The sequence below is a fragment of the Podarcis melisellensis genome, assembly GCF_964234715.1.
Source record: "Podarcis melisellensis genome assembly, chromosome: 10".
NCBI classification, from domain to species: Eukaryota; Metazoa; Chordata; class Lepidosauria; order Squamata; family Lacertidae; genus Podarcis; species Podarcis melisellensis.
This window is the reverse complement of record NC_138542.1, coordinates 38,133,693-38,205,781: the sequence shown is the minus strand read 5'-3', so window position 1 is coordinate 38,205,781 and position 72,089 is coordinate 38,133,693. Positions and strand designations below refer to the sequence as shown.

Sequence of the window (72,089 nt, the reverse complement as noted above, 5' to 3'; positions counted from 1 at the left end):
TAGTTAAGACTACTTTGGGTATTTATGTCAGGAACGAGATTGAGATCACAGATTTCCTCATTTGTAGTGCAGCTTCTTAGACACCATGCTACACCGCTTTCTGTTCTGCAGTAGTAATTGGCTAATTGTACAAATGTCAGATAAGCCGTAGCTGTCATAATGTTACCTTTTATCTTTGTAATAAGAGAAACCTAGGACCATAATGTAAAACTGCCTGTTGAAACAATCTGCCTATAATATTGTAAGTCAGACAAAGAAAGAGGGGAAAGGGAGGGGGAAGTAAGTTAATGTGTATTGGAGAAATTCCCAGCTGCGGAATGAGGTTTCTGTGCCAAGAAAAGACTGGCAGGCATTTCAGGTGGTTGAGAAATATTTGTCACCATTGAATGGTGCGGAAATTCCCTCCGGTTGAATTAAACCCCAGTTTTGAGGTATCAGTAGAAAGCTTTCTATGGAGATATGAAACAAGGACAGCTGTGCAATTGCCAAGTTTAGGGGATTTATTTGCTTCTTTTCTTTTCTTTTCTTTTCCTCTCCTCTCCTCTCCTCTCCTCTCCTCTCCTCTCCTCTCCTCTCCTCTCCTCTCCTCTCCTCTCCTCTCCTCTCTTCTGTCTCTTCTTTTTGTAGTCACAGTTTAGTGCCATGGGATTAACTGAAAGTATGTAGGGTATTCCCAAACCTGCTGGTAATAGGTAATCCATGGAATGAGTTCCAACATTGTTCAGTGAAGGTTGGTGTAGCTACAATACTAGGCATCATTCTTTTATTTCATTCTTTGCCACAATTACACAATGAACCTCTTCATGCAAACAACAGGTCCCTATTTCCCTAGTCACTCAACTTCTTCCTTTCTCTGCATCAAAATATTAACTTCCTTCCTAATTTGTTTTTTACCCACCTGTCATCATGAGGTTCCAGAGCAGGTCACAGCAGCTTAACAATACCATACTAATTTCAGTAGAAACAAATGAACTATCAAGACAATATGGTGGTTCCTAGAAATATCTCTCTCTGGTGTCAAAGGTCAAAGTAATGAGGTACTTCTGAATACCAGTTGCTGGTATTGTGCCAGTTCCAGGATGCTCGACTAAATGACCTTTTAAAATGTGGGGTTTGGGGGGGTATTGGGTTGTTGTTTTTATTTTGATTATGTATTTTGTGGTTTATAATTTTATTTTATTCTGTGAAGTGCCCTGAAATATGCAGGTATAGGGTGGTATATTGTTGATGATGATGATGATGATAATGATGATAGATGGGCCAGGATCAGGATGATAGATGGGCAGGATCAGGCCCCTCCCACGTATCTTCAGCATATGATGAAAAACTACAAAATGAGGAGCCAGACCATGGTTTAGGGACTGGCATAGAGCATGCCCTTCCCCTATTCAAAACATTCATGGATAAGTCCAACCATTAAAAACAAATGCATTTGTAAAAGAAATCAACAGCAAAAACATTAGAAAAGGACACCAGTATGGAGCTATCACACCTCCATATCCAAGAAAACCTTAAGAAAACAAGGACACTTTTTTTAAAAAAATGAAATGCTGAACTAGATAGGCTGATTGAGATAGTGTGATAGGAATTTTATGGTCTTAGATATATGGCAACGTTCATAACCACATGTACATAGATCAGCACAGGAAAGCCAACCTGGAACCATTTTGATTCCTAAACTGAGCAAATGTTTCTCTGCATGGTCAAAATGGAAAAGTCTCCCCATTGTCTCTTTCCTCACAAATCCTGTCTTAAGGACACATTTAAGATACAAGGTGTGAGCCTGTGACCTGGCCCAGGAAATAAGTATTTTACCACTACAAAAGAATGGCCAGGCTCCCCAGGAAATCCAATCAAGTAACTTGCCAGACAGGAGATAAACTGTAACAGGAGAAAAACAACATTTAAATTTCTGTGATGTAGGTGGGATGTATCTGAGGGGTGGTCTTAGGTTACACCCCTTCTGTGATGAATGCATAATGTTTCTGGGGGTGGTCTTGATCTACAGAATGGGAATTTCAAAAGTCTTTATAAACCCTTGCACAGCATTGTTCTGGGTCCTCTTCCTCTCCTGCGTGTGAGGGGAGCACCCTGTTGCAACAGATCAATAAAGATCAAGCTTACTAGCTGCTTTGCTTCTCAATATTCTCTGGTTGGCCTCTGTTATTTTCTCCTACCAATAAGGAACCTATGTAAGGACTCTGTATAGGCTTTGGATACCCCATAAGGGAAAAGGGCATATTTTTATTTACAACAGATGGCGACCACGCACGAAGGGACTTTTGGTTACCCGGATTCTGGAAGCGAGGAAGGACTGGTTATCCAGCGCGCACCAGGCAGTTTGCCAGGAGGAATAGCCAGTCTTCCATCGATCCCAGGGTCTGGAAATAACTGGAGGTTCAGCGGGGCTAACCAGAGGAAGCAACGCTTGATCAGGCCGGCCTTAAACAACCAGTCAAGAGATCGTGGGATCACCAGGAACAGCGCATGCGGAAGTGAGTATTAAGTAGGAAACACGGGTAGTGGGTTGGGTTCTCTAAACCACAGCAACCAAAATTCTTTAACTCTTCCTTTTCCCTTCAAATCTAAAATTTCTACTTTTTTCCTCATCTAAAAATTGCCTTCTCCTCCTTTCTGTCCCCTTGATCTCAACACCAGCCCTAGCCCTTCGGAGTATGCCCAGGCAAAAGTTGTGTGTGACTTCTTTCATTTCCCTTCTACAGTCTATATGCCGACCTATTCCTTCGGAGTTTTGCCCAGAAAAAGGTCGTGCTTTTTCTTCTGTACTGAAAACTATAACTCCCAGGTGCAGCCGCACCTCTGCCATGGCGATCTTTGTTAGAGATGACCTGTGAGCAGAGAAAGCAAGGGCACCTGATTCCTTTCCTTCTTTGTCATTTCTGAGTCCCAATCTGGCACTGCGCTATGCAAGCGTCCAGTAGGGAACTCTCAGGTTAGATTGTAAGAGGCAGGAGGTTGCTGTGGGCTCCCTGGCTGAGAAATGACCAAAGGGGGGGTTTGAGATCGCTGACCGCACTGTTAGCTTAGTAGCCAGGAAAGGCCAACAGCTGTACCAGCCTAGTAAGTCAGGCCAGACGAACGGCGGTGTGTCACAGTACTAATTCTCGGAGTTGTCCAAATTGAGTGTACTGTGGGTTATTTATTGTGTTTCCTGAAAAATGGGGATAAAACCCCGACTGCAGTATAAAAGTAAAAGCTAGCGCTATTAAAATTCTTAAAATGGGTGCACCTCAATCAAAAGAAATGAACCTGCAGACTCCTGATGGGAAAGAAGCCTAGTGGTGCTTATTTCCGGCCTGGACTCTGACAGTCCCCTTCAATTTGTGTTTAAGAAACGTTTTTTCTGTGTTTAAATTGTACTTAGGTAACATCCAGCAGCTGCTTATCTTAAATGTGCCATCTAAAATAAAAATGCAAGCTTGCTCCAAATTCTAAATCTAAGGAAGCCATGTTGAGCCTTATCAATCTTAAACAAGACAAAATGGAGAATGAAGTGTGCAAATGTTTGTTATTTGAGAGAGGCTCCAAAAGAGAGTTTTCCTCCCACGTGGTAAAATCCTGTATACGTGCTACTTGTGTTCTGAAAGGAGGATTACCCCACCTCCTTCCTCTAGTTTAAGTGAGGAGGGTGATTTTAAGTCTAATGGTAAATGTTTTGTTGTAACTTTTGAGTTTGTGAGTACACCTGTGTTCCAGTCTATTTTGGAATGTGAAGTTAACCTAATGTTTCTGCTGCAAAAAGCCTAGTTGAGCACAATTGCTCTCTCAAGCTAAAATGCAGTGTCTGTATTTCCTTAAGCATATGACTAACAATATGGTCTGAAAAATATCTGAGTCCAGTTTTAACTTTAATTTGGTTGGACAGAAGAGTTATTGTAAGGCTCCTGATATCAGTCTCTATAAGACTTCCTGGCCTCTTTTCTTAGAAAATGCCCCCCCTTGTTTCATTCTGTCTCTTTCAGGGTTTTTTTTTTTTTTTCTTCTTACTTCTGTGCCAGGTAAATTTACTCCCGAGTAAGCTTCCTTTAAAGGAAACTGCAAGGGGGGGGCATAGATTAGGCTTACTATTCCTATGCAAGTTCAGGAAAAATTGTCAATTTGTATTCCTTTTAAATCAAATCTATGGCTGTTTTAACTATGCTTTATAAGAGATCCTCTCCCTATCTTAGGAAAAATGTACTCTTTAGTCTAAGGAAGTAAACTCAAACTAATCTCAAGATCTGCTAAAAGGGTTCTGTATAAAGTTGGGTACTTTTATTTTCCTCTTCCTTAGTACATGATAGGCGCATGGCTTGTGATAGGCGCATGGCTTGTGGTCTCTTCCCCAGTTGTGTCTGTGTACATAAGTATGTGTGTGTTTCTGGTAGTACAAATCTTGCTATGAACCCTTTATTTTAGGGTTGGACTAGATGACCCCAGGTCCCTTTCAACTTTCCCAATTTGTGGCTGATGAGTTGAAATTCAGCCCAGATTTGCTCTTTGTTTTTAAAGGTGAGAGGTGAAAGCTGTGATGTTTTGAAGCAGAACTGGTGATATCAGGCATTTGAGTGCTTACAGTGTTTATCAGTTTGTCTATTATTTACAGAAATCAGACTTAAAAGTCTACTCAAAGTTTAAGCACATACAAATTAATATAATCAGGTAGAATGCGCCTTGACCATACCTGTAAATAAAGGGCAGAAGATTTTGTCTGCAAATGGTAAGGCTGAAATGACTGAGAATGTAAGGGCGTGGCAGATTGTTCCGCGAATGGCCAGAGGGATATTAGCCCTTTCCTGTACATAAAGGAAGCAGTCACTTTGCTTGGGCTGGAATTGCTAGCTTTGGTGAATACTTAAATTGCTGAGTTTCTCTTTTTTGTTTTAAAATCTAACCCTATTTTTAAAATCTACTCCTTACCCTTCCCTTCCCTTATTCAAATTCTAATTTAGCCAAAAAATGCAACATTTTCAATAGTATAAAAGGTTTGCTGAGACATGAACTCTGCACATGCACAGAGGCTAGATCAGCTTTAAAAAAAAAAGAGAGAGAGAGAGGAAGGAGGGGGGAAAGGGGGGAGAGGTTTGCAGAGAGTGTGCTTGCAGGGAGAAACTTATCCAAATTTTCTTATGTAAAACTTGGAACCATTGAGGGAAATCACCCTTAATGTGTCTTTTGCTCCAAGGGCTACTTAATCAAGAGGTTGCAGAGTTTCAAATCTAACATGCCAAATTCTTTTCACAGGTAAATATCAAAGCACTCCCACTGTGAGTTCCTCTCTAGTTTGCCTCCCCAATGGGATTTAAATTTTATAAGTTTTTTTGTGTGTGTGTGTATGCCTATGCATTTTAGGAACAGCATTTCCTGACTGACTTCTCACATGAAATAATTTTCCCTCTTAACAGAATATGTGAACCCCATTAACAAAGTGTTTGTCCCTTCTTTTTCCCCACAGCACGAATGATAATGAGGGGATGCAAACAGTGATTTAAATACTCTATAAAAAGTAATTGCATTTGTATTTCTTTTCATCTTTCTTCCCTTAAAGCCAGTCACTTTCTTTCTGTTCAGCAAAACAAGTCTGAATCCCTGCTATATTAGTTTATTTCCCTCTATCTCTTTGTGGCTTTGACACTTTAGGTTACAAATAATCTGTTTTCAATTATTTAATCAGTTTTTCCATGTCTATGAAATTAATCAAAGCACAACCAAACATTGTTTGTGGAATGGTATTTGTTTATCTTTTTGCCTGAGTATTATTATTTTTGGTTCCTCATAGGTCATTTTGTGTGTGTGTGTGTGTGTGTGTGTTACTTTGGGGACATGTTCATCACATGTTGAAAGTCAGTTTCATGAAGTTCTTTTCTCAGATAGCACATGGTGAATTTTAAGATATTTTCCCCATTGTTTTCCCATTTTTTCAGTCCAGTAGTAATCTGTGTGGTTTTGATAATATCTTTGTATTATTTAATAATAATTCTTTTCTAAATCTGATGTCTTTGTGTCAAATCTGTTTTCATCTGACTGGTAATCTAATTTTTTGCTTTCTTTTTTTTTAACCTTTGTTGTATTTTTTTTACAGTTCTCTTTCTATACATGTGGAGTAATTTTTTATTTAATAATATGATAAAACAACAACAAAAACTAAGTGAAGGAAAGCAAACACACTTAGCAGATAATAACAGTAATTATATGAAAATGTGATAATAATATTAAAATGAGTAAAATGCTTAACGTGCTAAGATAACTCAAGGAGATTTGGGGGGGCTTTTGCCCCTTCCTCTTCTAAATCTGTCTTAAGTCCCAAAAAACCCCTGCCCCCTTACAGGATATCACTTCTACAGACGTGCAATGATGAAAAAGCAGCAACAACCCCTCAACTCAGTTCTTCACCATCACAAGACCTGCAAAAGACACCAGAGTTTTCAACATGCCCACAGCTATCTCTTTCAAAGGATATAGACTGACGGGGGAGTGGGGCTGACAAAGGGGGGTGGAGTTGAATTGCAAGGACATTTTTTTCACTTGAACGTCAAGCCTCTGTGCTCCAGGATTCAAAAGATACATACGTAAAAGATCACAATTGTCTCAAGATATGCAACTGATATTTAGTTTGTTTTGTATTATGTGTTATTACGCAGGAATGTTGAAATGTGTCTGACAGTGTGTTATTTCCACAAAAGGGGGGGGGGGCTATTTTTGTGTGTAATTGTTTTTATGTTTAATGTCTTATTCCTTACACCCCGAGTTTTTTCATGGAGGATTCTCATATATTACATGCTTTCCGATAGATCAGGCTATATTTAGATTAAGTCAACTGATCATATTTGCTTGTCTGCTTTGTTTTTTTCTATACACGAAGTTCCAGAAAGAAATTGTGTTTTTACTCTTTCTTTCTTTGCAGTCACTTTCTTAATGTTCCAGAAAACTATTTTGAATCCCTTCTATGACTTCTCTGTATCCCTTGCAGATTCAGTACTGTCTTTAAGTAGCAAATTGTTCTGTATTTATTTATTAATCTTGGATTTCCCGTATACCTGTGAAATTAATCTAACCACAACCAAGTATTATTCTTGGAACCATATTATATCAGGAAGTTTTGAAGCAACACTCTTTATTATTATTTAGGATGTTTTGATTAGAATGCCAAATGGAAATGGGTGTAGATCATGTCTCAAATTTTATTTATTTGAGGACACGTCCACCATATGTGGAATTAGGTTCCTTCACTTTGTTTATATCTCCAACACAATATTTATTTTATTTTGCTAACATCTGCATATCATTTTCATATAGTATTTCCCCCAGATTGCACACAGTGAATCTTAAGGTTTTTTCCGCATAATTGCTCTCATTTTTTTATCTCAATTGGACAACCAAATTGTGTGCTTACTCTTCTCTACCGAATTTTAATTTTACCAAGGAGAAGCTTCAGGATCCATGAAAGCCCAGATAACAAGAAAAGTGTATATGCTTTGGTTTAGCAGGAATGATCCCTTATAGAGTTAAATTGACTTATTTGGACAAGTGCCCTTTTTAAGAATGGTTTTCTTTTAACAGATTGGTTTGAAAAGTTGAGAACCATGGGCATATATAAATTATAATTGGACTCAGTTTGAATTGGGCAAGTGTATCCAGGCTGCAATTAGCTTTTTGGTCCTTTAAGTGCAAGTGAGCAACTTTCCATGAGTGCAAGACCAACGCCAATAAAATAAAATCCCATAGAAAGGCCAAGGCAAAGACATCTCTCTCATGATATGTCCAAACCTGTGGCAGCTATGGTGAGTGCCAGGCGACATGGTTAAATGAAAGCCCCAAGGGGATTCAACAGACAGGATGTGTTGCTGTAGCACTATGCCAGTGTGAGACCACAGAAGAGCTAGCTTGACACCTGAGAAACACACAAAAATGGTGAAGGACAAAACACCAACTGCATTTTTCAGTCAGTAGTGGACCTTCCTGCTAAATGTAAAGCATAGCCACTACTGAGAAAATGTTTCTCCCAAGAGCTAGAATGCCACAAGTAATTTAGTAACAAAATGCAACATATGTTATTTTTATATGATATATTTATACAAAGGCATCCATTTACAACATACGATGTTATTATTTGAGGGGCAAAAATTTTTAAGAAAAATTCTAGCCCCAAAGGGGGGATAATGTGATAGGAATTTTATGGTCTTAGATATATGGCAACGTTCATAACCACATGTACATAGATCAGCACAGGAAAGCCAACCTGGAACCATTTTGATTCCTAAACTGAGCAAATGTTTCTCTGCATGGTCAAAATGGAAAAGTCTCCCCATTGTCTCTTTCCTCACAAATCCTGTCTTAAGGACACATTTAAGATACAAGGTGTGAGCCTGTGACCTGGCCCAGGAAATAAGTATTTTACCACTACAAAAGAATGGCCAGGCTCCCCAGGAAATCCAATCAAGTAACTTGCCAGACAGGAGAAACTGTAACAGGAGAAAAACAACATTTAAATTTCTGTGATGTAGGTGGGATGTATCTGAGGGGTGGTCTTAGGTTACACCCCTTCTGTGATGAATGCATAATGTTTCTGGGGGTGGTCTTGATCTACAGAATGGGAATTTCAAAAGTCTTTATAAACCCTTGCACAGCATTGTTCTGGGTCCTCTTTCTCTCCTGCGTGTGAGGGGAGCACCCTGTTGCAACAGATCAATAAAGATCAAGCTTACTAGCTGCTTTGCTTCTCAATATTCTCTGGTTGGCCTCTGTTATTTTCTCCTACCAATAGGGAACCTATGTAAGGACTCTATATGGGCTCTTGGATATCCCATAAGGGAAAAGGGCATATTTTTATTTACAACAATAGTCACTATAACAGCACGAGGGATGATGCTGGCACTCATTTTTTTTTTTTTTTTTTTTTGCTATCATTCATGGCTGTTTCACAAATTTACAAAAATCTGACAAGGAAAACTCTTCCTTCTATATGGGGGAGGCGAGAGGAGGAAAATATAGGTTGTTGTTAGAGCATCACAATTGACTTCCAAGTTATTATCTTCATGCAAATTATGTTATTATTATTTTCATATTTTTTTTTCACTTGTCAGTGAGCAAAGCAGCCCATAATGTTAAAAAGGCAGAATGTGCCTCATGACCCTCCTCATTCCTTCGATGAGACAGTAACAGGAGAAAAGAATTGGGATTCTAATTTAAAGCTTTTTGCACAGTTCCTGCACTATAGGACTCTGTTAAAGTGTCAGAAAGAATAATAATACCAACAAAGCATGAAAGATAAAATAGTAAAATATACCCAAAATTATCAAAGCTGCCTTCTAACTCTTTATGTCTGTGATGTGTAAAAATGATTAAAGAAGATGCACAACACCCTCGTTTGATGGGTTTTTACACCTGTTCATTTGTCCTCTATATCTCTTTTCCACACTGCCTCTCACAGGTAATTTCAGTTTCTGTCAATCTGCTGTCATCTCCCCTAGAGTTGATGGGGATAACGGTGAGATCCTGTATAGGCTGGATGCATAATACACAGCTGGTTGCCTGCTGTTTTGACACCTGTCCTCAGAGGGAAAGATGACTTTCTTGTACAGGGGTACTTTAGATTTGTGCTACAAAGCTGACTTGGGAGTTTTGTGTGTCCATATTTTCATGCCATAAATGTTTACATTGCATTTAGAGCTGACTTGAAATTTCTTGGGGGAGTTTTTTTAAAAAAAATAAAATTCATCTTTTTCTTACTACCCACCTCCAAAAATAAGCAAACAACCTGCAGACATTTTGCCAAATGCTCTCTAAATATTTTTGTGTCAACTGTCATTCTTCTCTGCAATGTTCTGTAATAACATTAGATCTGGGGCACTGTGAAAAATGAAAAATGGTTGCCACACTACCAGTCCAGTAAGGTACAGTCATCATGTTTTGTTTAATTTTTCTCAGGGGTTGACAAGGCCTGTTTTGTTTTTAACTGTGAACAGTTAGTTTTCATTCAAATTGGTCATTGAAAACATCAATAATTTGATATTTGAGTTTGTTTTCCTCTTCCCTCACCATCCATTTTCCTTTTGTGATTTGTCTTTTTAGATTGTCTTAATTTTTGTTGATTTGTAAGCTGTTCTTAGAGCTTTTCCAATGAATAGTTGGTTACAAGTGTTTGATGGATTGAAAAAAAATCATATATACTTGATAAATACTTGAATAGCATGCATAGGAGCTGCAGGAGTGCCCTTTGTTTTTCATTCCACTGCTGTAATGTTGGAAGTACCAGGCTACGTGGGAAGATCCAGCAATGTGCGTGGCTCCCACACTAGTGTTGACCCCCATGATGCTTGGGAAGTGCTGGCATGGAGAGATGCTACATTGCTATGTTGTTGTGGCAGTACAAGAAATACAAACACAAGGCTCTCATGTTTCTCAGGAGACACTGGAAGGGGCCTTAAAAGTAACTTTGCACTTTAGTAATATCATGGATCACTGCCTTGTCGTGGCAAAGGGGCTTGAATAACTCAGAGAAGCTATGAGCTATGTCGTGCAGGGCCACCCAAGACAGACAGGTCATAGTGGAGAGTTTTGCCTAAACGTGATCCACCTGGAGCAGGAACCAGCAAGCCACTCCATGCACACAAAAGCTCATAACAATAACAAACTTAGCTGGTCTCTAAGGTGCTACTGGAAGGAATTTTTTTTATTTTGTTTTGACTACGGCAGACCAACATGGCTGGCTACCTACCTGTATGAAGTCTTGGGTTTGCAATTTTGGGAGACGGGAGACTGCCCGCTGGGGAGTGGGAGGGCTGGTGAGGCCCCCTAGATTTAGAGGCCCTAGTCTTCAGCCTTCTTAGCCTATACATAAATCCGGCACTACAGGAAGGGTGAATGAACCATGTTTCCTGTATTCAAGTATATAATTAACTTTCAAAGTCAGGACTCTTCTCTTATACCTTCCCCAGGGAAAGAAAATATATGCTGTAACCATTCCAAGAGCATACACATTTCCCCATTCCCACTCCTATTATTTCTATGTCTGATGCTACTCCCAGGCTGCAGTACTAATCATATCTAGAAGGAGGTCCTATTGAATGCAATGGGCCTTATTCTCAGGGAGAGTCAGAATTGCATCCTAACTTGCTTGAGATATCTTTTCTACCACACTGTGTTCAAGGTACAGATACTTCCACAAATCCACTCTCCACTCTCTCAAGGAGAAATCTTCCCTTCTATTTCTGTCTGCTTACAAGAGTTATACAAACACCCAAGAGTAAAAAAAATCCTCTCCTCAAAAGTCCACATATAGAACAATACAAACTCCAGCAAAAATAAAAATAAAACAAAACCACAATTTAAGACAGAATTAAAAACTTAGAAGACTAGACTATTTTAAAAGCTTTGGAAGGTCTTTACAGAGTTGGTGGCAGGTGATCTTCTCTGGGGAGGCAGAGATATGTTCATGTGTCCTCTTTTTCCAAGCTGTGTCCTCTTCTTCAGGGGTAAATTGCATGTATTTGCTTTGAATGGCCATCATAGTGTCCTAGCATCCTCATTTTTTCTTTTTTCTTTTCAAAATACAGTCATACCTCTTGTTACGTCCGCTTCATGTTACGTTCTTTCAGGATACGTCCCGCGGCAACCCGGAAGTACCGGAAAGGGTTACTTCCAGGTTTTGCCGCTTGCGCATGCGCAGACGCGCAAAATGACATCACGCGCATGCACAGAAGCGGTGAATTGCAACCCGCGCACATGCAGATGCAGGTTGCATTCTGCTCACATTGCGAACGGGGCTCCAGAACGGCTCCAGTTCGCAACCAGATGTACCACTGTAGGGCAATGCTAAATTGATGTAGCCAGTGGAATCCTATCTGATAGTTCAGTCAGTAGAGCATGAGATTCTTAATCTAAGAGTCATGGGTTCAAGTCTCATATTGGGCAAACGATTCCTGCATTGCAGGGGGTTGGACTAGATGACCCTTGTGGTCCTTTGCAACTCTACAATTCTATCCTTTAGTGGTCTATCCTTTAGTGGTCTGATGCTCTCCACCTTGCTTGCTCACCCCCAACAAACAAAAAAAAGTTGGCTTTCTGTTTTGCTTTGTTAAACCCTCTCTGCCCCGCGCTCCCAAACACTCTGGTTTTACTGATCCTGCTTTCTTTCTTTCTTTTTAAGTTAGCAGCTCGGAAAGTTTAGCAGCATTGCTCCCCCTCGCCATCGCTCCTATTCCCCCTTCCACCTCGGGTTTCGCCCTTCCTCTCTCGACACCCATCCCCTCCTCCCGCCTGTTCCTAAACGCCTCCTTCAAGATCGCGGCTGCTGGGCAGGGCTCCAGAAGAGCAGCAGCAACAAACAAGGAGGCAGGAGTTCAAAGTTAGCAACGGGTTGCACAACTTCGACGCTGGGTGACTATTAACAAGCTGGAGTAGTAGCAGCAGCAGGAACGCCAGCGAGACAGCAACGCGCCAGCCAGCCAGCCAGCCAGAGCTTTCTTCTGGGACCTGTTTGATGATCTCCTCCTGCCTTTGGGACCTACCATGGCTCCTTTTGGAAGGAATCTCTTAAAGACCCGGCACAAAAATAGGTAAGGAGTGGTTTGGAAATTCTCTTTCTTGTACCTGTTTGATTCACACACAGCCGAGAAGACGATCATCCGAAGATTAACTCTTCGGGGGAAGGTGCCTATATAAACTCAAGACGGGTGTGCGTCTCTTTCTCCCCCTTTTTGCACTTTCCCCATGCCTATGAGTTGGCTTCTCCAACCATGGCTTTTCAATAGGAAAATTCCGCCCCACTCTTATCCCTCCCCTCCCCCCTTTATAAAAAGGTGCTTGTAAGCACTCGGATACTGGAGCACTGCACGACTTTACTACTACTATTTCATTTCCTCCTGCAAACTGAACGTGTGAAAGAATGCCCGAGAAAATTCCAGGGTGGGATGAAAACGTCCTGGCTAGGAGTGCGAACTAAACACAGACGTTACAGCGCCCCTTATCTGGAAGCTGATAAGTTTCTGCGCGCACTAGTTGGCTGGCTGCAAACAGCGGGGACTCGCTCGTTCATTGAACGGGGCGGCTCATGTTTTTGTTCGTGTCCCACCTAAACTTTGCCCAACGATTGCCTGAAAGCTCTCAGGAATCCACTCTCGCTTCTCAGCAGGCTACATTCGCTTTTCAGTGTAAGTTTTGTACTGTAAAGAGAAGTTTGTTGTGTTTGGCTGGCTGGATGATGGGTTTGTGTTTTTTTTAGTTTTTTGGGTTTTAATCTGTTCTGAGCGCAGAGTTTGGGATCTATGATTCCTAATTCATCATTTAAATTTCTGTTACCATTTTTTTACTGGGGATAAGAGTTGGTTCGTTTTGAATAGCCTAGTCTGTCCTAACAAGGGCAGAACTTCATGTTCCCCTCCCTCATATTTCCAGGGCTCCTATCCGTCCCCCTACCCCCAATAGCCACACTTGCTTCTACATGTTCTTTCCAATACTGTAAAGAGAAAATTGCATGCTCCAGAATTGTGTAATTATTTTTAACTGCTGGTGTGGCTTTACATCTTAAGTGTAAGTTTCCTTGGAGCGAACAGGATATTTTTTCTGTTGCTTTGGCAATTACAGTGACCTTGAACTTGAGATGGAATAGCTAAAGTGCCTTTTGTTGCACTGGTCTGTGTCCTCCTTGTTTCTGTAATTCTGATTTAAGTTCTATTGGGATGTTTTCTATTTTATTTTATTAAAAAAACCATGTGGTATAGTCCCCCCAAGTGAATGCTGTGTTCTCTCCCCCCCAACCCCGTATGTGTTAATTGGTTTGATTTACTTTTGTGTGCCTTGGCCTCTTTAGGAACCTGGTCACATTCCATGATAAGGGCAATAATCTGCAATAATCTCTCTCTGCCTCTATCAGTATATTATCAGTGGTTATCATTCACAAGTGCAGGCAAAAATAAATGAGCATGTCTCTGTGTTTGAGAACAATGATTTGTTCATGAGTTTTCTGTTAATGTTAGAAAATGATAGCTGCTTTAGATTGCAAAAGCTATGTAGGATTTCCTTCTGAGCAAATATGCATAGAATTGCAGTGTAAGAAGCTAATCTAAAACTCTACAGTGAGCTGCAATGGTGGTGGGCAGATGTATGCAGAAAGTTTCAGAGGCCTACGCTTGGATATATTCCTTTCCAATTAAATTACAAACAAGTGACACATTTTCAGAAGTTTTTGGGGGAGTTTTGTGGGATGGCATTGGGGACTTTGTTTTCCCCAAAAATTAGTGTTAGTCCCAAAATCTGCTGTGGTTCTATCACGTTCTCGTTGAACCATGGGGTAGGGGTGGAGGGTAAGTCTTGGCATAATAACAAAGGGCAAAATCTGGAAAGTAAACAAAGGCACCCTTTCTTGCACTACAGTACTGGAACCAGAGGACAATTGTCTACAGCTTGCTCCTGGTAGAGATCTGTGTCTGATAATTTAAAGGCTGCCAAGAGAGATGGAAAACGGATGTTTTGTAAATCTGAAAAGTTGTGATGAGATAGGAATCATTTCCCTGAGTAGTTGCTGCCTTTTCAAACCTAAGTAAAATCTTGCCCTAAGTAGGATCTGTCCATCAAAGTTTTAATTGGTATATAGAACAGTAAGCTTGGAAATAGATTTTCCTTTTTCTTTTTGTTCCTGGCTCTGCTACTTTTGAACAAATAGTGCCAGCTAGTCCTTGTGGTTTGGTACATGCAAGTACTCATAACACACTCATTTGTAATCCACAGAAGTGTTGTGAGGCCCATTGTTTCCAGTCCTGGGGAACTCAATAGACATCTTATAACTCCACATGAATGTCCATAGAAATACATTTGAAATTATCAACAACTATCCAATAAATATTTTTTTAAGCCCCACAGAGTTACATGAGTGCCATCCATATTTTATCTCTGATTTCTTATCCTATTCTAACATGTTTGCATATTAAAAAGTCCCATTCATCTAAATGACTTCAGTGAAGTTTAGGCAGGAGTTCTAAGCATCCTTACATTTCTAGTACAGTGGTACCACGGGTTGCAGATTCTTCAGGTTACAGACTCCGCTAACCCAGACATAGTACCTCGGGTTAAGAACTTTGCTTCAGGATGAGAACAGAAATCGTGCGGCAACAGGGGGAGGCCCCATTAGCTAAAGTGGTGCTTCAGGTTAAGAACAGTTTCAGATTAAGAACGGACCACCAGAATGAATTAAGTTCTTAACCAGAGGTACCACTGTATGTATGTTTCAGTTTACTCAGTCAAGCAAAGATGATGATGATTTATTAAATTTCTGTACAACCCTTCATTTGAAAGTCACAGGGCAGTTTGCAACATGAAAACACAAAAATACATACCATAATAACAAACAAAAACAGTGACAACACCCCCCCCCCAGTTTAAAAGGCAATATATTGTTTAATCAGCCAAAGAGGTCAAGATTATTTGAAGCAGATGGAAGCAGAGTTTTCCTGTTGAGAGCAAATGGTCCTTTTATTCAGTTTCTAACAGTGGTCAGTGTGGTGTAATGGTTAGAGTGTTGGACTATGACCTGGAAGAGACCAGGGTTCAAATCCCCCCTCAGCCATGAAGCTCACTGGATGTGACTTTGGGCCAATTACTGCTTTATTACGGGATGTGGGTGGCGCTGTGCGTTAAACCACAGAGCCTAGGACTTGCCAATCAGAACGTCGTGGTTCAAATCCCCAGGACGGGGTGAGCTCCCACTGCTCGGTCCCTGCTCCTGCCAACCTATCAGTTTTAAAGCATGTCAAAGTGCAAGTAGACAAATAGGTACTGCTCCGGTGGGAAGGTAAACAGCGTTTCCGTGCGCTGCTCTGGTTTGCCAGAAGCGGCTTAGTCATGCTGGCCACATGACCCGGAAGCTGTCCGCTGGCTCCCTCGGCCAATAAAGTGAGATGAGCGCCGCACCCCAGAGTCGGTCACGACTGAACCTAATGGTCCGGGGTCCTTTACCTAACAGTGGTCAGAAACATCCTCTTGAAAAGGAATAACACAGGGCAGAAGACACTGACTTATCCTGAGTCAGATCATTTGGTCTATCTATCTGACAACACTGCCTGGCGGTGGCTCTCCAGGATTTCATGCAGGGATCCCTCCCAGACCTACTTGGAGATGCTGGGAATTGAAGGTGGAACCTTCTGAATACAAAGTAGGATGTTTTACCACACAGCTGCAGCTTGCAAGCAGGATAAAATGGTGGTGGGTGACAGGCCAAGTTCTACAAGGAAGGTGGAAGCAGTTGTATATATTTAAAAGAGGCAACAAAGAGGCTGTTTTCAAATATTTGAAGGACTGCCACATGGGGGATGCAGCAAACTTGCCTTCTGTTGCTCAAGACGGTAGAACTTACACCAACAGTTTCAAATAACAAGAAAGAGGGTTTTGAGTAAATATTAGAAAGAGTTTTCTGATTGTATGAGGTGCTCGGCAATGGAACAAGCCACAACCAAGATGTTCTCATATTGTAACAGAAGGATCAACTTTCATTTGAGGTTTTAATGCAGAAGCTGGATGGTGACCTTTCTGGGATGCTGTGGCAGCAGATTCAACTAGATGACCATTGAAATTCCAATGATTCTATGAAGGCAACTATTTTTCCCTGTTATGTGGTCTCACGACACCTGGTGTTCAGCAATGTACTCTCTATGATCACAGGGATCCATTTAGTTATAATTTCTAATACAGACAATATTTTTGTCACCACAAGTGATGGGGGGAACTAAGGACAATTTTGTGCTTAGTCAAAAAAAAAATGGCATTTTCCCTGCTGGTTGTTTAGAATTTGCAGCACTGTATTCCAATGTGTGCTGAAGATGGTAGAGTCACATGTATGTATACCCAAATAAAGAATTGAGTTTGGGACAGATCATTTTTGGGGAGTTACAGTTTGAGTTACTGTGATTGTTGTGGCCATTGGCCTTATGTGAAAGCAATGATCATTTCCACGTTTTGAATGTATCATTTGGCAGACACATGTGCTTTCATACTTGCTGCACTTCTAGAAGGCTTGGGTGGGTGCAGTGGCCCATAACTAGAGCTCTTTCTAAAAAGAGGAGTGATCATTTCAATGCGACCAGTGCCAATCTGCCATTGCATCAAATGGATTGGTAGCAAATAGGTTTTCACCTTCCCCAGAAGTGTGTGGCAATGTGGCAACATGTGCCAGCATGTTTTTTTTATATATATATAAGATATTTATTAAAGTTTTACAAAAAAAGCATAGAGATGCATACATCATAAAAAGAGAAAACAAAGATAACAAAAATACACAGAGAATAAAACAAAAAATACATAATAAAACAATACAGAAAAAAGATAATAAAAAAGCATAAACAAGAGAAAAAGAAAAAAAGAAAATCAATCATTAACTCTATATTTGTTTAACCCTGGTTCTTGACTTCCTCACACCTCCCTTTTTTGTGTTCCCATTTTTCCAATCAAATTCAGCAAATCCCTACCCTCTTTCAGTTCTCATTATTAATTATATAACTTAACATAGTATATAAAAAAAAAATCCTTCCAGTAGCACCTTAAAGACCAACTAAGTTAGTTCTTGGTATGAGCTTTCGTGTGCATCTGAAGAAGTGTGCATGCACACGAAAGCTCATACCAAGAACTAACTTAGTTGGTCTTTAAGGTGCTACTGGAAGGGGAAAAAAAATTTGTTTTGACTATGGCAGACCAACACGGCTACCTATCTGTAACTTAACATAGTATGTCGGCATTGGCCAGCATGTTCGATCCATTGGGGCTTGCCTTCCTGAATGTGTTCCTTACCCTGAAGGCTGTGCTGGTCATCTGTATCTCTGGCTGTCTCCTTCTGCCATGCTGTAATCTGGATGATGACAGGCTGCATTCTCCTCTTCTTGCAAGGAGCTAATCTTTTAGGAATGTTTCGACTGCAGAGGAGGATACCTTAGCAGAGGGGGATTGCACCCTAGAACATTATATTGTGTGTGTTTTTCAACATATTATAAGTACCTACTCTGTCATTATTATACATATAGATAATACAACAAGTTTCTTTTAAAAAAAATCTCTATGTGAGTCACAATCCTAAAATTTTAATATATTGTTCATGCAAGTTTTGCCAACCTGGTAGGGGATAAAGTATAAATATAAATGATTGACCAAGGTGAAAGTTTGTGATTGTGCTATAAACAATTTTCAGCTATAAACTTAAAAAAACAAAAATTGCATAGAAATGTGTGGCTGCTTTTTCAGTGTAGATCTACAAACAACAAAGTCAGGTCTAGCAAGCTACATTTTTAAAAATAACAATAGTAATAGTACAAGCAAGCATACCCATTTTGCCAGCTCTTAAATATGTTAAATACAAACCACCATTCTCACACACCCTTATAACGGGTTATAAAGGAAAGTTACCACACATTCGTACCCACAAAATGGTTCTAGTCCTACAGCTTAGCCTGCTCTACAGCTCAGCCCGCTTAAAGTCCATGAGTAGGCAAACTAAGGCCCGGGGGCCGAATCTGGCCCAATCGCCTTCTAAATCCAGCCCATGGACGGTCCCGGGAATCAGTGTGTTTTTACAGGAGTAGGATGTGTCCTTTTATTTAAAATGCATCTCTGGGTTATTTGTGGCGCATAGGAATTCATTCATATATTTTTTTCAAAATATAGTCTGGCCCCCCACAAGGTCTGAGGGACAGTGGACTGGCCCCTTGCTGAAAACGTTTGCTGACCCCTGGCTTAAACCATTATTATGTTCATCAATGTCATCCACTGTAGCCAAAAGAGGAGAAAGTTAAAGCTGTTTTTAGATTCTCCATGATAGTGAACAGGAGAGCACAGAGCTTCATTTTATAGAGAGTGGCCTAGGACCTTAAACATTGATTGTATTCATTACAACACAGCATGGTTGGAACTCAGAAATCAATCTTTCTTTTTAATGCACAGATACGAGGTGACTTTTGGTCATCCTTATGCTGTACACTGCTACTATGTAGCATCCTTGTATGCTGCTACCATGTAGCCAAAATAGGGCCATTGAGAAGCAAGAGGGAGGTATCAGTATGCTTAGAGAAAACCCCAATATCTTAGACAGGATAGACAGGCACTGGAGGCTGAGAGGGAGGGAGGAAGAGGGAGGCTGCCTACAAACACATTTACTTGCACACTTGCTGTTATCAATTTATTTAGTACGTTTTTTATAGCTTGGTGCTGCACACATGGTTGTCTCACCCTGCCACTATTTGATCCTTACAACAATCCTGTGCAGTGGTTAAGCTAAGAGTTGGTGATTGGCCTGAGCTAATCCTGCAAGCTTCATGGGACAACAGGGATTTGAATCCAAGCCTCATTGGTCCTAGTCTATCACTCCAACCCAGACTTCCCCACTTGACCATTGTCCATGCTGACTGAGGTTGAGGAGTGTTGTTGCCCACTAACACCTGAAGGACATCAGGTGTGGAGAAAGTTGCTCTAACCACTATCCTTCACTTTCTCTGATTGCACACATATGCAGTCACAGAAGAGAGGGGGGGGGAATAGTGCCTTTTACAGGTTAGGCTATCTTTGCAACAAGCTGTTATGCCAATTATCCTAGGACAAGTCTGGGGTACCTGTAGCCCTCCATATGTTGCCAATCAACTCCTATCAGGTTGTTTGGGGCTGATATCCAACAGTATCTGTAGGCCCACAAGCTCACCATTTCTTTTTAAGGGGAAAACCAACACAACTTTATTACAGCCGTCTCTTTCTTGAATTCACAATAGATATGACGTTATTGTTATTCATCATTCTGAGATAAAAGTAGTACTGAATGTTTTGTGACTGTGATTCTTATCCACACAAACTTGTGAAATAGCTCCACTTAAGGGAAGCCCAAAATATATGTTCCAAATTTGTGCATAGAAAGATAGACAAATGCTGGGCAACTGGGGATAAACTTCCAGACATCTGATGAGGTGGGCTCTAGTCCATCAAAGCTCATGCCACAATAGTTCTACTAATCTTTAAGGTACCATAAAACTCTTCTTGCATTAACATGAATACATGGAAAGGCTGCAGGATTGGGTCCATTTTCCTTACTCACAGCATGCATTCAGCATAACTTCTGTGTCCACATGCTTTCAGCCCTATATGAGTATTTATCAATGTGTCTTCTTTCACCCAATTTTCTTCTTTCTCTGGCTTAGGTAGTATTACATATAATACCATTAGTCATGCAATCTACTCCACTAGAAAGAAATTGTTGCCTGCTTTCCAAAAGCAGTCGATCATTAACATTTAAGGCACAAATACTTGTGCTTTCTTTGCCACTGAGAGAAAACTCTTTCTGACGCTTAAATGAGTAAGTACCCAGAGATTGCTAAGAAATGCTTGCCAGTGAGCAATCTGATCCAGTACGTGCTTGCTCAGAAGCCATCCAAACAGCATACTAACAGGACCATATGCCTGCCATCACATCCTATTAATTCTGCATTTTCCTAGTAACCTTTAATTAAAGAAGGCAGACAGGCGTCATTGTCCCTGCCAAATGGCAACCAATGCAGTGAAGCAGAGGTGGGGAAACTGACTCTGAGTTCCAAAGCTGTAGCCATGATAAAGATTCTTCAGAGGAATGCAGAGTGTACACGCATACTCTCTGTTTGCAAATGTGAGACATTCTCTTTCAGTGATCCCTGTCAAACCTACATATTGTGGATTCACAGACTCTTGCACACATAGGTTATATCAGATGTGGTTGAGCCAGCAGGTACAATTCCACTCCCCTCTTTCTGCATGCATGTCAAAACACACAGAAAGCTTTCTCATATCAAGTCAGACCATTGGTCTATGAAACTCAATACTGTCTCCACTGACTGGCAGTGGCTGTCTGGGGTTTCATGAAAAGTCATCCTCTACCATCCTTGCAGGGATTCTGTTTATTTATTGCCCAAAAAATTCTATACCACTTGATTTGGTTAAAAAAACAACCCCCATTTAAAGTGGTTTACAAAAAAAATGAAACAATTACATTAGCAATAAGAAGAATTAACAACAATAATGTAAAACTTCCGAAAAATTAAAACAGCAATAGACCAAAAGCAGATTAAAACTTGCATCAACTTCCTAAACATCTGAGTAGACTTGTCTACACAAGAATGTTTTAGCAGGCACCAAAAAGCATACAATGAAGATTCTTGCCTGATATCCATAGGCAGCGAGTTCCAAAGTTTGATCCTGGGACCTTGTGCATGCAAAACATGTGTTCCTTCCCAAATGGAGTCCTTAATACACGATGGCTCATGAAACCATGCTCGGTTTTCCATTTCATTGGCTGCCACTTCATGAGAATACTCTTGAATGCAATGCCCCAAGAATTTAATAGTAGTGGCTGGTAACCATTAGGACTGATGGTGCAGAAGGCAGAAATGCTAACAGCAGGTGGGGCCTGAGCCAATGATGGGCAGAGCCAACCAATTTGAGTTTTGTCCCCATCCTCCTCCTACTGAGTTCTGCAAGGGCAACACTGAGACTGAGGAGGAGGAAGTTGGCAATAGGGAAGCCCTGGACTAGTTGTAAGTTAGAAGACAGGCAGGTGAGAACTACATGAGGGCAGACTGAGGTTGGTAGGGCAATGCCCCATCAGTCCTAATGGACAAGCCTGCACTGGTGTTTAACTAAAGCATGCACAGGATCAGACTGCTAGTTAGCAAAAAAATTCTAGCAATATCTGGATTCTTACTCATTTACCCAGGAAGAGTTTTCTTTCAATGGCAAAGCACAAATACCTTCCCCTGCAACAGTTAATTATCTACCACTTTAGAAAGGCAGGCAACAATTTCATTCCGGCAGGCTAAATTACATGACTAATGGACTCGAGCATAAGACTGCATAATCTGGAGAAAGAGAAAGAGCTGGCTTGGATAGAAGCTAATAAAACACTTACTCAGAAATAATCACTTGAGTTAAGAAACCACAGTTTTCTTGTAGGGGAAGTACAGTATACTTTATGAATCCTGTAGAAAGAACAGATAGCACTTCTAAACTTCTCAGGCACTTATTTAAAAATGAATATTCAATGGCAGTTGTGAAGAGTGGCTAGAGGTCAACACAGTTTCAAATGGCTAGTAGGGTTGCTTCACTTGAAATTTTCAACAGAGGTAACTTCATACAGTGAGAAGTAGGAGATATTGTTGTTGATGGTTATTTATTTTAAAATGTGTGTGTGCTGCCTGCAATTATCACAGCAAGAGCGTCATTTCAAAGTGGCATACAGCAAGATAAATATACAATACACTTAAAAATCCAAAAAAAGGTGTCCAACATAATCGGAAGTCAAAACCATTTTTAAAACCACAATGCCTGCCAGCACACACCAGCACACATCAAGATGAACAGGAAGGTTTTCAACATTCATCAAAAGTGTAACCGGGTTAATGTTTGCTTTATGTCTGGGAGATGGTTATTCAAAAAAAAAAAAAGAGAAAAGTGTCACGACAGGGAAGGCTCTGTTGTGAGTTGTTGCCCATGAACATTTGCAGGCTTTGGGAGATGACTGAAGATGACTGCAAGAAGCAGACAGTTTTATATGGAAGGCATTCTCTCAGATATGCTGGTCCCTAGCTACTTAAGAAATTTTAAATTAACATTAGAACCTGGCCTGTTAGCTAATTGACACAGTACAGGTCTTTTAACAAGGGTGTTACATGTCCCTGGCTCATTAGCCTAACTGTTGCATTCTACGCTAGCTTCAGCTTCCAGACTGCAGCCAGGGGTGGGTCCACATAGAGCACATCGCAGTAATCAAAGCATTAGGGTATCAAGACACAAGTCACTGTGGCTAAGCTGTCCCTGTCCAGACACAGCCAAAGCTGATGTACCAGCCAAAACTGGTAAGAGATGCTCCTCATTACTGCAGCCACTTGAGCCACCAGTGACATTGATGACTCTAGGAGCATTCCCAGGCTACTGTTTTGGTACTTTTGTTGTTCATTTGTTCCATATTCTTGGTCCAGGGACACAATCTCACCCACAGGGGAAATATTTCTGAGATTCTCTGTAATGCGTCATATATCAGGCTTCTCTTATGGCTGATCCAGAGGTGCCACTACTGCAGAATGCCCACAGCCTGGGTGCTGAGTGGTGTCTTTTACTGGGCACACATCACACCTGTACTGATGGATCTGCTCTTGCTGCCTATTAGCTACTGAGCCAGCTTTAAGGTCTTGAGAGTTACATATAAACTACTAAAATACTCTGGACTGCTGATTTCCCCTCTACGCGGGTGGCGCTGTGGTCTAAACCACTGAGCCTAGGGCTTGCTGATCAGAAGGTTGGAGGTTCGAATCCCTGCAATGGGGTGAACTTCCATTGCTCAGTCCCTGTTCCTGCCAACCAAGCAGTTTGAAAGCACATCAAAGTGCAAGTAGATAAATAGGTACCAGTCCCGTGGGAAGGTAAATGGCGTTTCCATGCACTGCTCTGGTTCTCCAGAAGCGGCTTAGTCATGCTGGCCACATGACCCGGAAAAACTGTCTGCGGACAAACATCGGCTCCCTCGGCCAGTAAAACGAGATGAGCGCCGCAACCCCAGAGTCGTTCACAACTGGACTTAACTGCCAGGGGTCCTTTACCTTTACCTTTTTACCCTTTAAAGGCACTGAAGTCAGCAAATGGAACCCTGCTAATGTTGCCATGGCCCAACTGGCACTGTGAAGGTGGCCTTTTCCACTTATTGTACCAGATCTATTGAATGCCCTCCCTGTTGAAATTTGAGAGACCCAGTCTGTATTTGCATCCTGCAGGCGCTTGCAGTATATAAATTAATCAACAATAGCAATGCAGGCAAATAATAATAGCAATGCAGGGAATGAACTTTTGCTTCCCCCCCCCCATGCTTCTATGCAATGTGCAGAGATGAATGCTCACCTCTGATAACCTACTTAATTTCCATCCTACTTAATTTCCATGCATACATCATCAATGCAGTTGTCTGAAACACCTACTGGAGACCTGTGCTTAACCTGGAAGAAAGTCAATTATGTGTTGGTACATTCATGTCAGGGATAGCATAATCCTTACAGTTCACCGTGAATGCGACTCTGCTTCCAATATTGCATTGAATGGGGGGTGGAATCAACATTGTCAGGTTGAAAGAGCCTTCTGTGAGTGTTAGGGTAAACCCAGGACTGAGTAGTGTAACTTCTACTGCTGTAGGTACTCTGAGCTGTGACTTTGAACCACTTTGTGATTCATGCATTTTTATCCCTAGAGAAGTACCTTCATAGCAATTGATACTACCTTCTAAGAGAAATTCTACAGAAGAGTTGGGAAAGTGTAATGTTAGAAGGAAAATTTGCTATTAGTATAAATAAAAATTGGAGTATGTCTGCAACACACCTTCCTGCATTTTCAAAAGTAGCACATGAAACTTCTGTGCAAATCTGACCTAGTTTTTTGTTGTTGTTTTAAAGATGGGATGGTGGTTGAAAGGCAGCAGTTTGTTGCTTCACTTAGGTGTTGTGAGGATAAGTGCATTTAGAAGCTAGTTATTTACGGTACTCACAGGGCAATAATCATATGGACAAAAAGTTCCTTGGGCATATACAAAATAATAAGATAAATACATAAATGTATTTCACAAACCTAATCTTCAAACATAATCTGCAAACTCTGTAATCACATGTTCTGAAAACATCAGTTCTTGAAGCATCCTTATGAATTAGGAATGTAAATATCATTTAAGGTCTGATTTCATTTTAAGACTAGACTGTGCAAACAGGTCACCCAAATGAATGTTGCATTCATTTGCTTGTGAGTGAGTGTCACTGCTTTCAATAGTTTTTACTAAATGTATAGTATCTGTTGAAATGAAAGTCACTTTCATGGAATCACAGTATTGGAAGGGAGCCCAAGGGTCTCCTAGCTAGATGCCTTGCAGAGACAAAGGTAAGGTTCTACACTTAGGTAGGAAGTACCAGCACCACAAATATAAAATGAGGGACACTTGGATTGCCGATAGTACATATGACAAGGATCTAGGGATGTTAGTAGACCACAAGCCAACATTGTCAATGGGGAGTCAACAGTGTGATGGAGCAGCAAAAAAAAGCTAATGCTATTCTAGGCTGCATCAATAGAAGTGTCTTGATCAATGGACATAATAGTCCTACTCAATTATGCCTTAGTCAAATCACACCTGGAGTACCGTGTCCAGTTCTGGGTGCCACAATTTAAGAAGGATATTGACAAGCCAAAATGTGTGCAGAAGAGGGCAATCAAGATGATGAAGGGTCTAGAAACCAGGTCTAATGAGCAACAGTTGATGGAATGGAGTATGTTTAGCCTTATAAAGAGGAGACTAAGAGGTGATATGATAACCATCTCCAAATATCTAAAGGGCTGTCACATGGAGGGTGGAGCAAGCTTGTTTTCTTCTGCTCCGGAGAGTAAGACTTGAACCAATGGATGCATGTTACAAGAAAGGATATTCTAAATAAACATCAAGAAGAACCTTCTGACAGTAAGAACTGTTTGACAGTGGAACACAATGCTGCAAGAGATGGTGGACTCTCCTTCTTTGGAGGTCTTTAAGCAGGATTTCGATTGTCATCTATCATGTATGATCTAGCTGAGATTCCTGCAGTTCAGTGGTGTGAATTAAATGACCCTGTGGCTCCCTTTCAACTAAATTCTATGATTCTATGAATGCAAGAATCACAGCTAAAGAATTCCTGACAGATGGCCAATCAACTTCTGTTTTGAAAACCTCCATCTTCTGAGTTGCACTTAGACCACTTTTGAACTATGCTTGTTTCAGGGAAGACAGTGGACACTTCTGAGCCAGTCTGAGACTTGTCCTTTTTGGATAGTCTTCCATAAACCAAAATAGTAGTTTTCCTCAAGATGATGGCTAATTTATATAACACTGCAAACAAGATATAATTCTAAAGAGAAATGTATCCTTAATTATTATTTATCTCTATGTTTCTGGATGGCAAAGTAGGTGCACTTCTCACACCTATTGTTCCTTGTGTTGGTGATAATTATGTGCTAGGATTTCCTGCATGGATAGAAAACAGCTTCCTGGCCAAGGGAGGTATATTTTGTCTTCCCTTCTGAAAAAGCAAGACTGATAGAAGGCTTGCAGGAGAAAACGCAACTCCTTCCTTGAGGGAGTAAAGGATCAAGCAGGGGTTGGGCGCCATGTTGTAGTTAAGCAGGTCCTAGCCTGGTATCCTTAAAGTAATGATTGGTTCATCCAAATTGCCAAGCACTGTATAGTTAAGCAGATGTAAATAAGCTGTCTCCCCATACTTAATGATTCACCGAGTGCAAAAGAAATTACATATGATTGTAGGTAATGATTTAGTTTGCAGGATTCCTAATTTAGGGCCTGAACTAAAAACCTGCTCAGCAAAAGGAAGTCTGCTGGAACATGTGGGGCAATGGATCTCAAAATGTTTAGGAAAAACTTCCCCGAAAGCCCAATGCTTGAAGCTCCACACAATTAGGGTTGCTGAAATTCCTGGTCATATCTGGAATACTGCATTTGTCAGTAGTGTCCAGGCAGAAATTGGCTAAATGTCTTCGAAAATCTGGACAGATGGCAACCCATGTCAGTAGTGCCGTTTTTATAGAAAATAGTCAACAGCTTTGGGCAAAACTAAAAAAAGCTCAACAACATTTTTGTCCAGATTTTCACTGTTTGAAATATGCCAACCCTACACACAATCATTTTACCTGAGTCTATTATTTTGAAGGTTCAGAGGTCCATTAAGTAATTATTGCTCCTAGCTCAGGTATAGCCAACATGGTGCAGATGATACTGGACTTCACCATCCCAGAGCACAGGCCATGCTGGCTGGGTCTGATGGGAATTGGAGTCGGACAACAACTGGAGGGAACCATGTTGGTTACCCCAGCTTGTTGACATGCCCTTCTCGATCATGGGTGATGTAAAGATTTGACACTCACAGGAAACAGAGGGACAGTGTTTTGACAGAGATAAGAAAATATGAGTTGCCTCTGGCAGGGATGGTCCACTTGTTCCTTTAGAAAAATGAAGCTGCCTCAGGAAGGAAAGGACCATGCTGGCAGGAACGGAAAGGAAGGATAAACTAGATAGCTTTTGAAAGGTCTCTGGCCTGGACCCCAGTATAGTATATGGTAACAGGTCCCTAAAGGCTTTATTTTCGTAGACTGTTTTCAAGGGAAAGACTGGTTTGGTTAGTTTCCTCCCAGCAGGTGGAAGGGCCATTGGGTCACTTTCAAAATAAATTAGGCATGAACCTATCCATTTTCTTTTCCTCAGCTTTGATACAAGACATTCCTACATAATTTAACTGATTCAAGGGTGACTGGAAGGCAGCCAGATTTTATTGAGGTGGAGATGAGAGTAGAGTCCGAACAGGTGTATTTATACATACTAGTTTCTTTGTTGCCTTCGCTACAGGGAAAAATAATAATAATTCAAAGGATATTTTATTGCTTCAGATCTCAGGAGCCTATTATGAAGATGGATTTACATCATCTTGTGAGGGAAACATATTACCTAACTTTCTTTATGGTAAGATGCCACCAAATAGTGAAGATGTCATTGTCATATAGCATTCCCAGCAACCTTTCTTTGATGAAAATAGGGAAATCCATTATTATTATTATTATTATTATTATTATTATTATTATTATTATCCCACCCATCTGACTGCCTCAAATTTATGAGTAAGAAAAATAAAATCTGATTAAAATTTATATAAGCTGGGCTTTGTTTTTTTAAAAAATACATAAATAAAGGACTTCATTTAGAAAAAGCAAAAAAAGAAACCACACTAAATGCCCAAACACCTGCTGGAAAGATCTATAGATTGGAAGCCAGTACAATAGGTTGTGGAGTGTAACTGTGTGGCGCTAGGTCAGATGAAGATCCACCTTGTCCATCATTCTTGTCTTGTCCATTAAGAAACTGCTTAATGGACCACAATCTGTTTTCTGTCCAGCCCTATGTTTGAGGAAATATGATATATAGTTTTCTTGTTGTTTTTCCCCCTCAAGCAAGAACATGCATAATGGTTGTTGGTTTTCCTTAGTGGAGTCTGTGTAGACTATAATTAAATCTATAATTGTAATTCTGAGGCTTCCTACTTATTTGTGTAAAATATGTTTTTGCTCCATTTTTTTAAACTACTCTTGCAATTACGTGTCCTGGGACCTTAGGCTGAAAGGAGGATCATAAAAGCAGCAGCAGCAGCACCACCTGCACTTTTGTAGAAAATAAATCCAAGGTTCTCCTTAGCTGCAGTTTAGGCTGCAATATAGGAGTGACATTGCACTCAACTTATCTGTTGGCATTTTGCCTTCTTCGCAATAAGATATTTGAAATGATTGCCAGTAACCTTACAGTGCCTTTGCATACATAAGAATGAATTTCATCGTCTCAGACAGATGGCTGGATTTGAGCTGCAGGTATGAATTACCAAAGAAAACCCCCAGCAGTGTTACCTTAAGGGTAGAGGATGCGTGGTGTAAACAAACTTTTTGTGACAAGTAAAGAAGAAGAATAGATGTACTAACAGTGTAGACTTGCAAACCGAGAGCCATTACTGGAATGAAAACCACAAGTGCTCACTGCACTCAGCCTATGGGCAGTGTTTTTAGCATATATCTGTCTAGAGGAATTGAACTGAATATTGCACTGTAAGCCATTTAAATTTTGCACTAAAAAAACCCCTTCATATTAACAGAGCACCTTACAAACTGTGTGTATGTGATAAGTAAATCCCAGTCCTTATACACCTTTGGATATACCTGAGAGGATGGTGGGATAATTGCACAGTCAATGATAACTGTCATGACTGCATTGTATGTGACATATCTATTCTTTGATCTAAATCAGTATTTCAGAAGAGCTGAGTTAATCACAGGCAAGCCCATCCCAGGACTTACATTAGACTGGGGAGAATTTGGGGAGGGGGTATCTGTTCTGGAAAGAATCTACTATTTTCTTCTACCAGTGCTGATTTCTCAGGAGCTGAGGTTGTGCAGCACCAAACCTGTTACGATTCTGTAGTTGGGAGTGCATAGAGGGAAGTAGGTTATGAGGGTAAAAGCCTGCTCCGATATAAAACTTGGTGCTCTCAGGTGAGAGATAAGAGATGAGCAGGGTGAGTGGGGCAAGAGCCCATTGGGGTTTCTGCATTTATTTAGAACAACATTATGTTTCTATTTATTGATACAGTATATGTAGCCATTTCACTTTTATGAAAATCATTTGCTATGGTTTTGATTGTACTCATACCTGTGTTTCTATTTATTGTATACCGCTTCAGGATCTTCAGATAGTAAGTAGTCTTAAAATGGAAATAATAAATACATAAATAAAATAGATTTGCTTAGCTTATTCTGCATCCATACTCCTATTTATTTACATGTATTCTTAAAAATTCTAAGCAATGTATAGTCTGAAAAAGAAACAGTATATCATAAGAAACAAACCCATAACCTAAAACCAATATAAAAACACAGGAAGCATATAAAAGCAAAAAAGCCCATAATATCCTGATGTCTTCACAAGACTGTTGAAGCAACCGATGGTTTCTGCTTCTGCATACTCAGAAGAGGCCCAGGCCCTCTGACTACAATGACTTATTTTTGAAAGGTTAAGCATGTCCCTGCATGCAGTCTCAATTGGCACAGTTTTGTGGTGAACCATTTGACTCATACTGACTGCCTAAGTTCTATGAGGCAAATGAAATGTGATGCAGCCTTTGACAATTGTTGGGGGAAAGACAAATAAATAAAAATAAACTACTCTCTCTGTGAGGAAGCGAGGACAGCATGCTTTGCTCTAGCAACAAAGAGCAGCACCTTTATTTTATTCCATCTAAATGAATGGTTAGGGACTCTTTTGCACCAGAGAAAAAGCCTACATATCTCTAGCCCCAACACTGGGCAGCTTGAGAGGGGCCATACTGGCATACAGTATATTGCACTGCTGTACATGGCCAAACTCTGTAGCTCACCATCCACTAAACCCCTTTGCTTTCCAGAGCATTTTGCTAGTGCATTGGGTTATATACAGTAGCTCTAGTCAGAGTAAGCCCTTTGAAATTAATAGTCATGACTAACTTAGGTTCATTCATTTTGGTAAGTCTACTTTGAGCAAAGCTTGGTTAGATACAATTCATTTTGATTTATCATGGCAAAATATGTAGCAGTTCCATTGCTCACTTCTTTCATCAGTCAGTTATCCTAAAAACTAAATTATAATTAATCATGTGGTCTCTCAGTAATTACTCATTTATTTATTTATTTTACCTCCAGGAAGACTTTTAGACCAAGATTTTAATTATTCTTAAATGTCCCCATTCCATTCTTAGTTACATACTTGGAAGTTCTGTGGAAAACAGTAGGACTTGTTTCTGAGGCCACATTCACCCCATACATTTAAAGCACTATGATATCACTTTAACAATCATGGCTCCCCCAAAGAATTCTGGGAGCTGTAGCTTGTTAAGGGTGATGAGAGTTGTTAGGAAACCTCTTTTCCTCTCCCAGAGAACTTTGTAGTTTTGAGGGATACAGTTCTCCTAACAACTCTCAGAACCCTTAATAAACTACAGTCCCAGAATCCTTTGGGAGAAGTCATGACTGTTCAAAGTGGTATCATAGTGCTTTAAATGTATGGTGTGAACATGGCCTATATGCGTGCATAATCAGGGTGATTTTAAAGAATAATTTTAAAATGTGAATGTGCTTTGGTTGAGCTACTATGTTATGCTGGGTAAACTATATTGAAATGTTGAAGTGCAAACATGTCAGTTTCCTGGAGTAACTGCCCAGATAGCAACCTAACATGGAACATACTGCATCAAAGGTCAGTGCTTTGTTCAGACTAACTCCTTTCAGGCCAACTATTTGTTCAAGCTTTATCCCTGTAAAGTATTTGGAGTATGTGTTCTCAAGCAATGAAATCCAGATTCAGTTTTGCATCATGGTTTTCCTTAGTTCATTGCTCTTTGGTCATAGTGCTCCAACAGACCATGGAAAATACTCTTTCCTATCACATAACAGGTCATTTCATCTGTACGTTTGCAGTGCTGTTTGATTGTTCGAGATAGGCCAGAAATAGATGAACTTTGCTACCAAAATTCACAGCATCTGAGGCAACTCGGACATTGTGGGCTTTGAACATTCCATCCGCTGAGATGTTGCATTAGCCTCAGAGCACAAAAGTCATCACAGATTAGTCAAGCCCAGAGAACCATGGCTTGTGTGCTTGATTCAGGCAGCTGGAGAAGTTGTTCAAATACAGTACCTGTTTGATTCCTGCATCTCCATCTTAAGGTATCTAAAATGAGTTTGGCAAATGTGATTATCTTCTTCATCTGTATGCTAGCAGAACTTGCTGGAAAGAGGCTAAGATAGTAATGTGGGTATTCAGTCTCTCTCTGTGTGTGTACATGTTCTCTCTCTCTCTCTCTCTCTCTCTCTCTCTCTCTCTCTCTCTCTCTCTCTCTCTCTCTCTCTGAGTATACTTGCAGTTCCCTTAGATTTTTCATTTTAGCTCTTTTTTTACCTCCAGCATGAAAGTGAAAATACCATAACAAACAATATCCCCAGCATACCTAAGTTTCACCACCCCATAAGCATGGAGCTTGAAAAGCTTTGAGTTTCAAACAAAATGCAGTCATAACTTGAACAGCTCTGCCTTAAGGCCCTTTGATAAATCCATATTTATTTAGTTTTTGCAGTATAAAAAATAGGGAAAACTCCAGGGGGAAAGCCAGACCTGAATATGTCTTTGATTTCTATAGATTGAAAGTAGAAGTGATCTCATCTTAGAAACTTTACTTTAAATGGCAGTTAGTTACTATACTATACTATCTGGGGTGGGGTTTGACACTGAAGCTGCAGCACCTGAGCTTAAGAGAGACATGTCCTAATGCCAGATCTGTTTGGGCTGCCTCTAGGGAGGGGGCCAAGATTGAAGCAGGAGAGGAGAAGTAGCTGGGTCAACTGCAAAGCAGGCAAAACTTTTGTTACCACCTTCCTGCTTTGCTTTGCTACTGCTGCCCCCTGAAGGGAGAGGAGAGATGACAGACCATCCCTGGAGGACACTAGTCCCACTGACCACTGCTTTGTAACAACTGGCCTCAACATCAAACTTCAGGGTGGGGTGAGGACGTTAAATGGGGAAAATTGCTGGTTTGATGTGCATGATTTCTAGACTAGGAGGAGGCTGAGGTTTTGTTTATTTGCTAGTGGATCAATTATTTGAGTATTATTACTATTTTTTGCTACTACAGTCGTACCTTGGTTCTCACATGGAATCTGTTCTGGAAGTCCGTTAGACTTCTGAAAATGTTCGAAAACCAAGGTGCAGCTTCTGATTGGTGCAGCTTCCGTGTCGGACATTTGGCTTCCAAAAAATGTTCGCAAACTGGAATACTCACTTCCAGGTTTGTGGTGTTTGGGAGCCAAAGCATTTGAGTCACAAGGCGTTCAAAAACCAAGGTACGCCTATATAAAGCTGATATGTGTGCTTTTTTGTTTTTCCATGGGTGTTTATGTTGTATGATACACTATGGTATTATATATTGTAAATTTTTCTTTGCTGTGAGTTGCCTGGAGACCTTTGGGTGACAAGCAATGAATATATTTAATAAATAATAAAATTAAATTAAAATTCAGCTCATCGCAGAATGGGAATAAAGTCCAATCCATCCCATTGCTGTGTGGGTTTCTGAGGACAAATCTGTATAATTCTTTAGAAATCTACACAAATGTAATGTACAAAGTAAAGGGAAAATTCCCACCTGCTTGCCAGGTGGGTCTGATAGATGCCTATCTGTGTTCAAAAAGTAAGTACAGAAGCCTACAAGCATCTAATTAGCAAATGGGTCTCCTGCTGTTGCACATATTAAAATCAGTGTAGCAAGTCCAATTAAGTGATGGTGTTGTATCACTCATGGAGAATTTTATGTATTTTATATACATTTTATTTTGTTGTTGTTGAATTCCCCCCGAAACTCTAAGGGAGATTTGAATGTAAAATGCACATAAAATATCCTAAATTTCTGCAAGAGTGTGAGGCATATTATCAAGACCTGTTAATCCCCGTGGGATTTGCTGTACTGATTTCAACACACATGAGCAACAGGAGCCCCACACACTTGGTAGCTGCTCTTAGGTGGTTGAAATTACTTTTTAACGAAGATGGACAGGCAGCCATTGGACCACCTCATATATATAAATCTGTACAAGAGTGAGAGTCTGACTGTGCATGGATTCCCCACCCATCACTAGCTGCTTCTTGTTATTTAGCGGTGATTGAACAATACATGTAGTTTATGTGTCTTCTCTCGGTCCCTCTCTTTTCCAACTTCACAGGTTTCCAAGCAGGGACTCGCCAGAAGACCTTTGCTTCCCATTAACATCTGTTTACATAGCAATACATACATGTTGTCTTCTCTTCAGTTCAGAAACAACATTTGACAAGTACTCCTTACCTTGATGGCTTCATTTTCGTCGTGTAGAAATGCATTCTGAAATGGCACTGTCCTAGGAGAGCCCTACCATATTATATTTCTGAACATGTAGAATCATTCTTCAAATGAATGGAAGCTGCTTATTTCTTAATGCAAACATACGTAATGAGGCAACTCATTATTAATAATCATTATTTTTACATAAGCTCCATTTTTGGACAGAAGAACAAAGAAACACAACCCCTTATGGTATTAAATGGTTACTGAACAAGCAGAAGCTAAGTTCAGAGCTTCTTTGTTGGGTATTACCAGGATTAGCTATAATTAAAGAATTATGATGTAATTTGCCTGAAAAGACCATATGATATTAGATCTTACTGACTTAATTTTCTGAAATGTGAGATGACAAAGAACAGATGTTTGAGATATTACAGCTGCATGGCACTGCTTGATAAGTTTTGAATTAATAGCATGCTTTACATGAAAGAAGCGGTAAAGGAAACCAAATGACCATAAATGATAATAAATCCAGGGTTGTGCAGGCTGGGGCAGATACAATCACTCCTAAATCCTCTTCTGCTTCAGTTCTGTTCTATATGGAATGGGTAAGTGAGAGGCTGGCAAGGGGTTGTGTCATTGGCTAGGAGAATACACATAATCATATCATAAGGCATTCTTCTGTCTGCTCTATAGTTTATGAGTTGCTCTAGTGCAGGGCTAGGAACCTCTGGCTCTGCAGATGTTCCTGGATGATGTTCCCATCATCCCTGACACTTGGTCCTGCTATCTTGGAATGGTGGGAGCCCCAACAACATCTGGAGGGCTACAGGTTCCCCATCCTGCATCCATGGGACTCTACCTTCTATTACCTGTTGAAGAAATCAAAGTTATTTTTGCTGTCAGCACACCCAAAAGTTGGGCTTTGCCTTGTGAAGGATGCATTGGCATCTCTCAGCAGTGGAACTCAAATCCACAGTGCCTGTTTCACAAAGTCTTTTCTTTCCCACTGAGTGAATGGTCTCTTGATGCTGTTGCCTCCTGTGTGCTACTGTAGCTTTCAGTCTTTCTTAGCCACATGGCTTTCATCCCTCCCTCTTGAAGCAGTGCTTGTTCCTCTCTGACATATATAACTAGATGTGTGTTGCTGTCTGTGTTCTGAACTTGTATGTCTCTGTGTGTAACTGAGAGTTATCTCAAAAACCTGAGGCCTTTTCCTGAGAAGCCTCTGGTTTTTCCATTTAGGCCTGCTAACCATGAGACCACAAGAAGCTCTAAACAGAGATTTCCCACCTGTATTCTTGTGGATTTTATATGGAGGGGGCATAACCTGAGTAGGATGACATTGTCTGACATTCCCATTGTCACCAGCTGTTGATTAGTGCCTTACTTGCATGGGTACTGTGGGTTCATGACTGATGTACTGTAGGAGCAGAGAGAAAATAGGAAGCTGACATCCGCCTGAATCAGGCCATAGATCAGGGTTCCTCAAACTCAGCCCTCTAGATGTTTTTGGCCTACAACTCCCATGATCCCTAACTAGCAGGAGCAGTGGTCAGGGATGATGGGAATTGTAGTCTCAATACATCTGGGGGGGCCAAGTTTGAAGAAGCCTGCCATAGATCCACCTAGATTGGTATTGTTTACACTGACTAGCAGCATCTCTCCATGGTTTGCCAGGGATTTAACCTGCAACAGAAGCATTTTCTAATCCTATCCAGCTACTGTGGTGGCAGAGTTTTTGGAAACACTCAGATATCTGCCTTATACTGAATCAAACTATTGGTTCCATCTCCTTCAGTACTGTCTACACTCTGGCAGTGACTCTCCAGGGTTTCAGGGGTCTTTCTCTGTCCTATGTGGAGATGCCAGGGATTGAACTTGGAGCCTTATGGAATTTGAGAACATCTGTTGCTGCAATAGCTTTCATTTCAACAACAATTGCTGTTGACACTACTCCTGCTTAAGCAAAGGACAGCAGATCAGATTATCATAATGGTCATCCAGTGTACTAGGACCGAGGCTCACCCTGTCTCGCAAGATCAAATATGGAACAATAAGCCACTGAGATTCTATTTTAGAATTGGAGCCGTCTCAGTGAGTCCTCCTTATTGTCTACCAAATTTCATTTTGAAGTGTAATTATTGTTAAAAAAACAAAAAATCGAAAACACCTTAGGCCATGGTTGGCTTCCCATTCTGGAAAGCAGATCAAGACATGGAAGACTGCCAGGAAATTATAAAAGTACAAGGCAACCTCTTCTTACATTCCTATTTTATATTCTCTGTAACTATTCATGGATTTCTACCTTGCCTACTGGGCTTCCATTCAAATTTACTACATTATCTCCTTAGGCTGAGATATTTGCATCAGCCTTATATGAAATATCTAATAGTGCTTAAGGATGAGTGAATCAGTCTGTTTCTGGTCTGTGTCAGCTTTCCATGTGTTCACCCATAAGTCCTTTTCATCCTATTTCCGTGTTAATGTGTTGTTGTTTTCAAATTCTCATGGGCAAAGCAAACCGGTGAGGTTGGAGGAGGCAATAGAACTACCAGTTCCCAAACCCAGCCAGTCTCATGCCTGCCAGGGTAAAAGACTGGGAGGGGTTAGTATGCCATGTCCAAGGCTGGCATTTATTCCATCTACCACCATCATGGCATGCTGAGATAACGGGAGGGCTTGGAATTCACTGGACCTAATCAGTCCCCGAAATGCCCCTTTTTCCTTTTCTCTGCCAAGTTTTTCCTATATATCCTTTCCCCTCTATGTGATCCTTTCTCCGTGTCATGCCTGACATGAAACAGAAACACCTGCGAAGTCATATGACCTCCCACTAATCATACGATTGCACCCTTTAATACCTATTTAAGACCACATTTTAAAATGTGTTTTGTTTTGAGCATGCTTTTTGAACTGAAAACTGCATCAAAACATTTGGGAAGTGTGAAAGCTCGTGAAAAACTGTGTTATGTGATAAGGGAAGAGTGGGTCAGTCCCTATCAGAAAAAAAATAGTAAAGATCAAGTGGTGTACTTTTCTTTTCAAGAGTACTTTTCTTTTTTAAAAAAGGTTATTTCCACTGTTCTTACATCTCTCTCTCTTTCTGTAAGCAAGTTAGCTGTTTCTCCCATGGCTCCTATATTACTCTTTAGTTTGGCACAGCTGAGACACCAAAGCTGCCTCCTTCTCTAGCTATTATCACCATTTTTATTTTTATTTTTTTATATCTTGCCAAACCTCTGTCTCCACGGACTCCTCCAGATACATTCTCAAGTACAACTTAAAATTGTTACCATAATTGTATGCAGTATTCATATCTCATTATTATTATTCCTCTATTGAGAAGATTAAAGGACTGATCTGCAACAGCAATTTGTCTAGGACAGAGGTACATAGCACATCTCTCCCTCCCAAGTCATCAGATCAATCATTTGAGGAGCACAGAGGGGATGATAACTAGCTATGTACAAACATGTCTCATTCAGCTATGATATTTGTTTGACATCTGGTTTGACTTTCCAGTGTTGCAATTGGTTTATTTTGCACAAGTCTATGCAAACTGAGTTAATGGAAGGAAACAGATTGCTAGGGCATTTGAACAGTTTCCTCTAACATCCCCAGTGATGAACAAACTTCTCAGTTGATCTGCATCAGAATGGGGCCGTGTAAATGGTGTTCTGTTGCACCAGAAGCGGTTTAGTCATGTTGGCCACATGACCCGGAAAGCTGTCTGTGGACAAACACCAGCTCCTTTGACCTGAAAGCAAGATGAGTACTGCACCCCATAGTCGCCTTTGACTGGACTTAACCTTTACCTTTTTTGCATGTATATGAGAGAGTGTTCGCAAGTGTATGGTTGCCAAATGCACCAATGGCATATGACCTCTGGAGGGTTTGCCAAGAGTGAAGGTGTCCCCCAGGCTAAAAAGCATTAGCCACAACCAGAAGCCTTATAGTTGGTCTCTAAAAGCTGAAAATAGGACTGTTGTTCTTAACATGAACCGTAATGGTGACACAGATTAGCCATTCTGTAACTTCAAAACAATACAAGCAATCTTGAAGTTGGAGGTTCCTTAAACTTCTTCTCTGTATTTGTTTATGAAATTTAGAAAGCATGTCATATGACAACTGAAGGAAATCAAGGCTAATGCAGGTTTCATTTAGGGTGGGTATATCATAGAAGCACAGCTGTGGGGTTGGAAGGGAATGTAGTGAATCATCTGGCACAAGTCCCTGCCCTGTAGCAGGACATCCTATGCATAAAGCATTTCCTGGCAGATTCCTGCCCATCCTTTGCTTAGATATTTCCACTCTTTAGGCAACTATTCCTGTTTAGGATTAAAGCTGCTCCAGGAAGCTGTCTAAAGATACAGACATATACCATGCACACCCAACCACCTTAGAAGCAGAGCAACATTTCAAAATGAATCCTTTGGAATTTAAAAATGCTTAGCCAGAGTATGATACAATCTTTTATCACATAATCACATGTTACAACTGCTCTTTTCATTTCTTGCAAAGTTAGTGCTCCCTGCCATTATTTAGCTCTTGTGAGGTTTCCAGGTTTTCATTCTCAAGGACCCTTAAAGTTGTGTGCCTAGAATAGCCATTAACAATTTGTGTTATAGAAAGGGCAACGTACAGTTGTTCTATTTGATTTGCTTCAATTTCCCATCCTTATTCAGTGGCCAACAGAACAACAGCCGATTTCCCCATCTCTCCCAATACAAAAAACGGCTGTTACTAAGGCTGTTATTAAACCAGATCTTCACACATGGGAGAAAACACAGGTTCTCTGATAGGTGGAAAACACAAAGTAAACCTAGGCAGTCTTAATGTCAACCAATGTGGAAATTAATTCTAGGTGATATGCTAGGTTTTTAAAAAAGCGAATAGAGGGGAAATATTTTATGTGATGTGGAAAATACTGAATTTCACCATTGAACAGTGGAATCGTAAACTGGAGGAAGAGGATCTTGTGAAGATTGGGCTTCATTCCCTAAGAGAAATTTCACTCCAACTAAAAAGTAGAGTTATCCCAACTGCATTCATGTTACGTAAGGTGGGATGCCACTACTGGACCACCTTCCTGGCTGCAGTGGTGCTGTCCCTTGCCAAGGATGAGGTGGAGCAGCAGTGAGGGTGGAGGAAGCCATGGACTGGCAGCAGCTATGGGCCCAGGTGTTATACCCCCTCCACCTGCTGCCAGTCTTGTGCTTACCTGCCCTCGCTACCACCTGATTGGCCCATACCAGGGAGCAGCAATATCACTATAGCCAGGAGGGTGATGCAATAACAATATCTCACATCATATGGCACTATTGCTACTTTGACTTCTACTATCTGCTGCCTCCTGCTATTTTCCATTTTAAGACACTGACCAGATGCAAACGCATGGTGTTACCATCAACCACCACCCCTCCCCCCCAAAAAAGTTGTTTGTCTGTTCCATAACTTGATGGAGAGTTATAGAGAACATGCAGCCTTTCACCCTGTTTCATGATGCTTTGGTTGGTGAAATAAAGATTTTGACCTACTATGAATATTCAAAACATGTGCAAATGGAAATGACCCTAGGTTAAATCAAGAACAATATAATCAATGGATTCATTTGTGCAGCAGAGAAAAATACTAATAAATGTTTAGGAACATGGTGAGGTGTGGCATTCCATACTTTTCAGCCATAGAAGCCCATAGAAATCTTGGCATCCAGAATATCCTCCCCAAAGCTTTGCAGGATTTCTGTATCAATGCAGCAGCCTGTACTATTATCTTAATCAATACTAGATAAAATAGAAGGGTTGACCACTTCTGCTGTGGTCAGGTATATGGAGCTGAGATTTCGAACAGGTGTCAAATAGTTCCATAGAGCTGAATAGTTCCTGGTAACTGCTCCTTTCTCTTTTTTATCAGCATCTGCTAGTTATTTGTAAAGCTATCAGTTGTACTTGATAACTCTTGTGTTAACGTGCATAATCATCATGGGTTACTTTGCTTTTCGTTTTAGCCACAGAATATTGAAAACACCTTCAGAAACTGTGTTCGGACTAACTTTTTATGATTGCTGAAACTTAAGGCAAATACAGCTCAGAATTTGTTGACGTTTAGTGCTCACCTGTTGCCTCTGTTGCAATTTATATATACGTTCTATTTTAACAGCCAGTCTGTGAGCTCAGAATGGCATTTATATGGCATCTCGGGCTTTGTAAACATCCCCAAAAGGTGGCAGATATTTATTTTGTATCTGGTGACACATTCAGAAATAATGTTGTCGGACTGGGTCTTTTACTCTTTCCTTTCCCTATGTTATGAATCCATGTACTTAAATTGATAGTTTTAAAAATAAAATAGTATCACTGGATTGTAGGCAACTAAGTTCTACTTAGAATAGACCTGCTAAAATTAATGGGTCTGAATTAATCGTGTCCATTAATTTCACTGGGTGGTATTCAACTAAGTTTTACACAGTGTAGACCCATTGAAAGTAATTAACAGGATTAAGTTAGGACCATTAATTTCAGTGGATCTATTCTGAATAAAACTTAAAAATCACCCAATTGGCCTACTCTGAGTATGACTAACATTGGTTGCAGCTCACTGTTTCACAGTTATAGCTATGCAGAACTATACTTTGCCAAAATGATGGTCACTCCAACACCTCATTTTTGTTCATAGAAAAACTTCTATGATAGCTCATGACTGTTCGAATGAGTCGCATAAAAACAATGAGTCTCTGATGTGAATGTGTGTCACAACTACTGGCTCCATATGCAGCAGAATTCTAGGAATTCCTGAGGAATTTGCTGTTTGGAATTGCAATATGAATTGACGACATGACCTGTACCTCCCAGACAAACATGTGGAATGGAACATATAGTACTATCCTCTGGCTTTTGTGTATCTTGAAATGCTATAATGCAGTTCTCTGTTCAAAGAAACGTGGATTTAAATATGGATTCCCCCCCCCCAAAATAAACAATTCATAGATGGATGTGAAAGTGAGGTGGCATGGACAAATGCAAAAAGGACATGGATTGGGAATAGTCTGATCCACAGTGACTTGGGCACAATTGGCTCATGCCCACACAGATTTCACCCAAATATCCAGAATCCTTTTTTTAATGTTTCTATTATGTTCAATATAGGTTCGTATAGTTAAAGCTATGGTTTTCCCAGTAGTGATGTATGGAAGTGAGAGCTGGACCATAAAGAAGGCTGATCGCCGAAGAATTGATGCTTTTGAATTATGGTGCTGCAGGAGACTCTTGAGAGTCCCATGGACTGCAAGAAGATCAAACCTCTCCATACTGAAGGAAATCAACCCTGAGTGCTCACTGGAAGGACAGATTGTGAAGCTGAGGCTCCAGTACTTTGGCCACCTCATGAGAAGAGAAGACTCCCTGGAGAAGACCCTGATGTTGGGAAAGATGGAGGGCACAAGGAGAAGGGGGCGACAGAGGACGAGATGGTTGGATAGTGTTTTCGAGGCTACCAGCATGAGTTTGACCAAACTGCGGGAGGCAGTGGAGGACAGAGGTGCCTGGCGTTCTCTGGTCCATGGGGTCACGAAGAGTCGGACATGACTAAATGACTAAACAACATTATGTTCAATCTACCCTATTCATTTCAATGCATGGGTAATATAATACAAATGGGATGCGGGAGACGTAAAACAATCTGTATCATTTGAGGAAAGAAAGCATCGACAGCAAATACTGATCATATTTGCTGGACTGATTTCCATTCCGGACTTGGGACTAACGTTGACCTGTTTCTGTCAGGATTTTATTATCCTTACCCCCAGCACGCACAGCTCTTGAGGCATAAAAAAGTGAGAGGACAACAAACTATTTTTCTTCTTCTTCTGGCTTCTTGCTCTCTATCCCCTGTGTCAACCTTCTCAGGCTCTGGAAAACTCTCTCCCATTCAATGTAGAGGCCAAGCTATATTTAGGGCTCTAACAACTCTCACCAAATGGTGACACCCACAGTCACCAAGTCATTCTTTTTTTAATCAGCAAAACAACAATACTACCATGATGTTAGTATAAACATTAAACAGGATGAAATGTGAAAATACAAGGAAAGGTGTGTGGCTCAGTGGTAGAGCATCTATGTTTTGCATGCTGAAGGTTCCAGATTCAGTCTCCAGCATCTGGAAGAGACCTGGAGAGTCACAGCCAGTCAATGAAGACAACTGAGCTAAGATGAACTTAGTATAAAGCAGCTCCCAAAGTTCCTGTGTGCTTCACATTTTTAATTCTGTCGATGCAAAACATAAATATACAATATTCAGACTATAAAATACTTGGTACATTTGAGAAAGTGTACTTTTAATAGTCACACCAACCCTTCCCCAATCCCTGCAGCTTTCCTTTGAATTAGGCTGCTGCTACCGATATTATGTAGTAGCCAGCAGAGCCTTAAGGCAGCATGGGAACTAGGGAGTTAAATGTTAGTTCTGGATAGCAAGCCAACAGGATGGGGGAGTGTATTCTGTGTGGCGCAGCATAACAATGGGAAATGTGACTGCGTGCAGAACAGGTGGGAGGAGGCTTACAAGTGTGCACTGTTTGAGTTCCCAGTGTTTTGTGTGTGAGGGAGGGGTAAATTGAGTGGTTACTGAGAGAAATGTATTGGTATACTTTCACATTTCTAAACTTCGACCTGTGTCAAGCTGACTTCTCTTGTAGGTTAACAACTGCTTGCAACTGTCAACTTCTCAATCACAGCCTTTTTGCAGCCTTCCACAGACCTTTTGACTGGGAGAGGTCCCATGTCAGCTACTTTGTTTGAGAATCAAATATTAACAAGGGGACCTGCAGAGAAGCATTGTGCTGTGGAGTGCTTCTGTTCAGGATTAGAGCAATCCGGCTAAGCCCTCTTTCAAGATATTCCATTGCATCCACCCCTTCCCTCCTAGTTTTCTGGTTTCCCTCCACCTCTAGCATTCTGTGTCAGCATTCTGTGTCCATTGAACATGCTAAGTCATTGGTCTGTTTCAGGATTTCCCCTCCCCGACTCCATCTGCACTATTACCTGGCTTCCCCCCAAAGGAGCTTGGGAAATGTAGTTTGTTAAGGGTGCTGAGAGTTGTTAGGAAACCCCTATTCCCCCTATTCCCTTCACAGACAGGGCCCGATTTAGATGAAGAGAGCCCCCCATCCCCCACCCTCATGACTAGAAGAAAATGGAAGTGTTCTAAATCAGTGTTTCCCAACCTTTTTTGGGCAAAGGCACACTTGTTTCATGAAAAAAATCTCAAGGCACACCACCATTAGAAAATGTTGTTGCCCAAGCGCAGACAGCAACCCCGCTAAGGGAGGTTTCCACAAAAGGCGAGGGTGAGAGGGAAGAAATGTCAACTTTTCTGGTTCTGCGCTGGGAGAGGGGAATCCAACGAGGGAGTGAAAATGGAGAGCGGAGGGCGCCCGAAAAGACACGCCGGGGATTTATTTTAATGTGGCTGCTCATAAATTAGCAAGCGTGGCTTGAGAAGCGCCAGGCTCCGCTCCCAAATATGCTGAGTAAGAGACATACATTACGCCGTGAGCCTTTTTCCTCGACGCGCAAGAGTTACCTCGCCCGGCAGAGCCGCCTCTTCGGAGCAGCCCCGGGTCGCCCGGCCTCCACCCGGCGCAACCTCGCCCGCCGCCGCCGCGCACCTCACTCCTCTGGTCCCGGAGCGAAGAGCAGCGCGCCCGAAGAGAAGCGGGGGGGCCGCCTCCTCGTCGCCAAGCGCGCCCCGCCCCGCCAAGGGGAAAGCCGCCTCCTCCCGGCAGCAACTCCGGCGGCGGCGGGTGGGGCTTACTCCCGAGGAAGTCTTTCCGCGAGGGGCGCGTGAGGCGCTCGTCTGGGAAGGGCCAAGCGGGAACGGGCGACTGGGTCGGTCAGGGCAGCCGAGCCCTCCGGCCACCCGCCTCATCTGGAGGCGCGGACGGGGCGCCGGGGCGAGTCCCCGCAGCCCCTCCCCGTCCGGCCCGGGAGGAGCTCCGCTGCCCAGCTGCTTCCTGCCCGCCCCTCGCCGGCCGCCACTCGGCCTGCGCACCCTCGCCGGCCGCCCGACTCGCCCACCTCCCTCCCACGGCACACCAGGCAACGTCTCGCGGCACACTAGTGTGCCGCGGAACACCGGTTGGGAAACACTGTTCTAAATAAAATTGAGTGAAGCAAAGGATGATGATGGGTATTTAAAATTCTGCGATTCTCAATTTCTCCTCTAAAGGACATAAGATGTTATTGTTAGCTTAAACACCATGGTGATTTTAAAAAATGCATAGAATTAACACTGAAAAACTTTTGTAATTATTGAACTTTGTAAACCTGTTGTGGAATAAGCATATTTTTTTAGGAAAATGAAGTTGTAATGTTATCCTTAAAAAAAACATCTTGAGTTTACAAATTATATTGCCTGGGAAGTGTAAATAATATGATCATGATTACCTGACAGTGTGACACTTTTAGAATCTACTTTATGCTGTCATTAAAAGGTTAGTTTTAAAATGGAAGTAAACTACAACCATCAAATACAGTAAGGCTAAAACGTTTTCTCCCTAGCCTTCCTCATAGCAAAATCACCCAAAACTTCATCAAAATTTGTCTGTCTGTCACTTTCAATGTACAGAATGCTCATTGCGGACAACCTCTCTTGAGAATCACAAAGTTACAATTATCAGAATTGTTTAACGGTCAGTTCCAGAGAATTCTGGGAACTGTGGCTGCGGTGGAAATAGGGATCTCCTAGCAACTCTCAACACCCTTAGCAAACTTTGTAGATGTATAGTCAACGTTATAATAAATTAAAGCTTGTTACCTTGAAGCACTACTCCTGAGAGGAGTATATTGGCCTCACTAATCCAGAGAGGAGTAAGCTTGCACATACAGCACATATGCACCATCCTGCTGCATTGCATTAAGAGGATGGCATTAAGAAGTGCAGCAAAGAGCTGTCAATGCACTGTACATACCCGTTCAGGATTCAAATGTATTAACTTATTTATTTTAAAGATTTCCAGCCTTCAATTCAACAAAGTTCCCACAGCAGCTTTCACTGTCAGAATACAGTTCTGAGTAATGGGGGAACTCTAGAAAAAGTTCCACTGAAAATAACTTTGTCTACTCAGATGCAAGTCCTACTGAGCTCCATGGGACATGGGGTGCAAGGCTGAGCAGACCTGGCTTTTGTCTGGATAATGCCATTTATGTGCTGTACCATGCACTCTAGGGTAAATTCAATTTTCCCAGGGTAGGTGACCACCCCCTCCTGCTTGCTACTGGTGGTTGTATGTATGTATGTATGTATGTATGTATGTATGTATGTATTTCCTACCTTTCTCCCAGAACCAGGACTCAAGGCGGCTCACAAAAATTAAAACAAACATGAATAAAACACAGAAAGCTAGAAACCTACTAAAGATCATAGTCAAAATGCAATTAAACTATAACAAAATTAAAACAATACAAAAGCAAGTCTATTAAAGTACGGCTAGCAACAGTACCACACTATTAAAAGCTTTTTATTTTGAAAAAATAACCAGTCAGTTCCTCAAAGTCTGTCAGAATAAAACCGTCTTCACATGCTGGCGAAAGGACAGCAAGGAGGGGGCCAGTCTAGCTTATCAAGGAAGGGAGTTCCAAAGTCTGGGAACAGAAACTGAGGTGGCTGCAGTTTCCTCTGTAAGATTCCCTGGGCTCCTTTGGGAGGAAGTGTTGCATATATTATTATTATTATTATTATTATTATTATTATTATTATTAATTATTATTATACATGATTGTTCAGTATCAGCTAGTAAGCTACCATGGACAGCTATAAAGAATTGAACGTGAAACTACATAGAGTTACTTCCCGCATGTTAATATAAAGAGTAGCTTTAATGAGCATGCAGATCACAGCCATAACCTCTTTGAACTTGTGAATTTCCTCACCCCCACCCTCCTAGATGGTTTTAAAAGGTTGAAATCCACCCACAGTTTAAACACCTCAAATACATATCATGTTCAAAGCTTCAGAGATAGCAAGTGCTCTGTATAATATTTGCTTTCTTTAATTCCAGGTCACCAGAAAAAGAGATGGGTTCTACAGAGCAAGAAATTGTGGTCTGGGTTTGTCAGGAAGAGAAAATTGTTAGCGGATTGACAAAGCGCACAACTTGCACTCAAGTAATTGAAGCTCTGCTTGAGGAACATCAAGCCACCTATGCAGAAAAGAAGTTTCTTTTTGGACAGCCCAAGGATTACTGCATCATAGAAAAATGGAGAGGTTCTGAGAGGGTCCTTCCACCTCTCACTAAAATGCTGAGACTCTGGAAAGCCTGGGGGGAAGAGCAGCCTAATTTGCACTTTGTCTTGGTCAAGGCAGATGCCTTCCCCCCATTTCCATTGTGGAGGACAGCTGAAGCCAAGCTTGTTCCAAATCTTGAAAAACCCTGGGACCTGAGCCCGGCCAATTACATGAAGATGTTGCCAGTGGACAAGCAAAAGAGGATTGTTAGGAAAACCTTCCGGAAGCTGGCCAAACTTAAACAAGAAGGAGTCCTGCAAGAGAGGGACAACATAGAGACTCTCATCCACTTGATCCTTTCTCAGGACCACACCATTCACCAGCAAATCAACAGAATGAAGGAACTGGATCTAGAAATCGAACAGTGTGAAGCCAAATTTCACCTAGATCAGCTTGAAGGTGATGGAGGAAATTATGTGCAGGAGTCTTATTTAATGGCAACATCCAGTGATGCTGAAGAAGAAACAGACATGCCTCAAAGCAACCAGCAGATGCCAGAAAGCTCGGGCAAAGGAGAGGGGATGTTACAAGTGGAAGAAGGACTAAAGCACCACAAAGAGCTTATTGAAAAGCTCTCTGCGGAAATTGAACGAGAGGTTAATGACATTGGAAGAAACGGAGACATGTGGACAGAGGAACCGCCTAAGGAGGAAATGGAGAGTTCCGATGTAGGAAGTGTCAAGAACGAATTGGAGAAAAGCATGAAAGATGCCTTAAGGATCCATTCTCAACTAAACTGCATTCAGCAGGAGTTAAAATATAGGGACCTGATGCTTCAAAAGAAGGAAAAGGAGTATGAACTGATTGTGGAAGAGCTTAATGCTTTGCATGCTAAGGCCAAAAGTGAAATCAGGCACCCACCTAATGAGGAGCAAGCAAAGGACAGTGAAATTTCCACCAAGAGTTTTTCAGGGACTGATCTCCTTCACAAAGTGACTAGTTTAGACATAAATGATACAGACTCTGATACTGGAATCAGTTCCACTCACAGTCAGGACTCAGAAACAGCAATAGGGGAGACGTTGCTGTTGTCTACATAGCTGAAAACTGTCCTTGTTTTCCTGAGAACAAATTAGTAATATATAATGCCCTGGAGAAACATTAGGATGAGGTAGATAAGTGGTATCTTCTTATGGGGCCAAATTCTGGTGGCATAAGAGCTTCCGAGTTAGAGAACTCTTTGTCATATAAATAAAAATTATAACTGATTCTCATATGTTCTAAACTTACTGATAGAAATAATTTAGTCCATTCAGCCTAATAGCAAAGCTCCTGTAGGACAGTTCAGAGGCATTTAATAATAAAAAACCAAATAGACTTTGGTGGCGATGAACTGAAATCTTAATCTAAATCAGGAAAAGCAGTTACCCTATGGGTTATACAGCATACATTTGTACATCATCTGTCTGTACACCAGTTTTCCGTGAAGTATTCTTTCTCAGTATTTTACATACAACCCACTGCCAATGCATTATAACATCTCTGGTGATGATAATCTTGTTCACTGCACCATATAAAAGACCAGTGTGGACATCATATTATGCATGTTATAACCTTTGAAAGCTCTTCCCTGCCCTGTGTGCAGAGCAAAGCTGACAAACGTAGGGTTAGGCCTAGCCATAGAAGGGGAAAGGGGAATTATTTGATGAACCACAAACTCCATATACAATATACCTGGAACTTTGTTATGCACAATACAATATTTAGGAGTTTCCACAACTTTGAGTTGCAGTAGCTCCTTATGAGCACCTTTACCCATTGTTTGCTTCTGAAAAATTGGTCTTCCATCTCTCTGAAGCTGATGCACATTTTACAGATCAGCTGCTTCTTTCCTTTCCTCCATATTATTCAACTGAAGAGTAAATGAATAGGTTTTACACTGCCACAGGACGAAATAAGACCTGGGACCCTTTATTTGGTATATTGCTTATTGTTACTGCAAATGTCCAACAAAATGTATCCAATATCAAGGTCCTGGGCATGAAGACATAGACAAGAATGAATTTCGTTAGCTCCTGAACTGATATTTTAGACCAAGCCTGTCAAAATGTTAGACCCAGGCTTCAAGCAATATGTATGCCATCTGTTAAAAAAAACTGGTCGCCTACAGTACATGGCTGCCAGATGGAACACCTGTGTGAGAAGCCTGCTTTTAGACAACAACAAAATAGAAATATTTAGAATGCCTAAACAGAAGCTATATTCACTGCATTCTAATTGGGAGGTTTGTTTGTTTGTTTGTTTTCAAAATGGCTGGAAAAAGACACTTGATAAAACTTTTCTAAAAAATATGGTTTGGTTTTAATTTGTATTGCTCATGTTATTGTAATCCACCCCAGAACCTTAAGGTGAAGGTTGGTTAATAAATCTAATAATAATAGCTTGACAAGGAAAACCTTTTTCTGAATTCTTCAGGCTACAGTCAGGATGTTATGAAGAGATTTTTCATAAAGAATTTTTGGTTGACTGCCTTTTAAAAAAAAAACGTGGCTGCATTGTTTGACACAATATTAAATGCTTTATTATTGAGCTTTCTAAACTATCATTTCTTAATGGAAACACGTAAATTACTGGCCAGCTATCATAGATTTGTAGTAATTTATTAACGCTTCTGAACATTTTTTTGCGATTTGCAATGTAATTCTCAAATCTCAAATATTAAGTACAGGTTAATTTCTCTCATTAGTTTGTTGTCTGATGTATTCCTGCAGTTTATGTTTATATATTCAGGTCTTTCATGTTGTACAAGCTGCAGTTTGCTAGTTCTTCTTGCCTTCACATTGTGATAATTAACTCTGTAGACTTCTTTGACTGAGTGAATTTCACCTACACTTAAGGGCTGATTTTTACTCCCCATGCACACTTCTTTGCAATTTTTAGAGTTAATACGTTCTTGATTTTGGGAGGTGCAGGGTGATAGACATTGGGACTTTCTTCAGTGAATACTTTAATGAGGGATAGGGAACCTGTGGCTCTGGAAATGTAGTGTACAGCTCCCACCATCCCTGACAGTTGAGCATAATGGTATTTTGAGTCAAAATGTCTGGAGGGCCACAAGTTCCCCATCCCCACGGAAAGAAATAGGACAAACTTTCACATACAGACTCTTCTACATCTCATTTTTTTGCCAATTACTTTTTATTGCTTTTCAAAATAATTAACAAATTAATATCAAATTAATTCAAATTTAATGTAAAAGTTGATTCCCACCCCACTTCCATGATGTTTCTCTTCCCTCCCTACATCTACTTTTTTGTTGTTGTTCTAGCATGTGTTAAAATGTTCTTGTTGGTTGGGTCAACCAATTTAACATTGTCATCCCTTCTCTACCTTTCTTGTGAGTCTTTGTCAGGCTTCCTCAAGCTCAGCCCTCCAGATGTTTTTGGCCTACAACTCCCAGGACCAGTGGTCAGGGATGATGGGTATTGTAGGCCAAAAACATCTGGAGGGCTGAGGTTGAGGAAGCCTAGTCTTTGTATTTGTTCATTACTTGTGAAATAGGGAGCAGTCACACTAGAGTTATGCAAATAAACAACCTAACCTGCAGCCAGATATTGCCAAGGTGTGCTCCTCTGGGAAGAGTGTGAGACAAGACTAAAAAAAAAAAGTAGGAAGAAGGGTATCTGCATCTACTTCACAGCCGTTGTCTCTCAATACATTGTTTGGAATCCGGTAATACCTAAGGTAGCTTTGTACATGAAAGTAGCAACAGAGGAGGAATGAAGGACTTGTTCTTTCTCATCCCCTGCAACCAGGTCTCAGTCAAAGTGGATGAGAAGGTTGTTTGTACCCATATCCAAGAGATGTGTAATTCTTGCCTTTGTGCAAAACCTGGAAAACTGGGAACAGTGATTGAAGGGAACATGGGTAACCAATGCTTTCATGGTGATATTGAGCTATCACCAAACATCTGTCCAAATAGGCCATGCAACAATGAATTTACCAGGGCTTACTCCCAATGCTTAAGGTTGCAGACTTGGCATGTAACTTTGCATTCTGATTTCAGTATGCCTGAGTGGTGATTAAGTCGCTAGACTCTGCCCTTCTAACACACAATGTGAAAGTAAACTTTGTCTGGGACTCACTTCTACATGATCATCCTTGTCCAACAACTCTGGTGTATTCCAAGTGGTCATATGTACATCACAGAGTTTTGGGTCAAGGGAATGAGTTTTTCAGGAATGGGACAGGGGAGATTTATTCTGCAACTTAATTCTGTAAAAAATAAATTAGTGTGTTAGGCTTTTCATGAACGATCTGTTCTCATAAAGTGACAGAGGATCCTCAACTGCTGTGATGGTGGCAATGTACCAAGTTAGGTGAGACACAGGCCCCAATCCAATAGAAGTTAGCTGGGCTGAAATCCCATTGGAATCAACAGATCTTGACTTCAGCATGACTAACATGCCTCGTTAATGCTAATGGGAATTAAGTGCAAATAACTTTAGTTTGTTCAGGGCCAGAGGCTGAAACCTCTCAACTAATAATCATTTATTGTTGTCTGTATTCTCCTATAGTAACATGTACAAAATAACTTCTTAAGCTCTATCACTATATGTCTCCAGATTAAAGAGAGATGTTTAAATTAAAATATTTATGGTAACTGACAGATCATTTAACAGGTCTTTTTTATCTAGACGACTGCCTCATAACTTAATTAACATTCAGTTGCATAGAAATGTACATGGGCAGTAATTACAGTTGTGCTATATGTGTTTTTGAAAATAAAGTGAAGTTGAAAAAATAAAGAATCCTGCCTTTTTGTTATTACAGTGTGGAATGTTCATGTTCAAGGTCCCAGTCAGTCTACCATAACTTCTTGAGGATACTGCAGTCATCTTCCCTGCCCTAAACAGCATGCACTCAGCCACTTTTTGGCCCCTTAAACATTATTATTACTATTATTATTATTATTATTATTATTATTATTATTATTATTATTATTATCATCATCATTATTTACATTTGAGCATGCTGATATATGTATTTTGGGCATGGGTAATGTCCTTTTGGTGCATAAGGATCAGCACTTGCTTTCATTCATAGTCTCACCTCAAAACGGATATTGTAGAGCTAGAAAGGGTTCAGAAAGGATCAAGGAGAAATACCAAAGGGATGAAAGAGCTCCCCTATGAGAAGAAGGATACAGCATCTGTGGCTTTTCCATTTAGAGAAAAGGTTAATAAGTATTTTGGAAAGCAAAAATAAAGTAAATCATCAAACCATCAATTCTAGTATGCAGGGCACCACCTAAATTGTATAATTTGGCATCTCAATGATTGGTATTATTAATTTTATTATAATTTGGCATTGTTATAATGAGGCGATTATTGGATTGTTGTAATTGAAAACTAATAAAAAATATTATAAAAAAGGAGAAAAGGTTAATAAGAGGCTGCACGAGTTTATAAAATTTTGTAAGACACAGAGAAAGTTTTTAGAGGGAAGTTGTTCTCCATCTCTCATAACACTAGAATGTATGGATGTCCAATGAAGCTGGACATGACTACTCCCATGATGGCTGTTTTCTAGGCCTCCATGGACAGAGGCAGTTATTTGAAATATAAATATGTGTAGATTGATTTCAATAGGAGCTACTATTCACATGCTTTACTTTCCTACTGAAATAAATCAAACTTTTTAAAGCAGAAGGTAAACACATCTTGCCCTCTCTTGTCCATGTTTCATAAATGAATTTGATCTCTGCCAACTTTGAAATGAGAATATGCAAGCGAAAATATATATTTATATTTTAGAATAATGCTTAATGTGATTAAGTTGTTTAATGCATTAGCACACTTTTGTAATTGAAACATCTTCAAATCTATACATTAATTAAAATACAGGATTACATGAAGAATCAATAGTCAGTTTAATTCTGTAGCCCTTTGACAAGATTAACCCATGTAGTTTTCATAATATGCTACCTGGCTACTTTTAGCCAGGCTGCTCCTTTCTCTGGTTCACTTATCATTCAGTAGTCTGAGCTAAGAAGATTTGTTAATACAACACTTAAAATACTGACAATGAAAATTGTTTATGTGCTGGGGGCAGGTCTCTCTGAAGTACTTTGTTTTTGTTTAGACGCAGGACAAACTGGTTATTTTACTATGGGTGCAGATGTTGTATTCATAGTACTTTGCTAAGGAAGAGCACTGAGTCATTGCAAGTTGTAAAAGACAGGCCTATCAGCACATCTTCATAATAAATGGAGCTCATTTTGGAACAGGAAGACAGGAGCAAGGAAAAGAAGCCTCTCAAAAAAAAAGTGTAGAGATGGAATAAAGAAATAACTAATCATTATGTGTTTTTATATGTGTTCATGCACCCATCTGGAGAGAAAACATGGGTATATCTTGTGGCTGAGGTTGAACAGCATACCCAGGCTATTCATAATACAATTCAAGTACGCCCCCCCCAAAGAAAGAACCCTGAGAACTATAGTTTGTTAAGGATGTTGGGAATTTGCCTTTGAGGGGCAAACTATAGTTCCCAGGATTCACTGGGGAGAAACACTGCTTTAAATGTATGGTGTGTAAGCAGCCATAGTTTCACAAGATTTTCAAGTGGTATAATATCTCCCTCCAGTTTAGCATCCTAGTGTTGTATAAATAAGGGTACATCCACACATTCATTTGTCTCATGATTACTAGTCTTGGGCCAGAGAGGTTTCTTTTTGAGCCATCGCTTTCCTTAGGGAAACCCATTGTTACTACTGAATCAGAACAAACACCAAGTTTTCTGCAAATTAATGTTTGTTCCGATACAGCAGAAAACAGAGAGTTTTCCCTCAACTAGCCAGTCCCTGACACCCTACTTCAATCCTTTTAGATAACTTAAATTTATGTTTCTCTGCATCAGTTTCCAACACCCATAGGCCCTCTCACCAGAACATTTTTTGGAAGGGAACTAAGTGCCCATAACTATAACTTCATAGTATTCTAGCATTCAAAGCACACTTGATTATTACTGAGGAAATGACCCCCCCCCCAAAAAAAAACTCTGCACTCTAAATTTGCTTAACCAGACTTGGATATAAGTGACTTAGGGTGTTTCCAGATGGACTGTTCATTTGCACTAAATTTTGTTATTATCCCTCACTTTTATACTGCAATTATAGTAAAGCATCAACATTTCCTGACCATATGGGGGATCTTGAACTTTCCAGCTGAGTTCAGCTGAGTCTCCCTGAAGCATTGGTGTGTGTCACCAACTTCACTGCTTTAGGGCTTCTTTGGCAATTTGTTTGACCATTAAGCCTACAGAACCAGCTGCAGAGCAATAGAACTGGTATGATGACTCTCATAAAAAACAGTATATCTTAATCACATCAACTACTTTCCTTTCAGAAGAATCCATAAGGACATCAGCTATTGTTCAGACGTGGAGGCACGGAAAGGTATTTTTGTGATGCTCAGCAGAGAGGTTCATTTAGACATACTTAGAGCAAATGTCAAAACCATCAGAGCAAGACGGCCTGGGGTTTTAATATTGATACTGACCTTTTTAGCTTGCAGACTATTGATTGTTTCGTTGGTGATCATATGAAGGAAGAAATTGACAGTCAGCAGGGATGGAGGGACTTTTCATTCTTTTCACACTGAACATTTCCCTCCAAGGCCACATGGATCCCTCTGCCCAAAAGGAAACCCTTCTAGTGGGATGTATAAAAGTTCCCTTTCACCCTGTCCTTATTTGTCCTTTTGGAGCTTCCTCTAAAAATCTAAGACAAGCAGATAAGTAGGCTGTGTGTGTGGGATTCAGGTGAGTCCTGAGCCAAATCAGGCTAATTCAGAGGGATTTGAGAGATTCCTGAGATGAGTGACTCCTTCAAAATCGCTTAGAAGCAAATCTGGGTTCTCCTATAAGGAACATGCCAGACCTTAAAGGGCGGGTGGAGCATGCTGGTGTGTCTGTTCAGTTTTGTGACTGACAGGCCTAGTATCTAATAAGGGAATTATTTTACCACAGTCTCCAGACACAAATTTTTGGGGAGGGATGTTGGAGTGATACGTCTATCATGTTCTTGTCTGAATCACAACATTCACAGGCTGCCTCACACAAGCTCATCAGAATTTTAGTTAATGGCGTATTGACTGAGAATTAAAGCTGAGGCATATATGGGAGCAATTGATGTTTCTTCTTAGGCTGCTCATGATTTAAATGGAAACTTTTATTTTATTCTAGACATTTCTTGAACGTGCGAGGTTGGATGTTTGATGAGTAAAGCAAAAACACCCATTGGTTAAATTGTCTGGGCAAACATTGACAAAAATTAAACACATTCGTTTACTAGATTAAAATAGATACTTATTCATTCCCCCCTCATTCAGTATTTTTTGTGTGAAAAAAATGGAAATAACAGATCATGAACCAACCATATTTAACTGGAATCTGGTGCACATGTAATATCCCATTGGACTAACATTTTGCACCATGGTATTTTAAATGCACCCCATAATTAACAACAGCTCAAGCCTCAAGATAATGACTTTGGATCTAGAACATGGATCTGCCAGATTATTAGACTGTCATCCAGCAATGCTTCCCTTCAAAGTCTGAAGATGGCTAAAGTCATGCACCACTTTATTTAGGGGAAAGCACGTCTTGAACCTGCTTACATGATCTCTTTTCAAACGCAGTATCTAGTTCTGAAAAGAGTAAAACTCTATGACAGATAAATGGATGCAGATCCGTATATACCATAGATATATAGTGCTGTATACAATAGATTTTGCAGATAGATGTATAGGGAATTACTTTCATTAACATACTTTTAAAATGCTTAAATTTATTTCATGCCTTGGTAATTTGGAAGATAGCACCCATGAACAAATTATCCTCTGCAGTAACATAATTTAACTCTGCTGTTAATAAGTTTCACCGATTGAAAAGTCTTTCCTCTTCTAAACTACCCTCCTGACAGCAACACTTATGAAACAACAGGTGGGCTACACCAGAACGTTTTGTGTTCTTAGAATGCAATCCTATATCCCAGCACAGATATTTGCAGATTGGATATGATTGCATATTGGTGGCATCACGGAAGCATGTTGCTATGCTGGCTGGAGCTGGTGGGAGTCATCATCCAAAACATCTGGAGGACACCATGTGGGCAAAGGCTACAGCAGGTGACAAAACATTGTGCTAGTTCACAGGGAAGAATGCAGTTAGAGCTGTGCAACTGCTCTGGGTGAATCCTAGATCCCAAATAAAATCAGGCGTATTCAAGTCATCCCAGGATTCAACCATAGCAGGAGGCAGAGCATAGCTATCATAGCTTGTAGCCATTGATTGCTTTGTCCTCCATGAATTTATCTAATCCTCTTTTAAAGCCATCTAGGTTGGAGGCCATCACACTTGTGGGAGTGAATTCCATAGTTTAACTGTACTGCATGTACAAGTACTTTCTTTAATCTGTCCTGAATCTTCCAACACTCAGCTTCATTGGATGTCTACATGTTCTACTGTTATGAGAGGAGAAAAACTTTCTCCATATTGTACTGGTCTCCCTCTCTCTCTTGAATAGATCAATGGCAAAAAAAGTCCATTGATTTTAACAGTGCCAGACTGCACTCTTGGTTCCTAACTTGTGTGGGCTCCTGCTGTAGAGAAACCAAATCAGAAAATTGCACAGCCCCAAATACTAGCAAAATGAAATGTTCATGTGTACTATTGATTTTCACTTCATGTCTGAAAGCTAATACATAACCACTGCATTGTTTTTACACTGAAAGGGAGCAAATTGTTCACCTACCCATCTACTTATGAATGCCCTAAATGCTTTATGATTACATTTTCCCAATGCATTTACTCCTATTTGTAAAAAAGATGACAGCAGTGAATCAGAAAGCACTGCCAAGAGCAATAACTGAGGCAGCTATACAGTTCGGGAGCATTAATTTGTTATTCCTTCTACCAGAAACCAATGGTTGCTGTTAGTTTCCTTCTGTTCCATGTTTTTGAGAGTCCTGCAGTACTTAAGGGCCACCTGCCTTTAGCACTTTTGTTCTGAGAAGGGAGCTCATCCACTTCAGTAAGAGCAGGGCACACAAATCATCAGTGAAATTGGAATAATATAAGTTGTTGTGGGAAATTCTTTACAAGAACCATGACAGAGAATTATGATCTGAGGTGACACAGTTTTCATAATTGTGGAAACAAACCACTGATGGCACATTAGGGTTCAAAATAACACACAAAATAGCTCTGTGACTGTCCTTTCAGATGCATTTCTTTCTGGATTTTGCTCACAACATTGCTTGACCAGCTCCACACTTGTAAGTTATTATGGAAGTTTCAATATATATATCTTTATTTCTTTTTATGATGAGAAACTTTTGTCCCCCCCTCGTTTTTCACAGGTTTGTATGGCCATCACCTGATGACTACAAAAATAGCTGCCTACACTCCACAACTCATACCGTCCATATGTTAATATCCTCCCAATGGGCATGTGGCTTCATGTAGCCATGAACTAGGAATTGGGAATACAGATTAGACTTGTGCTAAACTGAGACAGCAATGAGGCCTATGAGTGTAATTGTATACATTTAAAATCTTCCCCCATGGACACTGCTAACTTCAGCTGCATGTATAGACAGGTGTTTGTAGTTTCTGGCTATGGCAAATCCAGGTGCTCTTGAAGGAAAATGATTTTCTAGATCCATTTCAGTTGGAGTTTGGCACAGAAACTGGTTTGATCACCCTGCATAGTGACCTTTGTCACCATACAGAGAGGCAAAGGAAAGAGGCAGAGACAATTTCTCCTTCTTATTACTTCCTGAGTTCTCAGTGGCTTTTGATAGCATGGTATTCCTCTGGGGATGCGGGTGGTGCTGTGGTCTAAACCACAGAGCCTAGGGCTTGCCGATCAGAAGGTCCGCAGTTCAAATCCCCGCGACAGGGTGAGCTCCCGTTGCTCAGTCCCTGCTCCTGCCCACCTAGCAGTTCGAAAGCACGTCAAAGTGCAAAGTAGATAAATAGGTACTGCTCTGGCGGGAAGGTAAACGGTGTTTCCGTGTGCTGCTCTGGTTTGCCAGAAGCGGCTTAGTCATGCTGGCCACATGACCTGGAAGCTGTATGCTGGCTCCCTCGGCCAATAAAGCGAGATGAGCGCCGCAACCCCAGAGTCGGCCAAGACTGGACCTAATGGTAAGGGGTCCTTTACCTTTACCTTATTCCTCTGGAGTGGTTGTCCGAGTTAGGGGCAGATGGCACCACTTTGTAGCTTGGATGTACTCGGATGGACATTTCCAGAATTATGTTTGAGGAGGCTCACCTGGTGCTCTTGTTACATATCTTTAGGCACCTGACAAAAATGTTTATTTTTAAAGTGGCCTTTGGCTGATTAACATTTTATATACTTTTAATTGTATTTGTGCAAGGGGTGTTATTGGTGTGTTTTTCTTGTTCTTGTTCTTATTTATTTTGTATTCTCATTTTGTATTCTTATGCTGTGAACTGCCCTGTGATCTTCAGATGAAATTTAATAAATAATGAATAGTAACAATAAAATGGCTTGCAACATAGGTTACAATTCATATTTAAAATGGTGACCCTGTTAAATGAAGATCCTGATAACATTTATGTGCATGGCCTGCACTGCTCTAAATGTTTGATGCATTATTATACTCGTAGTTTCCTTAGATTACCGGAGAGGTTTTCAGTTGTTGTTTTTTAACTGTGTGGATTTGTGCAGTAACTATTACGCAAAGCTTGGAAAGGAGCTTGTAAAACCCAACAACTTACAGGAAACTGGGGACCTAAGAAATGCCTGAAACAGTTAGCTTTTTATTGACAAATTCTGCCTTTGTTTGCTTCTGTTTTCAGGGTTGTTGTTTTTTTTTTGCTTGTTTTATTCTTTTCACTCGGCAGCAATTAAAATAAGCCAGTGAAAGATAAGAGGAGAAAAAAGCCTATGGGCAAATGTTATAGAGCAAACCATTACCTTGACATTGAAATCCGCTGCTTCTTTTGCAGCAGCTAGGTCTTATTGAGCATTGCATTCTGTGAGCCATAGCCAGCCAAAGTGGTGCCCTCAAGATACTGCTGGTCTCAAGCTCCCATTAGCCCCTGTCAATACAGGCAAAGCCCATGAATGATGAGACTGATAGTCCATCAACATCTGGAGAGTAGTACGTAGGTTACCCCGATTTAGACTTTTCTGATGTTTTGGGCAGAGAAGCCAGCTGTACTTGTCCTATTGTGAATCCATGATGGAAGCCGGCATCATAACAAAACTTTTGGCATACCCATGTCCATCTTATGCCAACCCTCCACTGCCTAGTGGGTCCAAACTCACAGGCACAATGGACAGTGTGATCAAGAGGCCACTGGCAAACACAACCCATTAGATAAGAAGGGTCTGGTGATGTGTAGTGGGGGGGGGGTCCAGCACAGAGGGTTGCCAGACTTGCACATCCAATCTTGGCTCTGGGGCTCTGTTGTCTAACACAGTCTGAGCTGCAGGACCATACAGAAGCGCCTCTTCTTCTCTCCCTGTTGCTCCTTGAAGCTGGGGTTGCAACACCCACCCGTTGTAGTGACTGTAGTGGGGCTCTCCAAAGAGGCATCCATAAATGGATGTAATTTTGTGTCCTGTTGCATGAAGGGTCAATCTGATCTTTGTTGTAGCCGGTTTTATGAAAAAGTGCCTTGGTGAAATTGCTGGGTTTCTTTTATATAGCCAAATCACCTGCAGTTTTTCCCCCAAGCAGAATGGCCGCTCTCTATAATCAGGTTGGAAGTGAAAACATATTGAAAAAGGAAAAGATAAATGCAGAAAATACTGAGGTCACAAAAATCAAGAAAATAATTGGAAGCCGGGTGCATGTGGGACACAACTTGCAATTAACTTATGCCCCCAGATATATGCAAGCTTATTTTGGTCCCAGTGATGGTCTGTTCTACTTTCTTCCCTTTAGCTTTAAAGTTATTTAATTTACTTTGTGCTCAGGTGTTTTTTTATTTTTTGTCTGGTGTGCATGAATGGAGGGGGGATGATCCTGCAGTTCTATTTAACTGAGGATTTTAGGTCCGCAAAAAAAATATGATTTAAAGAGTCGATAAGGTCAGACCCGGAAAACACTCTTTGATTATACAACAATGCTCTCCCTCTTCTGCCTTGGCTGGAGTCAATAGGAGGGATACTGAAACTGCTGACTGAAAGATAAAAAGGAAGGAACATGGCAAATCAAAGAGGAAGTGAGTTGAGGAAAAACTAAATTAATATATATATTTAATTATTATTTTTTGAAAAAGAATAGATGTAATATAAAGAACATGGTTTTCTGACCCTCAGAGGTTAGAAAAAATAGGATGCTCAAGGACAAAGGACTAGTGAGGTAAAGAAAAATGATAGAAAATATTAAATTGTGTATGTGGAAGGGGGAAGAGAGAAAATGATAGCAAGACATGGAAAGGATAGAGAGCCATGTAGTGATCTGACATGAATTAGTACTTTGGAATTTCAGTTGATCTTAATGGTATTTCCATGGAATTTCTTTTCTGAGCCAGTGTGTCTATAATGACATTCTATAATTGGGATTAGCTGTGTGGGTATCAGTGAAGTTTTCTTGCCTTCTTAACATTCGAGTTAGATTTCTACCCTTAACTCACAACTTAAAAAATAAGTCAGGGCTTATCCACACTTATCCTGCTCTTTACAGCTCAGTCAGAGGAAATATCAGTTTGGGTTTTCTGCAGATTAACATTTTCTCTGATTGAGTGCTAAAGAGTAGATTTTCACAGGGAAAGCCGAGATTTAAAGTACAGTCTCTGCCTAGAAAGAGCAGAGGAAAGGTAAGTGTGGCTAAGCCCTCCATGTTCAAAATACTCTCATAATTCTTTTGTATGTATGACTGCCGCTGCTAATATTTCGATATTCTGTTTCAGTTTTAGGTGCCAAACATGCATTAATTCCTGTGCAGGAAAATCATTTGGTTTGTTTTATTTCGCTTTGCTGTATCCCAGTTCAGAAATAAAGGCAGGACATAAATAAATTCGCCTCTCAAGTTTTAGCCACCAGAGTACCTGGGAAAAACTAAATTGGCCACACTAACTGTAAGTGGGATTAGTACTCTGATTTGAAGCCCTTTGCGCTTGAAAATAAATCCTGTGCATGCTGAGTTTTTATTTGCTGGCTATTGCAAAGCAAATATTATACCACCTAGTGCCAGATAGCAGACAACGACTCTCATCTGAAATCCTAAGCAACATGCAATGAGCCCTTTTGTGCATCTGATGCTCACCACTCCATTGAAGCGAAAAAGCAATTTGGGGTGAAGAGGTTCTGTGTGGAGCCATCACCTCCAAAATAAAGGTGTGGAGAGACAAATTGACAAATTTATGTTGGAAGTAAGAACATTTATCTTAATACAGTACAGTGGTACCTCAGGTTACATACGCTTCAGGTTACAGACTCCGCTAACTCAGAAATAGTGCTTCAGGTTAAGAACTTTGCTTCAGGATGAGAACAGAAATTGTGCTCCGGCAGTGCGGCAGCAGCAGGAGGCCCCATTAACTAAAGTGGTGCTCCAGGTTAAGAACAGTTTCAGGTTAAGTATGGACCTCTGGAACGAATTAAGTACTTAACCTGAGGTACCACTGTATGCCCAAATATAGTGTTATGAGAGGGGATTTTTTTGGGGGGTGCTGCCCTGGGTCCCTTCCAATGGTTGGTATTCTGTATGTAGTGATGGTTAGAATCTAGAACCTGAGAGGAACTGGTCAGACCAGTTTCTTTTGTTACCATAGCTGGCCACTTCAGAGAATGAGTTAGGTTGCAATAGCTATAGCTATGTGATGGAGAACATTAGGCTGAAGGTGGGCTGGGCTAGAAAGCTGTGTGTGAGGGAGCTGAAAAGGCAGAAAGCTAGAAGCTGCAGAGGGGCAGACATGTTTTGCTCTGTGCTGAGCCTAAACTGAACTTGGTGAGCTTCTCTGGAAACCTAAAGAGGAAACAAAATCTATGGGAGTATTAATGCTGTGAGCCCCTCCATTCTAAGCTCAGTTTATATAGAGGTATAAATATATCATTAAGACACCACAGTCTCTGCTGGCCTTCATTCTGAGGAAACCTAAACCCGGATAAGCTCTGGAACCTCTGAGTCTCTCACTGCTCAGAGAGTGGGTTGGCTTGTAACAATAATACTGTCAGGATGCTATCAGCAGCTCCCAGCTGGTTGCCCAGGAAAGTATAAAGACAAGAAAAAGTTTCTTACCATCTTTTTTTTATTTCAGTCTTTACAGAAAGAGGCTATAGAACCCAGCCTCTTGGATAATGGCATTGTCCCGAGTGAATCTCCACACACACCCATCTCTCCCACTTCCTCATTCATCACTGCTATGGGTGGTGTTATGTGCCCTCTGTCTTTGAGCTCTTTGCTCTCCTACTTTTAAGGCTTGCCAAGTTCTGGGAGATGGAGGGTCTGGAAGGCTTTCTCATGACAACGTATCAGCCGGGTGTTGTTGCGGTTCTCCCATGATTAATAATAATAATAATAATAATAATAATAATAATAATAATAATTTATTATTTTTTCCCCTTTCCTCCGCCCATCTGGCTGAGTTTCCCCAGTCACTCTGGGTGGCTTCCAATCAAGTGTTAAAAACAATACAGCATTAAATTTTAAAAACTTCCCTAAACATTTCCCAGCTTTCCCAGATTTCCCAGCTTTCCCTCTCACCTGCCTCTGAGCTGCTACCTCCCTCAACCCCCTGTTGTAAATCTATACTGTCTTTCTCTTCCTCCATCCTGGAAGGGTCAGGATGGGGAGGCAGTCCCCACCATTCCTCCTCTGCCCAGTCCCTGACAACTACATGGAACACAGCCTAACCTAAGTCAGTGTTAGCCTCCAGTGTGGGCCTCCAGGTGTTGTTGGGCTAAGTTCCCATCATCCATGGCCATTGGCCAGGCTGGCTGCAGCTGCTGGGGATTGGTGTCTAACAACTACCAGAAGGCCACAGATTCCCCATCTCCCCTCTATGTGTACTATGCTACATTAAGTGGCATAATATCTTCTTGCTGCTGAGAAGGTGAAATGCAGATGTCTGCTGATCATATTTCTTTGTAAAATAATAATCTGCTGCAAAATGATGATGATTTGCTTTTAATTTCAGCATCACTTGGAGGATTCGCCTGCCCCCTTTTGGCATCTTATGTTTTGGTGCTTCTGGGCTTCACAGGGAATAACTGAATTGCAGTAGAAGCTTGTTTGTGTTCATATGCAGCATTTGGATATCAATCGAATTGGTGTCTAAAGAGTTGGAGTCCAAATATCACCATTTAATTGGTCTATACCTATGGATATGAATGCAAATCTCTGCTTCCAGCTTCCCTGTCAATGTTTCATGCAACAATATTTCCCTTCTCCTCTTCTAGCTCCTCTAGCAAAACATGAAGAATATTGTATCCATTTCTCTTGTCAATTCAGCTTGATTCTCCTGGAGTGTCGTGACAACGATGCTTGGAGGATTACTTTTAATCTAAATTAGCTTTCAAGAGATATTTTAGTGGCATTGTGTCAAAACAAGAAGACGATTAGACAGGAGGGGAAGATAAACCCAGGAACTGAATTCTGTTCTTGGAGAAGCAAGCTGTGCAAAAGGCATCAGAGTTGTGCCACTGTGAAATCTGTGTATGAAAGATAAGGCGGAAGCTTATAAGGCTGCATTTTCCCCCCTCAGGATAATGCCGGGCACTGTTTTCGCTGATACTGATGTTACACAAAGGCACAAAGAAACTATCATCATATCTAGAGGATTGAACCCAACAAGCAATAAGCTTTTTCAAAGCCTTGGAAGGACCCATCACTGGAGAGAAAAAATGTCTGAATTATAACAGCCCTGTTTTAGAAAAATGCCTCATTCCTTTATATTGAACTGTATACATCCTTTCTGTAGTAATAAAGGTGATTTGTAACTCACTGCTAGCATTCGCTCCCTTGAGACATAACTAACCTCTGGCCTTTATGAATAGACATAACTAAAAGGTGTTCTGTTCCCTTGTCTTTCGCTCATTTACTGGAAAATGTATATGTAGCTTGTGTTTCATGTATGCCTGCTCTCAACTTGAAGCAACATCAAAAACTATATACTCAGGACTGTATTTATTCATGGCTTGACCTCTTCCTCTCTCCCTTTTCATTCCCACAAGCATTGCACAGAGGGGAGGGCATGCTTGTAACTCACATATCTAATAGCAAAGATCACTGCCTGAAGGCCTTCCCACAGTTGCACAAAACTTTATTCCATCTCCTGCATATGTTTTTATTGCCTCTTGCAGCTTTGGGGGCCACCACCTTGGAGGGTTAGCATGATGGTGAAATAACTGTTTCTTGAAACTGTGTTTATGGTCCCCAGCCTGGGTGAATGTATGTTGCTTTGTAGAAGAGAGTGCAGAAGGAATGTTATTAGCTTCCATCAGAGCAGACTGGTTTTAAAAAAGGTAAGATCACAGCCTTTAGTTCACAAAGTAGAACCAAGTCTTTTGAATTAGCAGTGCTGGTTTTGTAGTTTGCTAGCTGAATGGAAATCATCCTCACATTATACCAACCCTGAGAGATTGTTCCTGGTCTAAGAGCATCCATTGAACTTCATGGATAAGTAGATTTCAATCCTGAGTCTCTCCGGTCTTAGACTGATACTCAAATTGTTACATACCCACTGGTGCAGATAGCTAATTTTAGACTATTGTCCAAAATATCAAACCAGCTTGGGCTGTACTGCATGCACAGCACACAGTCCTACACATGAACTACAGACAAGATGCATCTATTCAGCAGTAGATAGCGTGGTAGAGCTGTGTTGCTTCCCTGACCTGCTTCCAGTTGACTCATTCCCACAAACCATGATGGAAAGGGAAAGAGGCAAGGTGGCAGCGGGGTTGGCATGGTGTAAATGTGCCAGCCGTATTGGCAGGTTGGAGCATGAGGAAGAAAGGAAACCTGGAGAATTGCAAGGCTAGATAATGATGCTGACAAAAATGAAAGTTCATGAGGCCACCACCTAGCTGAAGATAAGGAGGCCTGTGTCTGGTCAAGGCCTGGCTGGATGACCTCACGGGAACCCTCAGGGTTCCATGACGGAAGTAAGGTGGGATATAAACACAATAGAAATAAATAACATTCCCAGAAAGCAATAACTATGAGCTGTAATTTACCTTAGGCACCAGAATATAGACACTGCTCCAGTATTTAGGGAGAATTGGGGTCTAGACCACCTTCTATATAGGAAGAGCCTGATGTGTCAGGCAAATGGTCCATCTAGGCTAGCATTCTGTTCTCACAGTGGCAACCCAGAAGCCTGTGGGGAACCCTCAAGTAAGAGCTAAGGAAAAGAGTGCTGTCCTTTCCAACAACTTGTGTTCAGAAGCATTACTGCCTCAGACCATAGACTGAAAGATAACCAGAATAGTGACCTATGTTTTGCTCATATTTCTCTGTAAAGCATCATGTGGAGTTACCTTTACAGTGGTACCTCAGGTTACATACGCTTCAGGTTACAGACTCCGGTAACCCAGAAATAATACCTCGGGTTAAGAACTTTGCTTCAGGATGAGAACAGAAATTGTGCTCTGGTGGCGCAGTGGCAGCAGGAGGCCCCATTAGCTAAAGTGGTGCTTCAGGTTAAGAACAGTTTCAGGTTAAGTACGGACCTCCGGAACGAATTAAGTACTTAACCCGAGGTACCACTGTATAACTAATCATCATCGTACCAGCAACAATTGGGCAATATGCTTTTCATGTTAATGGATGCAGACTGAGGCAAGATCACTGGTTTTAGTTTAAAAGGTCCTAAAGTAGTCCTAAAGCTTTTGAGTTAGCAAATGACTCCATATTTTGGTCCCAATGTTATACTGTATGTTTGAACAGAGTAACTCATTTAATCAGCAACACTCCATCTGGGACACTTTATATAAGCATTTATTTTCAGAAGATGCCTCCGGTTGGGATTTATACTTAATGCTTTAATATTAATTTCAAAGGGAGTGGCATGGCTAATAACCAGGTGACTTTCAGAAAACCCTATCCTGCAGTTTAAAAATTATGGGATCCTTCAGTGTGGTATAAACTACAATGGAACTGGATAATGTTTCCATATTGCATAGGAACTGATCATGGCACTGTGAGCTTTGCTGTGGGGTTGGATTCACCATATGCTGCTTCTGCAAGAAGGAGCATTTAAAAGGAGATTACAAATGTGCATTGATGGTCAATAAAAGCCAACTTGCAGGACAATCCAGGTCAACACACACACACACACACACACACACACACTATCCAAACCCACCCTTCTCTTATAAACTATGAATGAAAGTAGGATTGTGTTGTGGTAGAGTGTTAGAATATGGTATGACTCAGTTGGTGTTTCCACCGTTTAAACACTGAAAGCCACATGAAGTTTCCAATAGGACAAGGCAGACCAATTAAAACAAGTTATAATGTTACAATCCCTGTCCACATCTCCTCATGATAACTGCAATCTGCAGAAGACATCCCTCAAAAAGAGGTTGTTTGATGTAAGTTTTTTTTAAAGACCTTCAAAATGCATGTATCATTATAGTAAGTGTAAAGTTCTGTTAATGTTGTCTAAAATAAAATGCATGTCACAGTGGTGGTGACTAGTACCCATTTTGACTGACAGGGTGTAAGGCTGATAGGCCAACAGACGATTCAGCCAGAGCCAATGGCAGGCAGAGCCAACTAAGCTTTGTCCTACCCTCCTACTTGTTGTGTTCTATAAGAGAAACACTGTGTCTAAGCAAGTGGAAACTGAAAGAAGGCAGAAAGGTGCGAGCTGACTGAGGGTACACTGAGCTTGGTGGGACAATGCCCCATTTTTCCTAATGGAAGATCCACCACTGGCATGTGGGGACACAGGTATTTGGGCCCAGGTCCTAAAATGATGAGAAACTTAAATGTAAAGGTCTGGTATTGCCAACACTTGGGGCCTTAAATAGTACTCTAGGAACCAACCATCCCCCAGCCAAGTACCCTCCAAATGTTATGGACTCCACCAGGCCCAGAGAGCACAACCAGTGGTTATGGGTGATACAAGTTGTAGTCCCAAACATCTGGAGATCAAGGAAGACTGCCAGGTGGATTAACAAAAAGAAACCACTTGTTATGGAAACTGTTTAAATAAGGAAGTAATTGGAGATAAATATTTTTTGTTGACATGCATAAATGAAAATACGGTAATACAAAGGAACCAGTGGAGGGAGGGGAGGAAAATCAAGGGATTTCAGGAATCCCAGAACATGGATTAATATTATGAGTGAATATAAAGGTAAAGGTAAAGGGACCCCTGACTATTAGGTCCAGTTGTGGCCGACTCTGGGGTTGCGGCGCTCATCTCGCTTTATTGGCCGAGGGAGCCGATGTTCAGCTTCCGGGTCATGTGGCCAGCATGACTAAGCCGCTTCTGGCCAACCAGAGCAGTGCACGGAAACACTGTTTACCTTCCCACTGGAGCGGTACCTATTTATCTACTTGCACTTTGACATGCTTTCGAACTGCTAGGTTGGCAGGAGCAGGGACTGAGCAACGGGAGCTCACCTCGTCGCGGGGATTCGAACCGCTGACCTTCTGATTAACAAGTCCTAGGCTCTGTGGTTTAACTCACAGTGCTACCCTCGTCCCAAGAGTGAATATAGATGGTTTAATTTTTTTATTTTGTGTCTTTTTTATTTTATTTTTAATGTAATGATTGTTTATTGAGAAAATTAATTAAAAAAATTATAAAAAGAAGACTGCCAGGAATTCTTTTTGCAGCTGGAAATATTACAAGCAGCAAGGTAAGCTGTTTATGCAATTGAGCTAATCAAACCACCAAGAACGTCATAGCAGCAGCATGCAGTGGCAAGTGCAAGCTAAGTCTTCATTTTCTTTACTGTTTATTTATACCCATGCTAGCAGTCTCATTCACTGCATTGATCAGAAGATGAAAGAAAGAAAGAAAGAAAGAAAGAAAGAAAGAAAGAAAGAAAGAAAGAAAGAAAGAAAGAAAGAAAGAAAGAAAGAAAGAAAGAAAGAAAGCAGTTTGGGTGTGGTTTTGAGACCAGTGGTTAAAATCAGTGCCCTTTTGGAAGGTTCTGTCTACCATCTTGAGTCAAAATGGCATCCAATTGCATTCAAACACAGATGAAAACTGCTCCTAGATTCAGGAACCATCATGCAACATTTGGTTACGATATCTTAAAAGGTATCCAAATGCATAGGAAACAAACAGCTTTACAAAATATATAGTAGATTGAGGTCATTGCTACACTTCTGAGAATGACCGGTCCCCGCTTAAAACGGGGGTGCCCTTTTCATGGACGCGCGCAGCCCTAGATCTGGAGCGGCCCCATCAGCATAGGCTTGGCTTTGCCTTCCCTCAGGTGGGATACCTGGAGGTCTCCGCCTACCTCAGTCAGTTGTCCAATCCCACCTGGGGGAAGCGTTGCCAAGGAGACCAGGCCAGGTAGGGGAGGGATTACCTACCCACACAATAAAGGGAGGATCTTACCTGGGAATCCTTACTTGGCTCCAGAGCTTCTCCCACCCTACCCACCCTCAGTTAATGTCATCTTTTGCAGGTTAACTTTTCTTCATAGGTTTTGCAGGTCAACTTTTCTTCGCAGGTATGCAGGCGCTGCTACGTTAAGGTCACTGTTAAAGGGCCGCAAAGGAATTTCCCTGCATTGGCAGGTTTCGCCTTTCCCGTAGCAAAAACGTCACAACTTTGGCGGTATCAGGCCTTGGGCGGAATCATTTAGTCCATCTTCCTCTTTGCGGTGGCGATACCAGGGTTCCCCGTTAAAGGGGTTTCTGAAGAGAGGCTTTGACCGTACGCCGAAAGGTCGTCATTGCTCTCTCCTGCGGCGACGGCGTAACGGGGGCGGCTATCTCTGCTTGAACATATGTTCCCCAGAGCCGGCCCATCCCCCCCACACACACACACTGGATAACCCTGATGCTCCCTAGGTCCCCGGCTGGGGGCTGGGGAGGGAGAACGCCCAATGCCTGAGCCAAGGTCTACCCACATTTGAAATTTAATAAAGTTGTGGCCAATTTAATCCCATAGCACATTGTTTTGAGTCGTTATTCCATATGACGGGGGGGGGGGACCGCTCGGGATCTGGGGACTCTGCCTGTCCACGCAATAACAACTTGCAAGTGTGCAGTGCCAAGTCCCTCACCCTCTCTGGCATGCTGTCTTGATTCCACGTGGAGCTCTGCAGGGTGGTCTTCAGCAAGGAGCCTTTTCTATTCATGAGGGCTCATTTTGCAATTTAGAAACCTGCGCAAGCAGGATTTAAAATCACACAAGGAGCGTCTACAAGTAGAGGAGACTTCCCAAAACCATTGTTGCAAAGTCATGGAGGGCTGCATATGGAATAAAGATAATATACGGAAGAGGTGCCCTCCCTCATTGGCACCCACAAAGGACTTAAGTGAACTCATTTTTTCAAACCTCATTTACATGAAACTCCTTGCAGTTTTATCACAGAGTACTCTCTTCTCATTAAGAGTTGTTCCGCCTGACCTTTGGCTTGGAGTCAATTTGATTCCCTCCCCCTCTTTCATTTTTCCTTTCTCCTTCTGCGTTGGAACTCCTATTTGGGGACTTCCCTGGCTTTTTTCTGCCCCAAGTAGGACCAGTCTAGATAGTTAGCTTTGGTGAACTAATTGACGTTTTTATCCCCCCAAAAGTTTTTGATTGAGTTCCACTGAAATGAGGCTGCATTTTAATGTTTTAATGTTGTATTTTAATTTTGTTTTTTAAGCTGTATTCTAATCAATTGTTTTTATATTTGGTGTTAGCCGCCCTGAGCCTGGTCTTGGCTGAGGAGGGCAGGGTATAAATAAAATTATTATTATTATTATTATTATTATTATTATTATTATTATTATTATTATTATTTCCTGTGTAAGTGATGCCCTTTCATGCATTACTCACTCACATGATCAAGAATTGGTGAGGCTTTCCCCTGAGATTACATGGCTTCCCCTGGCCATGTCCAGATGTTCATGCATTAGGTGTGGGCATCTGTTACGGAAAAGTCAACACACATAAGGTGCCCTGGGACTTCGACCCCTGATGTGTGGTTGTCCACAGGAAGCTGTGAGACCTTACCAGGCCAGCTGTGCTTCCGCACTACTTCTTGATTGGATGAGCTCCCCTTTGTGCAATGAAGGGAGCTTGGAATGCTTATCTGAGCTTCCATGCAATGATCCATCAACCTTTCTGCTTCCTACAGTGTTTGGCTGCTGTATTTTTTCCCCTGATGAGGTTTATTCTGATTTTTCATGACACTTGAGTAGCTAGGGGAAAGGAAGGAGTGGGGTGTGTGTGTGTGTGTGTGGAAAATCTAGAATCCCATGGGAAATTTTCCTAACAAAACCAGATTGTAGTTTTGCTAATTTGAGAATCCCAGGAGTTGCAACACTGTTCTTCCTCACGGATAATAAAACTCCCTGGAGAAACAATTTCTAATCCAAGGTTGTAGCTTCTTTTAATTAACATATGTCTTGTTTAACAAATATTTGTAGCTTCACGACTTTTCCCTTTTGTTTGATCATTGTGCTGGGTAGTTCCTGCGGGGGGGGGGGGGGAGAGTCCTTTTGTGTCGATAGCTCCAGGGCCAACAATTTTAATAGGCATTCTGCCAGAAATCTTGCATGTCTTTACTTTTGTCACTGTATTGAGTGTGCATTTCCAGACAGAGAGAACACTTCACAAAGATCAACAGACATTTTCAGCTACTTAAAAAGTAGTTCTATTTTCCACAAGTATACCAGAAGGACAATCTACATAATTGTCTACATAAAGACCAGCAATGACTTTCCTTCTGCTATGCATCTCTGAAAAACTACACTGGTCTGACCTTTATACACCTGTATAATGTGAATAGTGGGAAACTTGCTTTCACCTGTACTTGTAACTTTTTATAAAAAGGCTGGAGAACCTACAGCCCTCCAGATGTTGATGGACCACAACTGCCATTATCCCCGTCTCCAGGTCATAATGACTAGGATTGATGGGAGTCAAAAGTCCAAAAACATCTGAAGGGCCACAAAGCTCCCAATTCCTGATCTATACTAATTCTACGCTGAAGATTTGTTGCTGGACTATCTTGCCTCAACCAAGCATTTAAAGACCACTTATACTGCATATTAGAAAGCTTTCTTTACTATGAAAAGGGGAGAAAGATTAAGCAGTGGATTCACATTTGCAGTCATTCACCTCAGAGTGGACCTCATTAGGCAACTACTGCATTGAAATCATCAACCAAATGGCAGAAAATGAGATATTACTCTGAATCACATACTTCTGAATCACTGCCTAAAAGACCATATATTTTAAATTTCTACATTATATAAATGCAGTTATTTTACCTGGCAAGAGAGAACCCAGTGACTTAGAAGGAAAGGGGGGAATGTAATGGATAATGGTACAGTTAATGGAGTGGGCATATTCAGGTGCCATTGAAATGCTAGATGTAACCTTTTTATGATATATGTACGGTAATTGGATCTTAGCTTTTCAACTAGATATAGGAGAGGTGAGGGTAAGAGGGAGGTAGGAGGTATAATTGCAAGAAACATAACTACCCATTATGTTAAATGAACACACACAGGCCGAATAATACTTTCCTATTGTTTGCAACACCAGAAGCTACTGTGGGTGCAAATATCTGGTTCCCTCCTCTCCTCTCATGATAAATAGTTTCCAGGGGGCATTTTCACTTCAAACATGACATAGTGGTAAAGGTTATATAAAGCGTATAGGACTTTGGACCTCCAGATATTGCTGAACTACAACTCCCATCATCCTTTGCCATTAGGCATGCATGCTCCCTGCATTCTTCTTCTTCCCTCCTCCACACCTGGTCTTCCTATTCTACACGTGTGAACAACTCCACCCATTTATGGAGGGTTGATGGCATACAGAGGTCCAACTAATGTAAGGTTGCCATAATTAGAAGAGCAAAAAAGAGGACACACACACACACACACACACACACACACACACACACATATATATATATATATATATATATATATATATATATATATGCAGGTTTTGGTGTCCTCGGGTGTCTTCCCGTGTAAAAGTTGGGGTGTCTAGGCGACGTTTCGACGAGGTCTCACTCGTCATCTTCAGGCTGGTGCTTTCGGCTTCTTGTTACTGGAACAGAGCTCTGTTCCAGTAACAAGAAGCCGAAAGCACCAGCCTGAAGATGACGAGTGAGACCTCGTCGAAACGTCGCCTAGACACCCCAACTTTTACACGGGAAGACACCCGAGGACACCAAAACCTGCATTCCTGTACCCGTGAAAATCTACGAAAGCATATATATATATATATATATATATATATATGGCTGGCTCAGCTGGGGATCAGGAAGGCTCCCAGCCATATATACAAAAAACAAACAAAACCCACAAACATCTCTTGTAAATTGTAAAAAAACAACAACCCAGATGGAGATGTTGGGCCATTGAAAAGAGGACATGTCTGGGGAACCCCAGATGTATGGCAACCATAAGCTGATGTAGCTCTTCCAGAGCTTTCCCTGGGTCATTCCCATTTATTGTGTCGTCCCCTCCTCCCCAGCCTGGCTCTTAATATACTAACAGATTTATAATGGTGAGCATTCTGTATTTTGCAATCTCACTTCCTCGCTGTCAGAAATTGGCCCACTGTCTTCTCTCACATCTTCCTGACAGGTAATAATTGAGTTGGGTGTGCTCAAGTGCTTTGGGGGATGGAAAAGGGGACACCCAAAGCTAAACTGGTTTTATTACTGCTTGTAGTGCATTTATAAAGAAGGAGGGTGCAAAGACAGTAATCAAATGGGGCCATGTCTTCCAGTACTGCTCCTTCTCATCTTCTGCTATAGAGTCTTGAAGCAGAGATGCCTAAGGGGCTTTTTGTATGAGTAACAGCTGGGACTTAATTTGTGCTGGGTCATGTCAGGGTTTAGACCTGTAATCTATTTTCGTGGCTCAACTCTGCTCCTGAAGTCAGAATATGAAGGATAACTACTTTAAAATGTCCCTATCCAGTTTTTTTTTAATATCCATATTCTGTGTTTTTAAGTTTTAATAAGTTTGTGTTGTATCTAATGCACACCTCAATTTTCAGAACCTTGAAACCAAAAAAAAGTATGTGCTGGGGAATGTAAAAGTGCCATTAGATCTAATGCATACCTTAACTTTTGCAACATAATTTGGCCAGAAAAGGTGAGCAGCAGATTCGAGTAAATACGGTATATTTGGGGAGGAGGGGTTAAATGGTTATGTGGATTTCAACTGTTTTATTTATAATTTTATGCTGTGCACAATTTGGAGAGTTTTGCAATAGAGTGGTCTACGA

At 41.0% G+C, this 72,089-nt stretch overlaps 1 protein-coding gene and 1 long non-coding RNA gene across 4 annotated transcripts; one reads left to right on the top strand and one right to left on the bottom strand.

Annotated features, from left to right (window-relative positions):
* The first annotated feature begins 12,284 nt into the window (after positions 1-12,284).
* RASSF9 (Ras association domain family member 9) lies at positions 12,285-66,843 on the top strand. 3 transcript variants are annotated; one of them, XR_014172096.1, is made up of 3 exons: positions 12,285-12,557; positions 45,493-47,955; positions 66,834-66,843. XR_014172096.1 is itself a non-coding variant. In XM_081926599.1 (2 exons), exons 1-2 carry the CDS (start codon positions 12,511-12,513, stop codon positions 46,757-46,759), a joined length of 1,314 nt encoding a protein of 437 aa, XP_081782725.1. In that variant the 5' UTR covers positions 12,285-12,510; the 3' UTR covers positions 46,760-48,467. The 3 variants fall into 3 exon arrangements, 2 of the variants coding, with proteins under 2 accessions (XP_081782725.1, XP_081782726.1); XM_081926599.1 differs by lacking the exon at positions 66,834-66,843 and having other exon boundaries at positions 45,493-48,467; XM_081926600.1 differs by lacking the exons at positions 12,285-12,557; positions 66,834-66,843 and adding an exon at positions 12,994-13,151 and having other exon boundaries at positions 45,493-48,467.
* Positions 48,198-50,532, bottom strand: LOC309378492. The gene is made up of 2 exons (XR_014172105.1): positions 49,510-50,532; positions 48,198-49,464 (listed from the first exon to the last, which is right to left on the bottom strand). It is a non-coding gene; the product is annotated as an uncharacterized lncRNA (long non-coding RNA).
* Positions 66,844-72,089: the final 5,246 nt, after the last annotated feature.

What these genes read in the sequence shown, in the direction of transcription:
- RASSF9 (XM_081926599.1), top strand. Translation starts at nt 12,511, where the DNA reads ATGGCTCCTTTTGGAAGGAATCTCTTAAAGACCCGGCACAAAAATAG. An exon ending in AAGACCCGGCACAAAAATAG is followed by an intron (nt 12,558 to 45,492) that starts GTAAGGAGTGGT and finishes CTTTAATTCCAG; the next exon opens with GTCACCAGAAAAAGAGATGG.